This window comes from Notechis scutatus, chromosome 6 (genome assembly GCF_049901735.1).
Source record: "Notechis scutatus isolate UNSWTSFEM ecotype Mainland chromosome 6, rNotScu1.2, whole genome shotgun sequence".
NCBI classification, from domain to species: Eukaryota; Metazoa; Chordata; class Lepidosauria; order Squamata; family Elapidae; genus Notechis; species Notechis scutatus.
In genome coordinates, this window is record NC_142014.1 from 36390924 (window position 1) to 36457289 (window position 66366).

At 35.9% G+C, this 66366-nt stretch overlaps 1 protein-coding gene across 1 annotated transcript; it reads left to right on the plus strand.

The window, feature by feature from the left end:
- The first annotated feature begins 31076 nt into the window (after positions 1-31076).
- On the plus strand, positions 31077-60711 carry CAND1 (cullin associated and neddylation dissociated 1). The gene is made up of 15 exons (XM_026667770.2): positions 31077-31497; positions 36116-36259; positions 38617-38771; positions 40298-40421; positions 40561-40817; positions 40909-41014; positions 44527-44672; positions 44937-45229; positions 45633-45774; positions 52387-53880; positions 55330-55425; positions 56763-56932; positions 58061-58225; positions 59477-59584; positions 60158-60711. Exons 1-15 carry the CDS (start codon positions 31430-31432, stop codon positions 60380-60382), a joined length of 3693 nt encoding a protein of 1230 aa, XP_026523555.1. The 5' UTR covers positions 31077-31429; the 3' UTR covers positions 60383-60711.
- Positions 60712-66366: the final 5655 nt, after the last annotated feature.

Sequence of the window (66366 nt, forward strand, 5' to 3'; positions counted from 1 at the left end):
AACAGAAATTAGAGTAATTGTATATAAAATAGAAGAAGCCTGGGTATTTTATCAATAGATCATTGGAGCAAAACTTGGAAACTGTTAAAGTGAAGATGTCCTTGAGTCCAGAAGAACCTTTATTCTTATTATAGCTTTCTTATTATAGCTATTTGTAGAATATCTGATTTTTTTTAAAGTAAACAAAATAAACACAGATAAAGGCATAATTGATCTTCTGTAATTGTACATTACCATTAGAGAGATGTCTCCAAAGCTGAATCTCTTTGACTCTAAAATCAGTCAGTATTTTGTTCTCTTTCATAGATATACTTTTCATAAGTATCATGATTAATCAAGAATTTGAAGTAGCAATGGTTTTAGTAAAAATAAAACTTTTCACAGATCTCTTTTGTTGGCTTACGGTAGAGGTATGTGACATGGTGCATATTAGGATATGTGCAGAGTAACCCTTGTATAAAAAGGATATGCACACAGAAATGGTTTATGAGAACAGTTATGAATATACAGCCACACAGAGTTGAACAAGTTGTATTAATGTTTACTTGAAGAAATAGCACAGTCCAAAAAATAGTCCATGTCATACACGTTTTTAACAGTCCAGAAATACCCAGTTATAAAGTCTTCTTACCAGTTTCACGTCTTTTACAGCAGACAAATATCAAACCATAATACAACAGATAACCTTCAATATCAACAGAATATTAAAATAAACAGGGTTAGTCAGTATCGGTCCGTAGTCAGTTAGTATCAGTATAAAGAGAGATCATCAGTGAAAAAGAGAATTAAAGCATGATCTATAGCTCCCTCTTATGGCAACTTGAAGCATTTTTTTTTTTTTTTTTTTTTTTTTTTTTTTTTTTTTTTTTTTTTTTTTTTTTTTTTTTTTTTTTTTTTTTTTTTTTTTTTTTTTTTTTTTTTTTTTTTTTTTTTTTTTTTTTTTTTTTTTTTTTTTTTTTTTTTTTTTTTTTTTTTTTTTTTTTTTTTTTTTTTTTTTTTTTTTTTTTTTTTGTTTTTGTTTTGGGGGGGGGGGGGGTTTTTTGTTTTTTTTTTTTTTTTCCCTTTTTTTTTTTTTTTTTTGTTTTTTTTTTTTTTTTTTTTTTTGGGGGGGGGGGGGGGGGTGGGGGGGGTTGGTTTTTTTTTTTTTTTTTTTTTTTTTTTTTTTTTTTTTTTTTTTTTTTTTTTTTTTTTTTTTTTTTTTTTTTATTATATAATATAATTAACCAATCAGAACACAGCATAATACATTATAGTATTTTCCATTAAAGCTACAAACATATATATTTGTAGTTCATATATTGTCAACCCAACTACGTTATTTACATATACATAACAGTGCACTTTTGGATTATAATTCCAACAATTCCTGAACAGTGGTCATATTGGCCGGGGATAATGAGAAATGAAGTCCAAATCTGAATTCAACCAGACTACGTATGCCTAATTTAATTATACTAATATCTGGGGATTTTCACTATTTAAGTAATTAAGACATGCATAAGCAACCCATTATCACTTACATTATTAAGATATTTTACAAATACATAAATAAATACACGCACTCGCATATTTAAAGTATTTCTGCCAAGTTTCTTGAATGGTTGCTTTGCAAACTATTTGCTTATAACTTGAGGCTTGCTACATAACTTTAATAGTTGATTTCATTAACTTCTGTAGGTCTAACCTTGCTGAGATTTACCATAAAATAAAGAAAGTGAACAAAAATTACAACACTGGAGCTATGGGGTTTTGAAATTAATCAGTAGAATGAACAGCTGTCAGGGGAAACTTGTTTTCCCAGCAGAACAAGTTAAATAAATTGCTTAAGCTCAAGGTAATTACCAGTTTTTAATAGAAACTAAAGAAGCAAGAATAGATAGGTTTTCCTTTTGTTAAACTTGCTTGGTGTCCAGATAGAATAATTCTGATCACCTGTAGCTTTCAGCAAGCAGGGAATGTACTGACAGACCTGTTAGCTTCCTTCTATTCTGTCAGCTACCCTTGCTAATGTAGCATGACTAAACACCAATGTCTGCCTGCCTGAAATGGCTAGTCTCTTTTGTTCATGGCTGAGTCTAATTTACCAAACCCTGAAAAACATTTCCTGGGATATTCTCTTTGATCAGATATAGATTGCTGTACATCTGATCACATGTGGATGATTTCTCCAGAGTCACTTTCATGTGACATGGGTGACTATACATAGAATAATAGAGTTGGAAGGAACCTTGGAAGTCTTCTAGTCTAATCCCTGCTTGATCAGGAGACCCTATATCATTTATTTATTTATTTGGTTTGTCAATTGCTTACAAAATAATAGGTATAAGTAAAAACATAGTTATGAATACATGGATACATATAAGAAAAAAAATAAAAGAAACAATAGGATAGGGATGGTAGGCATGTTGGTGCGCTTATGCACGCTCCCTACAGACCTCTTAGGAAAGGGGTGAGGTCAATAGTAGACAGTCTAAGGTTAAAGGTTTGGGGGTTTGGGGAAGAAACCACAGAGTCAGGTAGAGTATTCCAGACATTGACCACTCTGTTGCTGAAGTCGTATTTCTTCAATCAAGTTTGGTGCGATTAACCTTGAGTTTGTATGTATTGTCTGCTTTTGTATTGTTGTGGTTGAAGCTGAAGTATTCATTGGCTGGTAGGACATTGCAATGTATGATTTTATATACTATACTTAGATCGGACCGAAGGCAGCATACTTCTAGGTTTTCTAGGTCTAGAATTTCGAGTCTGGTGGCATAAGGTATTCTGCAAAGAGTAGAGGAGTGGAGAATTCTTCTTGTGAAATATTTCTGGACTTTCTCAACTGTGTTAATATCAGATACATAATGTGGGTTCCAGACTGATGAGCTGTATTCCAGTATTGGTCTAGCAAATGTTTTGTATGCTCTAGTTAGTAGTGTGATATTACCAGAGAAAAAGCTACGCAGGATTAGGTTAACAACTCTTAATGCCTTTTTGGCTATGTAGTTACAGTGGGCTCTAGCACTTAGATCATTAGAGATGAGTATTTCAAGGTGCTTTACAGAGCTTGGAACATCAACAAGGTTTTGACTATTCAGCCTGTATTTTATTTTCTGATTTTATTTTTTTTTGCCAATATGTAGGACAGAGCATTTATTTGTTGAGATTTGAAGTTGCCATTTGTTTGACCATTCTGATACATAGTCAAGGTTTTTTTGAAGGGTAGCAGTATTGTCTGTGGTGTTGAACAGCTTTACATCATCAGCAAAGAGAATGCAGTTGCTCTTAATATGATCACAGAGGTCATTTATGTAGAGTATGAAGAGAGTTGGTCCTAGAACACTTCCTTGGGGGACACCACTGTTGACAGGTACAGAATTTGATAGGACGCTCCCAATTTTGACCATTTGTTGTCTGTTTGACAGGAATGCTTCTATCCAGTTATGCAGGTGTCCAGAGATACCATAAGATTTTAGTTTTAGGACTAGTTTGTTGTGTACCACTGAATCAAAGGCTTTACAGAAGTCTATGTAGATTGCGTCTATTTCAGATAAATGACTGTCAATCTCTTTTTGAAAGCCTCCAGTGATGGAGCACCCATAACTTCTGAAGGCAAACTATTCCATTGGTCAATTGGTCTCACCGTAAGGAAATTTCTCCTCAGTTCTAGGCTGCTTCTCTCTTTGGTTAGTTTCCATCTATTGGTTCTTGCCTTGGCTTTTGATGCTTTGAAAAATAGTTTGACTCCCTCGTCTTTGTAAGAGCCCTTCAAATATTGGAACACTGCTATTATGTCTCCACTAGTCCTTCTTTTCATGAGACTAGACATACCCAATTCCTGTCATCTTTCCTCATATGTTTTAGCCTCCAGTCCCCTAATCATTCTTGTTGTTGTTCTCTGCACTATTTCCAGAATCTCAACATCTTTTTTATATTGCGGTGATCAAAACTGAATGCAGCATTCCATGTGTGGTCTTACTAAGGCTTTGTAAAGTGGGATTAGAACTTCATGTGGTCTTGTATTAATGCAAGTAGGATTGCATTGGCTGTTTTGACTGTTGCTGCACACTAGGATTCCAAGATACCGTTCACTGTTACTGGCATTAAGCCAAGTTTCATCTAGCCTGTACATTCCTGTATATAGCTGATTTTTCCTGTCTAAATTTAAAATCTCATTTTTATCTACATTGATTTTTACCTACTGGTCCATTAAATACAAATATGGTAGACAGACATAGACAGACAAATGCTGTATGCCTTTTTTCTAATCATTTTTTAAATTGTGACTGTTTTTATGTATTTTAATTAATACATACATGTACACTGCCCAGAGCCACTTTCAAATGAGATGAGTGGCTATACAAATATGATATGTAAATAAAAAATAAAAAATAATTTTGTAGATTGATGATAAAGTCGAGTTCTGAAGTGCTACCTATTACACTTACTTTGCCAGTTGTTAATTAAAAAACCAGTGTATTCAACAGAATAGGAATTTGGTTTACTGACAATTTATGAACCTATTCTGGAAAGTGACTAGATTTAAAAATACATCCATGAACATATATAGGGCTTTTGTCATATACCTTGCATTTAAAACTTTTTATAGCATACACGAGAATTTATATGCTGCTTGTATAATATTTGAGATTAAGGAGTTATAGGAGAACCTTACATTTGCTAATATTTAATTTCTACTTTTAAAAAAAGGTGTAGATTCAACATTGAAAATGAAAGGAATACTTTTTTTTAAAAGGTTGCATTTCAAGGCAAAACATGGCTTTGTGGATTTTTGCCTCAAATCTTTTCCATTATTTCATTCCAAATTCTTCCCTCCCAGTTTTTGCTCATAATTCAAAACTGTATATAGAATAGTTCCCCCAGCTAAGAATACAAATAACCTCTTGTCATTTTCTTGGCTCCAGGCATCACCTGTTTATTTCATTCTACTTTAAAGTGGGGGAGGGGGGGAGAGAAGCTAAAATTCTAAAAAATGAAATGCCAGCTTCAAGTACAATTATTTTTTCCCAAGATTTCTTTAAGCAACTCACATATACTGGAGACGTTTTTAGAAAATAGAATGGAAAAATGTTTTATTACAGCATTTTACTGAAATAAAATAAAACTATTATTTTATTACTAATAATAATCCTGTGAAAGGAATCTACAACACAGTGCTTTCCACATATCTGCTATAGAAGTAGTAGTAGTAATAGTAGTAGTAGTGATAGTAGTAGTAGTAATAGTAGTAGTAGTAGTAGTAGTAGTAGGAGGAGGAGGAGGAGGAGGAGGAGGAAACAGAGACAGAGAAGGAGATGGAGAAGAAGGAGAAGAAACAACTGAAGGTGGGCTTACTGAGCATTTGGGAGGCTAGAGAAGAACATGAAACAATCTTGAGAAGTTTGATAAATTGAACTGAGGCTGAGGCCACCCCTATCAATTTGTAAGAATGCTTAAAGCATGTCCTCAAAATTATAGAGACCATTGAATTACATTTCCTTTTTTCCTTTTTTTTTAGAATAGAATAGAATAGAACAGAACAGAACAGAATAGAATTCTTTATTGGCCAGGTGTGATTGGACACACAAGGATTTTGTGTGCGTAAACTCTCAATATACATAAAAGCTGCAAGTGATAAAATATGGTCATAGTCATCATAAAAATGCATTCATCATAAATCATAAGATAGAATACTTACTGATAGTCATAGGATACCAAATAAACAATCAACATAAATCATACTAGGAAAGTAAATAAAACAATATAAATCTTAAAGACACAAACAAAAATTTATAGTCATAAGTAGAAAAGAAGATAGAAAATAGGAAAGATGAGAAGAATAATAGTAATACAGCCTTACTAAATTGTGGGAATTATTTGTTTTTTTATTGTGTTTTACAAGTAGTCCTCAACTTACATTTGTTTAGTGACCATTCAAAAACATAATGGCACTGAAAAAATGACTTACAACCAATCCTTTCAATTACAAGCATCCCCACAGTCACATGATCAAAATTTGGCAACATGGCAACTAACATGTATTCACTATGGTTGCAGTATCTTGGGGTCATGTGACTTTCCCAGCCAACCATTTGTGACTTTCCCAGCCAACTTCCAACCAGCAAAGACAATGGGGAAACTGGATTCACTTACCAGCCATGACAAAAGAGGTCATAAAATAGAGTGTGACTCAATTAACTACCTTGCTTAGCAACAAAAATTCTGGTCCCAATTATGGACATAAGTCAAGGTCTACCTATAAATTCTATTTTGAATTCTATTTCTTTATATCATTTTATTGTTTGTATCTGAAAACTACCCAGAGTCACTTATATAGTGAGATGGGCAGTGTCTACATTTGATAAATAGATAGATAGATAAAAACTTGGTCCCAAACACCTGGGGATGCCTCCTATATAATATGCATTAAATACATATTTATGGTTTTTGAGATTTCAATTTCCAAATTAATGTTTGGAAGTCTTTTATATACATTAATGTTGTTGTATGCATAGTTTTCAATAGTCAGATATTTATTAAAGATGCTGTGTAAAAATAAAATAAATAAAAATAAGTAAGTGTTATGTCTCGGAGGCCTCAGTTTTAACTATTGACAGTGATGTTATCTTTTTATTAAATTATTGTCTTAGTAAAGAGACAGATAATGTGCTAGAAGGCATAGCATTTTTTAATTATGCTTTTGTGCTTAGAAAACTTGCTAGAAGGCATGGCATTTTTAATATGCATTTGCTGTTTTCTAAATTCAGAGAAAAACAAGTCATATCTAAGGACATTGTCTTAACCTTGTATTTCTTCAAGAGTAACATCATTTCCTATTTAGATTTAGATTATTAACTAATGTGATGTAGAATTTCCCACATTTTCTTCACAATCAGTTCCTGGGGTTTGTTGGAAGTGATAATAAAGTTACAGGATTTGAGAAAACTTGCTTTTATTATTGGAATAATAAGTTTTGAGGTAAATGTACAAAATGGTTTTGCTATTGACAGTTTTATATAATGTTACATTGAAGACTATACATGAGACTTAAAATTCAGCTACTCCTCCAGGTCTTGTTGATTTTCCCTCCCTCTCTCTCTTGCATGCACACACACACACACACACACACACACACACACACACTTTCCTATTAATGTATTGTTTCAAAAATATTTTTGAATGGAAATATATAAGAAAAATTATCAACTGAAGTGATCCTCATCTCTATACACATCCAACTTTGTTGTTGTAAATGAACACAATGTCTACTATTCCGGCTGCTCCTTCCCATCAGATAATAAAATATGACTGCTGAGCAATTTCACTGTTAATGCACAGGTGACATTATAATAAAAATGGGAATATTACTTTAACTTGTTCTTGATGCTACTTAGAACTTATGATATCATTGCCTTTGTCTGTTGATCTGTTTTTAGCTAATCATATAAAGTGCTCTCACTCTCTCCTTGTTTCACCCCCCATTTGACATACTGTCCTCAGCTTACCATTACTTTAATAAAAAATGCATTGTTCCTGTTTAGATAATAATAGTTCCTATGATTTGTTGCAGCTTGCTTATATATATCTTAAAGTTAAATTTTATTTATTGTTTAACAGCATTAGTAAACTGTCCCGATCTGATGAATCCTGAGTATTCATGAGCAAACCAAAAAGTATCTAAAAAATCAAAACAATGAAATAATCAACATATTAATATTTTGTTATTACATTTCTACGCTGCTAATCTCACCTAAATGATTCTGGGTGGTTTAAAACAACATTACCCATATAAGTACATGAATAACAGTTGGAAACAGAGTTGAAAACAAGTTAAAATGTATAAATAAATAAACAGACCACTAACAGAACTCAGTTGATTATCTATCAAAGGGGCAACTAAAGCTGAGAAATTCTTAGTGGCACGGTATTGAATTTTCATATAAATAACGATCATTTGATTTTCATTGCAATATGGATTATTTTAAATATTTCAAGATGTAATTGGTAAATGGTTTTATATTCATCATGACTAAGTGCTGTAGTAGAATAGTTTCTGCTTTAAATAATCAGAATCTATTTTATAACAATTTTTCTAATGTAGAATATGTTCTGTTAACAACTTACAATTATCACCTCTAATGCTACATCCATCTTTAACCTGTTAACCATACTTTTAAGCCAATTGTATATTTAATTAGAGGCAGCAAGATTGCTAGTATGTACAGGAATGTACATATGATGTATATTAAGTTATATAGTTTCTATGTTAGGTTATTTGCAATGTTTATCTTATCAAAAGTACTGGTTGTTTGTTTAATATTGGTTGCTAGACCAATACTAGAATACAGCTATTGGTCTGGAACCCACATCACGTAGCTGATATTAATACAGTTGAGAAAGTCCAGAAATATTTCACAAGAAGAGTTCCTCCACTCCTCTACTTGTTGCAGAATATCTTATGCTACCAGTCTTGAAATTTTAGACCTAGACAACCTAGAACTACGCCGCCTCCAGTCTGATCTAAGTATAGAACATAAAATTATATATTACAATGTCCTACCTGTCAATGAAGTGTGATTACTGATTAGTTTAAAAGAGCAGGATTCATGTAATTTAATTGATTAGTAAAATTAGTGATTTAGTGAATTTAATTGAACAGTGTGATTAGTGATTAGTGTAATTAATTGATTAGGCTGATTGTTGCTTAGCAAAATTATTTGACTAGAGAGATTATTGTAATTGATTAATTGGTATGATATTGGCTATATTGATTACCCAAAATCGTTCCATTAAGCAATTTAATCAACATACTATCTCAATAAACCTACCATGCCAAGAAAAAAAATCCAATGCCACCCACAACCTAAGAAAAAGAAATCCCCACCAATGAACCATAAGACTCTTGCACATGCCTTATATGCTGTGAAACTCTAAAGGATAATGAAAATTCCACCAAATGTTCTCTATGTGACAACTACGCTCACCGTGGTTGCTGGGAATTACCCAAACAAATGATTCAATTCCTAGAATCATCCAACCATGCATTTCAATATTTCTGCCAATCATGCAGACCCAAACTGGACAAATATATAGCCCTGTTTGAAAGACTTGATACCATAGAAACATGAATAACATCCCTTGACACCATAGTAGCATCCCTAGACACTTTAAAAGAAAGATTAACTAACCTTGAAAAAAAAGACACAACACAAAAACCCGAACATCCAATAGCTACAAACCACATCTCTACCCAACAACTGCAACCCAATCCACAAAAAAACATAAATCCAAAAAATAATGATATCCCAATCCTCGTCAGAGAAGCTGTCAAGAGTGAACAAAAGCATCCAAACGCCATCTTATTTGGTCTAGAGGACATCAATGACAATGATGACATCACAATTGTTCGCAACATCATCAGTGAATATCAAGCATCAACCATCTCCCCTGATAAAATACTTGACATTTCCCACATCATCCCAGAGTTCAAAAACAGAGATGGCTTGGTGGCCCCACGCTTCTGCAGGGTCATTTGCAAAAATGAATCAAGCAAACGTAAATTCATTTATACTATACATTCAGTCACCAAAAGCAACACCAACCATAAGAACCTACGTTCTCGCCCTGACCTAACCGTACAGCAACGTGCCTGCTCCCGTGAACTCCACAGAGAACTCAAAAAACATCTAGACAATGGAGAGAAGGACCTGTACATTGACTACTGTGCTGACTGTATCAAAAGTAAGTCACACAACCCACAACTCAGCATCCAACCCTACTTCAACCAATCCACCATCACCCAAGACTAGGCACGCACGCCCCTAACTACCTCAATTCCAACTATAACTGGCCTTAAATGCAACCTACTCAATGCAAGAAGCCGTGTGAATAAAATACCTGAATTTCTCCTCTTACTAAATACAGCTAAATTTGACATCATATTTGTCTGTGAAACATGGCTCAATGCATCTCGCCCTGACTCCATTACTACAGTAAGAGACCATCATGTTTACCAATCAGATCGCGAAAGCCGTAGAGGAGGTGGTGTTGCTATCTTCTATAAAAAGTCCTTACATCTAAAAAACATCCAAGTTACTCAGGAGCTTGCTCTTCCTGAGACCATCGTCTGTGAACTGTCCTTAAATATCAAATTTCGATTCTTACTATGTTACAGAGCCCCTGATTATGACATCGAACATGTAAGCAAGCTAAATTCACTACTAACATAGGCAACATCCTGCCCACACACTTTTATCTTTCTTGGTGACTTCAATCTACCTCATATTAACTGGACCTTAAACAAATGTAAAACTGAACCCATACATGCAACCTTCTACAATGCAGTAACAAATCTAGGACTGGAACAACTAGTAACCAACAATACTAGACTTAACAACTGCCTCAATCTCATCTTCTGCAATAGTTTGAATTCAATTTATGGAATACAAATTACAGAACCCTTTTCCAACAGTGACCACAACATGATTGACTTTTGTCTCGACATACAATTATAACTCCAAAAAAGGCAACTATGATCTTATAGAAAATGATCTCTCATCCCTTGATTGGCAATTTCTATTCACTGGATGCAATACTGTTGAAGACCAATACAACGTATTTTTACTTGAAGTCAAAAGAGTCATCAAACTATATGTATCAATAACAACTCCCAAAACCAGAAAAAACAGATTACCCATAACAATAAGGAAACTTCAATCCAAAAAGAGATCACTTTGGTGGAAAAACAAATCTGGTCACATTGCCAACTTCAAAAGCCAATACAAAAATGTATGCCACCAGGTAAAGACTGAATGCACCAATTATCACATTAAACAAGAGGAAAACCTTCTATGCACCAATTCCACCTGCGCTTTCTGCAATTTTGTAAACAACAAATTAAAAGACTGAAGATCCATCTCACCTCTGAAAGGACCTAATGGTAAAGACTGCAAAAACGACACCATTAAAGCCAACCTCTTTAACACATTCTTTGGCTCAGTATTTGTAAACAGCAATGGATCATGCCCAGTATTTTCTAGTCGAACCATAGACAACTACAATGATCTAATACATATCGATTTTACAGAAGACAATGTTGAAAAAGCACTACGCAATCTAAAACCACCTCTATCTATTGGACCAGACAGAATATGTGCTTACTTCTTTAAAAAGCTATCCACTGCCATAGCTGAACCTCTAAGCATAATCTTTGAAAAATCTTTCAGGACCAACTCCTTGCCTAACCTATGATCACAAGCCACAGTCATCCCCATCTTCAAAAAGGGAGACCCCAGCCTAGTTGAAAATTACAGACCAATCTCCTTATGCTGCGTCACCTGTAAAGTCATGGAATCAATTATTAATCAATCCATTATCCTCCACTTAGAGACAAACAACCTACTCTCTAATAAACAATTTGGTTTCAGAAATAAAACTATCCTGTTATCTGTAATTCTTACACTGCAAAAACATATGGACTACACAACTTGATCAGGGCAAAGCAATAGACGCAATCTACATAGACTTCTGTAAAGCCTTTGATTCAGTGGTACACAACAAACTACTCCTAAAACTAAAATCTTATAGTATCTCTGGACAACTGCATAACTGGATAGAAGCATTCCTGTCAAACAGACAACAAATGGTCAAAATTGGGAGCGTCCTACCAAATTCTGTACCTGTCAACAGTGGTGTCCCCCAAGGAAGTGTTCTAGGACCAACTCTCTTCATACTCTACATAAATGACCTCTGTGATCATATTAAGAGCAACTGCATTCTCTTCACTGATGATGTAAAACTATTCAACACCACAGACAATACTGCTACCCTTCAAAAAGACTTCGATTATGTATAAGAATGGTCAAACAAATGGTAACTTCAAATCTCAACAAATAAATGCTTGGTCTTACATATTGGCAAAAAAAATCAGAAAATAAAATACAAGCTGAATAGTCAAGACCTTGTTGATGATCCAAACTCTGTCAAGGACCTTGGAATACTCATCTCTAATGATCTAAGTGCTAGAGCTTACTGTAACTACATAGCCAAAAAGGCATTAAGACTTGTTAACCTGATCCTATGTAGCTTTTTCTCTGGTAATATCACACTACTAAATAGAGCATATAAAACATTTGCTAGACCAATACTGGAATACAGCTCATCAGTCTGGAACCCACATTATGTATCTGATATTAACACAGTTGAGAAAGTTCAGAAATATTTCACAAGAAGAGTTCTCCACTCCTCTAATCGTTGCAGAATACCTTATGCCACCAGACTTGAAATTCTAGAGCTAGAAAATATAGAAGTATGCTGCCTTCGGTCCAATATAAGTATAGTATATAAAATCATACATTGCAATGTCCTACCAGCCAATGAATACTTCAGCTTCAACCATAACAATACAAGAGCACACAATAGATACAAACTCAAGGTAAACCGCACCAAATTTGAGTGCAGGAAATACGACTTCAGCAACAGAATGGTCAATGTCTGGAATACTCTACCTGACTCTGTGGTTTCTTCCCCAAACCCCAAAAACTTTAACCTTAGACTGTCTACTATTGACCTCACCCCTTTCCTAAGAGGTCTGTAGGGAGCGTGCATAAGCACACCAATGTGCCTACCTTCCCTGTCCTACTGTTTTTTTCCTTATAGGTATCCATTTCATGTATTCATAACTATGTTTATACTTATACCTGTTATCTTATAATCGCTTGACAAATAAATAAATAAAAATAAAATATGGTTTTTATTGAATAAATCACTACTGACTGAGATCATATCATGCTAAGTTTCAAAGTACTACCAAAAAATAAAAAAGCAAGGAACTTTCTTATTGTGTTTCTCACAAAATAACGCCGGGCCTTATTTTTTTTGAGCCCCGAAAAAACGGCTAGGCCATCTTTTCAGGGTTGACTTAATTTCCTCCCCCACCTAGAGCGGCCAATACACAAGTACCTCTCCATGAGGCCGTTTCTATCGGCCGATGAAAGCTCCCCAAAGGCAGAGTCCCCAGCCGCTTCGGGGCGAGGCATGGCTGCCCATGTCCCCTCGCCATTAGGCAGTGTCTTTCGGGTGATGGAAGCTCCCCAAGGGCAGTCATCAACCACTTCGATCAGCCGGTAGAAGCGACCTCGGGGCAAATGCACACGCACACTCCCCTCACCACGAGGCCATTTCTATCGGCTGAGAAAAGCTCCCCAAAGGCAGAGCCCCCAGCCACATTGGGGCGAGGTGTGGCTGCCCGTGTCCCCTCACCATTAGGCAGTGTCTTTCGGGTGATGGAAGCTCCCCAAGGGCAGTCATCAACCACTTCGATCAGCCGGTAGAAGCAGCCTTGGGGTGAGCACACACACACACTCCCCGCACTGCGAGGCTGCTTCTATCAGCTAACGAAAGCTCCCTTGAAGGCAGAGTCCCAGACTCTGCCTTCGGGAAGCTTCTATCGGCTGATGTTCTATCAGTAGATCGGGTTATTCTAGCCTAGGCTACCTGCAGGGCACTCCTAAAGGCAAGTTTTCTCCCCACCCACCCCGCCCTTCCCCCCATTTCTCTTCACCTCATGTAGTTCTAACGAACGATGTGAGAAATGGCAGGGAAACACATGGATTAAATAGGCCTAAATTTTGGGGGTGGGGCTTAATTTCACCTCATGCCTAGAAATCATGCTGGGCCTTCCTATTGGTGGAGGCCGTATTGTTGGAGAAACATGGTACTTGCACATTAAGAAAAATCAAGTACATATTACTTCATAGAATACTGAAGCTGACTTACTTTGCTCTGAATCAGGATAGTTCAAAGATGATATTTTAACCATTATTCTTTTAGAATATTTATAGCTGCCTTTTACTGCCTTTAACGGATGAGGTGGCACAGAGGCTTAGTGATGCTGGTTGTGCTGAGCAATTTTCAGCACTCTGGTGATTCGAATCCAACTCCACTCTCATCTCAAGCTTATGCCAAAATTTTACCTTCGGATACTGTACTGCTTTAATTGTAGACACAAAAGTTATGATATAATCCACAATATTCCTTTCAAATGAGTCACGCTGAGCTACAGAGTAGTCAACCTCTTCACTTTTGGAGCCAGACTATAGAAAAACTATATGAAAACTCACATTTTTGGCTTGCTTGCAGTGGGTGCAATGTCATCAAGAATCATGATTTTTTGGTACCATTACCATATGGGCTGAATCTAAGTTTGATTATATTAAATAGCTTAGAATAATATATTAAAATAGAGCACCCATAGTTAATCATTGCCCCCTACATGACATGCTTAAACATATATAGTGCTTACTATAGCATTGGTGTTGGAATTTAGCTTAAGTCAATGATGGTAAACCTATGACAGACGTCAAAGGTGACACACCATGACATTCTGGCTGATGTTCACCAACATCTGACAATAACTGTTCTCAAAAATCACAACTCTGAAAATGAGTTTGTTTTATTCTCATTTACCAGATAGGGAAAGACATGTTTATGGGTTATCTGTATATCAAGAATAAATACTTTTATCCTACTGAGAAGCTTTTTGGAGCAGGATAAAGAAAAGTGTTATATTCTGGGCATGGGTGCAAGTAATCGAGACAAGTCAGTGACTTAGTGAACTTCAACTCTTTATTAAGAATCAGAAACAGAGAGCAAAACCCTTGGGCAGCAGTAGCCCTTTTATAGAGCTAGCTACTGACCTGTTAACCAATGACCTGTGTCCACATGTTTAACTTTTGGCCAATGAAAGATGTTACACTAATAGCCAATCAGGTTGCTCCATGAGGACCAATCCCAGTTCGCTATTCAAGGGCCAATCCAAAGTGCAGGATTTCAAGCCTGCTTAACATAATGTTAATAAGTTTATTAAATGGTTTTTTTGTTAGCTCATAACACCCCTCCCCCCTAGGTTCCGTTTGAGGGGTGCGGTAACATATTCGCGTAGCTATGCAGGTCGTTTCACCTGCCTGTTTGATTTTCGCAGTTCCACCGGTTTTTGTCTGCAGTCCGATTCCGGTGGAACGCTATCAAGGGTTTCTGGTGCGGCTAGTTCCATTTCCGCGCGGGAGGACTCAGCGCGGCTCTCGTTGTTGTTATCCCAGTCTCCTAGGCTTGCTTCCGGGTCCCGTGGGCTTGCCTCCCTCGTGCTGTTTCTGGGCGGAGATATCACCCCGCTCCCTGATTCTTCTTTAGGTTGCGCGTTACTTCTGTTAGGTGGCTGGGTCCCTATGATTATGTCGCCATCTAGCCCGTTTTCGGCCTCCTCGATATCTCCTCCCCCCTTTGTTTGTGAATTATGGGAGTCACGGGAGGTGGGTGCCATTCTGGATCGAAGTTGATCTATATGGCGTTTCCAAAATCTCCCGTCATTAGTCTGTAGGCGGTAGGATCTGGGGCCGGTGGGTTGGGTAATAGTTGCAGGGACCCATAATGGGTCGCCTGAAAAGTTTTTAGCAAACACCAAGTCGCCTACCTTGAATTCGCAGCACTTCCCGCTAGATCCACAGGGTTTTTCTGGTGAATAAGAGGGATGGAGGCGGTCGAGGTGAGAGCGAAGTCTCCGCCCCATTAGCAGTTCAGCAGGCATCTTGTTCATGATGCTTTGTCGGGTGATGTGTTGGAGCAGGAGTATTCGGTTGAGCTTGTCGTCGATGTCCCCATAGTCCATTTTATGTAGGGTTTTCTTGACGAACTGTACCATTCGCTCCGCCCTTCCGTTGGCCGCAAGGTGCGCCGGCGAGGTGAGCGCGTGGCGGATGCCCCGGTCCGCTAGATACTGTTCAAAAGCTAGGGCCGTAAACTGGGGCCCGTTATCAGAAACTAAAACGTCTGGTAACCCATGCGTTGCGAATAATTTATTCAGTTTATTAATGACTGACTCTGTTGTGGTTGTCTTCATCTTTTGGATTTCTAGCCAGTTTGAATAGGCGTCAACTGTTAATAAAAACGTGTGTCCTTTGGTGGGTCCCGCAAAATCAATGTGGATACGGGACCACGGACCCCGCAGGGTTTCCCACTCGGTTGGCGTCGCCCTAGGTGGGGCGTTGCTAACATCTTGGCACTTCTGGCACGTGGTTACCCAGGCTGCAATTTGTTTATCAATACCCGGCCACCATGCGTAGCTTCGTGCGGCGCCTTCATGCGCATGATACCCGGATGTCCCTCGTGTAATACTTTTAAAACAGTCTGTTGTAGCCTCTCTGGGACGACTACTCTATCCCCCCAGAGAACGCAACCTCTCTGGGAGAAAAGCTCTGTCTGCCGATTCTTGAATGGTGCGAAATCGTCGTGGATTTGTTCGGCTGGCCATCCTCTTTCGACCCAGCTGAGGACTCGTGCCAGGATAGGGTCCCTTTTTGTCTCGATCGCGATGTCTCTCGCTGTTAGTGGTGGCGAGTGGAGCGTTTCGATTTGGAGCGTCGTGAGGGTTGGAGCTGGGTCGTTGATGGCTTCCGGAAGTGGAGAACGACTCAATGCATCAGCGTGGGGAATGGCTTTCCCTGGGCGATGTTGCAACATGTAATTGTAGGCAGCTAGGAACTCAGACCATCGAGTCATTCTTGGCGATAATATATAGGGGGTTGGCTTGTCTCCCGCTAAAATACCAAGCAATGGTTTGTGATCTGTAACTATCGTAAATGCTCGCCCATATACGTACTCGTGAAAGCGCTTCACAGCAGACACAACAGCAAGGGCCTCCTTATCGAGTTGGCTATAGTTCCTTTCAGCCTTTGATAATGTTCGTGAGAAAAACGCAATAGGTGCTTCGTTTCCGTTTGGTAGTACATGGCTTAAGATTGCTCCCACTCCAAACGGTGAAGCGTCGCAAGTAATAGTTAAGGGTAAAGTTTCGTTGTACTGCATCAAAACAGCGTCGGAGGTTAGCAAGTCTTTCACTTGTTGGAAGGCGCGTTCCTCTCGACGTCCCCAGACCCAGATAGCTCTTTTATCAAGAAGTCTGTGTAAGGGCTCCGCTACAGTCGCCTTCTGGGGCAAGAAAATGTTGTAGAAGTTAATGAGCCCCAGAAAGGCTTGGAGGTCTGTTCTATTCTTGGGCGTTGGGGCGTTTTTAATCGCTTTTAGCTTGTTATCAGTGGGGTGGATTCCTTGACTATCGAGAAGGTATCCCAGGAACTCCACCCTCTCGGTACACAGTTGACATTTATTTTTTTAACTTTCAGGCCGGCGTCTTTAAATTTCTTTAGAACCATTCTGAGACGCTTTTCTAATATGTCTCTATTTGGGGCGGCGATTAACACATCATCAAAATATGGTATGACCCTTTTATGCCTTGTAAGAGTCTCTCCATTAAACTTTGAAAAATTCCCGGAGCTACGCTCACTCCGAATTGGAGTCTATTGCATTTAAAAGCGCCTCTATGCGTAACAATAGTTTGTGCTTCCGTAGTTTCTGCATCAACGGGCAACTGTTGGTACGCTTGTGCCAAATCCAATTTAGCGAATATCTTCCCACCACCCAGGGAGTGGAGAAGGTGTTGAACCACCGGTACCGGGTAAGCACTTTGCTGAAGTGCGTGGTTCAAAGTGGCCCGATAATCCCCACAAATTCTTAACGATCCATCTGGTTTAATGGGTGTTACAATTGAGGTTTCCCAAAGGCGTGGTCGGTTGGTTCTAAACGCCCTGGGCTATTAATTTATCGAGTTGCTCGTCGATCTTTGGTTTTAGTGCAAAAGGCACCCGACGAGGCTTAAGGTGGATGGGAGCTACTTCAGGGTTGAGGTTAAACGATATTGGGGTCCCCTTGTACTTGCCTAGTCCGTCTGAAAAAACGTCCTGGAATTCTTGGACGAGAGACTCCTCCCAGTCGTTGCTCTCAGCTCGGTGGATGCCGGCTACCATGATTCCAAGCGGGGCGAACCATTGTAGGCCTAATAAGCTAGGCCGATCACGATCGACGACAGTCAGCGGTAGTGATGCGATACGGTTCTTGAAGGAGACTTGGACTTGGCTGGAACCGACGACCGGGATTCTGTTGCCCTGGTAATCCTTGAGTATGATCCTTTGGGGGCTGAGGTCCTGTCTACGGATGGCCGGGATTAGTTGCTTGAAGGTTTTCCAGGAAACCATTGAGAGGGACGACCCCGAGTCGACTTCCATCACGCAAGGTTGGTTCTCTATGGCGACCTTCACTCGGATCTTTCTTGCGTCTAAGGATGTAGCGTGGCCGATGGTAATGGTTTGGTGTGCCTCTTCCCGTCTCGTTAAAGAGGCAGGTGCTTTATTTCTGTAGAAGTGGTTGTTCCATTGGTGGTTCTGGTGGTTCCAATTCGCGGGTGTGAATCCCGAAGACTGGCTGCAGTTATTCTCCCTGCGCTTGGGACTGGACCCTCGCTTACTTCTGCAGACCTTTGCAATGTGGCCTCTTTTTCCACAGGAACGGCAGAGTGCATCGAGGAATTTGCAATCGGATCGTGGGTGGTTTGCCCCACAACCCGCGCATTGTCGCGGGAATCGTTGGGTTTGTTGGTCTCGTTCGGACCGGAGTCGGTTGACCTCTTTCTCATCACTTTCTGATGGGGATACCAGGTCTTCATGATGCGCCGTTGTTGAGTGCCTCTTGGGGCGAGGCGAGGTGTCATTCGCGAGTTGGCGGAGCGGTGCGTTGGTGCGGCGCATTCGAGCGGCCGACTTCCTGGTTGCTTCTGCTGCAGTAGCATCTGCGATGGCATCGGCAAGATCGATGTCCCCTTTTGCCATGATCTTGCTTTGCACCGTCTGGTCATTTAATCCCAGAACTATGCGGTCTCGCAAAGCTTCTTCGAGGTTGGAAAACCCACAGAGGCCTCCCAAATTCCGGAAGTCAGCGATGTAGTCTGCGAGACTTTCGCTTTTCCGTTGGTCCCTCTGGTAAAATTCATGTATTCGAACAAGTGTGGGCACTGCAGGTGCATAGTGGGCCTTTAGGAGGGGAGCGAGGGCGTCCCAGTCCATTGATTTCACTTCAGCCGGTTTTGCAAGTGATTTCGCCGGCCCGCAATGGGTCAGGAATATTGCTCGTTTCTTGCCGGTTGTCGCGTCCTTTAAGTTATTGGTCTCCAAAAACATTTGGAACCGATCCATATATGAGTCCCAGTCTTCGTTTGCCGGGTCGAATGGAGCGGGTGGTATAGCACTCTGGCCATGTTGCTGTCGTTGGTGCGTGTTCAGCCACGTGCTCTGTTTGGCGCTCTTTAGTGTTCAGTCAGCTCTATCGTCTCTTGCATCCCACCCTCGTCGCCAGTGTTATATTCTGGGCATGGGTGCAAGTAATCGAGACAAGTCAGTGACTTAGTGAACTTCAACTCTTTATTAAGAATCAGAAACAGAGAGCAAAACCCTTGGGCAGCAGTAGCCCTTTTATAGAGCTAGCTACTGACCTGTTAACCAATGACCTGTGTCCACATGTTTAACTTTTGGCCAATGAAAGATGTTACACTAATAGCCAATCAGGTTGCTCCATGAGGACCAATCCCAGTTCGCTATTCAAGGGCCAATCCAAAGTGCAGGATTTCAAGCCTGCTTAACATAATGTTAATAAGTTTATTAAATGGTTTTTTTGTTAGTTCATAACAAAAAGAATGACAAATAATCAACAGTATTATCTTCAGAGCAGTTTTTTAATGAACTCTATTTTGAGATGCTAATTAGATGAAACACAACTGATAGTTTTATACTAAGAGGATTTTTTAAATATTTGCCTTCCCATTTCAGAATCTGTACAGTCATATTCTATTCAGTAAACATGAAAAGAGACAAGCACAGAGAGAATAATAAATAACATAGATCTTACAAAATTTTAACATTTATTGATTGGTATGAATTTGTCTTCAGAGAAAGTAAGCCTTCACAATTATGGGTTTTAAAAGTGGCACAACCCATCATTTCAGAAATGAAAATGAAAGGGGGAAAAGAGCTGTTACATTTTTTTGGCTTGCTAATACCATTAAATTGGGTTAACCAACCAGTCTTAATTTTGTAAATATTCAATCAATAGTAATTTTATATTTAGATAAAATAGAAATACATTGCTATCGAGGGTCACAGCAGATCTCCTTTAAAATGCATTTCTGGATGGAAGAAATAAAGGAAGGGATAATATTCTGACTATGTTATTTGGCTCTTCTTTTCTTCTTCATATGCATTCCCAGATCAGTTAACAGTTGCTCATCCTTATGCTAGGGTTTACTTGCATAAATGGTGAACAGTCAGTTTATACTCATATCTTACTATAATTTTGGAATATTAATGTAAAATATCAGTATCACAACTTACATGGTAATACATCTTGGAAGCACTGGCAAAGGCAATTATTTCAGCATTCTAGTGATTGAAATATCACTGGCTATTGTTGGCCACACTCACTAAAACACATTTTTGGTTCTTAATAATTTTAAAGCAGTTATGTGATACAGTAGCCTGGCAAATTTAATGCCGTCTTCAAAAGGTTGAAATTAAATGGGATGAGAGAGACGGACCTTAATTATTTTGGTTAGAGCCATAATATTAACATGCTCCTTCTGGCTGAGATCTTTTTAGCCACAATATTGAAACTGTAATCATTTGTATAGACTTAAGTCCTACTAAACCAGTGGGATTTATTTCTAAGATATTTAAGGTGTGAGATAGAAGCCAATTATTTAAAGTGCTTAATAAATATTAAAAACTTGTTTATTTGTCAAGTAGCAGATAGCCTTGGCTATTAACACAGGAAACATGGCATGAAACTATTTTTTCACATATAAGATTTATCATCAACATGTCTGTCAAAGGCTCTGTTTTCTCTCCTGTGCTTAATTAGCCTGATCCTGTGTGATTTATGATCATGACAATAACATTATTGATTTCAGTTGTTGCCACTCTAAAGATAGCAAATCTAAAATAATTAATTATATTGTATTTGTATTGTATCCTCTCAACCCATGGAAGGTGAAGATGATCCAAACTAAATTGTACTAGTTTGTTTCATAACTTTGCTGTTGTTAAATGAAAAAGCTTGTGATTTGCCAAAGTAAACATCAGAAAAACAGTTCATCCTTATTATAATTAGTTACCATTTTATTAAATAGAATTTATTAAATTAAATTATTGTATAGAATATACAATTTTATATACAGTAAATAATATAAGTATAATTTTTGAAACTTCCTATTGCCAATATTTATTAATGGAACTGACTTATTGTTTATACTGATATTTTTTAGTTTCTTGCTTGTTTAGATTGTGGTTCTGCTAACATTTTTTGTTTGATTGCATCACTCAGTGGAATTCCAACATACAGTAGTTAGAAGACGGAAGCACTTAGACAACCTTGGTTCAGCTGGTGAAAAGCTAAGGCAGTGCTCTATTTATGAATGGGTTACATTCCAAAAGGCTGTTCATAAGTTCATTTTCTTCACAAGTCTAACAAGCATAAAAATATGCACAATACAGTTATTATTTACATAAGTGGTAGCATCACAGTAAAACCTGATAGCAGAGGAATAGGCTCACCCTCCAGAACTGAAATGTTAGATTTCTCTACCTTCCTGAAGAAGTAGTCCTGTAAACTTTGGGTGGTGACTTTCCTCTTTTCCTGGTAAATGTTGCTATGGTAGTGAATTGTACCGTGGACAGCTGCAGACATTTTAGTGAACTATTCAACATGAACGTCCTGCAATTTGAACATGATATCATTTTCTCAACCAGGTTGAACACCTCTGAAGTTTTCAGTTTGATGTGGAACTGCTTTGATAGTTCAAATTTTTATCTGACTTTCGAACTCCATGAGATCTTCATGGGAGAAGTCCTCTGTATGTGCAACTAGCAGCTCATCAAAGTCCTTCTCTAGGAAGTTAGAAGAAGGTCGGAAAGCAAGTTGGAAGAAGGTAGGAAAAGGTTAGTTTCCAGCACACTACATAGATGTGGTATATCAGAAATTAACCCATTCCCACCTTCTCACAACTTCTGGGATCTTCTAGTTGAAATTGCAGAAAGGCTTGTTCATGTTAATGAAAGTTTGCAACTCAAAAGTAGAGTAATATCTGTAGCTGGTTAGTATTTCTATGGAAAATCGCCAATTCCAGAACTTCAGACCACATTGAAACTGAAAAAAGCATTTGATTAGAAGAAAACAGTGGCAAACTACTTAAATACAGTTTTCAAGAAACACAAATATATTTTTCTCTAAGAGATAACTTTGACTTTGATTTGCAACAGTCTTTACTTCTCAATGTAGATATTATTTCTTGTCTGAAAACACATTCTAAAGCATCTTAGAAACTCTTACGGAAACTTAATCAAATTGCTTATTTGTGCATTGTTTGTAAATGTGATACTGAATTCTTGTATTTCTTTCTGCTGTTCTATTATCAAACAGTAAAGCAGAAGGTTAAAAGAGATTCCATTCCATACAAATGAGACAGCAGGCCACCATGTCTCAATCTTCTAAAGCCAAAAAGATTCAGCCCAAGCAGACTACAGTCCTGCAACACCTTTTCAGTTTAAGGAAACCATAGAAAGGAGCAATCTTGTATTTAATAAGAATTAAATAATTTTTACAAAGAACATACAAGCTAGCACAATCTAATAAAAAGAAAAAGCAGAATAGTGAGAAAAGATAAAAAGTGCAGAGAAAAAGAAGATAATGAAATGGATAGAAACTTCCAATTTCTTTTGCAGCAAATATACCGTATTTGCCGGCGTATAAGACGACTTTTTGCCCGAAAAACATGCCTCCAAGTGGGGGTCGTCTTATACGCCGGTATATCCACTGCCGGCTTTCGGATGCTTGTTGGACGCAGCGGCGCCTCTGGCTTCCCGGATCCCCTGCGTCGCTTCCGCTTCATCTCGCTCGCCTCGCTCCGCCCGAGGCTGCAGCCTTCCTGCTCTTCCCACGGCCCCTGGCACTCCGCCCTGCCGCTGCAGCCCGGGGATTTCTGGAGGCGTTCCGGTGGTGGTGGGGGGTCGTCTTATACGCCGGGTCGTCTTATACGCCGGCAAATACGGTAAGTACAATTACAAAATTATTCAATTCAGTCAGAATAGAGCTGGAAGGGATCTTGGAGGTCTTTTAGTCCAACCACTGCTCAATCAAGAGACCCTATACTAGTGATGGTGAACCTTTTCGGCAGAGTGCCCAAAGTGTGTGTACGCATACCCAAAATTCAACACACATGAGTGCACCCTGCGCATTTGTACGTGCCCCTGCGCATGTGCTCCACCCCCATGCATGCACCTCACCCTCCACGCATGCACAGCGGAGACCTGAAGACCAGCTGGCTGGAGGGAGATGCATGCACATGTGCGGCAGAGCTGAGCTGGGGTGACGGCGCATGTCCAATAGGTTCACCACCGCAGCCCTATACCATTTCAGATAGGTGGCTATCCAGTCTTTTCTTAAAAACCTCTAGTGATGAAGCACTTAACAGCTTCTGAAGGCAAACTATTCTACTGCTTAACTGTCCTCACTGTTAGGAAGTTTCTCCTTAATTCCAGATTGCTTCTTACCTTGATTAGTTTCCATCCATTGTTTCTTGTCTTGCCTTCTGGTACTTTGGAAAATAAGTTGACCCCCTATAACATTACCCCTAGCCCTCCTTTTTCCTAGATTGGCCATACCCAATTCCTGCAACCATTCTTCATATGTTTTTGTCTCCAGGCCCTTAGTCATCTTAGTTACTCTTCTTTGCACTTTTCCAAAGTCTCAACATCTTTTTGTAATTGTTTATCAATTAATAAACCATCACAATAACAAATAACATTTTGTAATTGTTCTATCTTACTCCAAGATTACAAAAGAAAGCTCACTCTTTTCTATTATCCTGATTTTTCTAATTATCAAAATCACATATCATGAGGGCATTTTTTCCATTTTATGCAAAAAAAATCTATAAGGGATTTCCAGTCAGTCATAAATGTAGATATTGTTTTGTATTTACAATTTCTTTAAAAGTATATGATTCAGTAACAGTACTTACAGATGCTTTGCCACATCAAGATAATAATTGAGCAATGCTTTTAAGCATGATGCTTTAGATGCCCAGAAGTAGAAGTCAGAATAACCTTTCAGCATTCATATTAACTTAAGAAATACTGCAGTACATATGAAAGCTGAGATTTGTACAAAAGAAGGAATTATAAAGATGTGTATCTAAGCTTCTCAACAATATCTTTGCATATGGTCATTGGTACCATTGCTACAGTACATCATTGCTGCCATTAAAGCAGAAAATTCTTGCCTTAATATTATGTTTATCATACTTTAATAAAACATTGAGTATTAAAATAAGGTGCACATGAACGGTTTAAAAAAATCTATTGTATTTTGATATTTGGTGGAATTCCTTAAGTATTGAACTTCCTTAAGAAAAGTATACTTAGTACCTTCTTAGTATTTCAAGCAAGTTATAAATGTTTTATTGCATTTGGTTTTGCTTGAAATGATAAATTGACAGAAACTTGCATTATTCTTGTTTTATGCTACATGTTAAACTATTTAACTGCCCTATGGATTATATATTTAATTTAATCTGTTATGTGAACTTTAATTTTCATTATTTGATGTATTTTAAGATACCATTTAATGATTAATAATGATTAATAATAATTAATAATCTTGGGAGAATGCTTTTTGCTGAAAGCAATAGAAGCATCTTTTAATCATTTTAATAATATCTGACAGTAAATGACAAATGAATTACTGAGCCAAAATACCCAAATGTAACTTAAATAATTTATCTTTATTTTAATTGATTAAAAGCACACCATAATAGCAAATAATATTTCAGTATAATTTATTCAGCTTTTCATCTGGCAATCAAAAAAAATAGTTTTTGCATACTTACTATGAAATTAGCACCACTGAATTCTAGTTGGATTTACAGACACATACTTGGGAATAGGAATTGCAACTTTATTTGGATCTATACCATCAGTTTCAGCATAAAATAATACTTATACCTAGATCAATTTTATCAATATTTTCCTACAACACCCTTCCCACTATCTATCCAATCCCACCTGCTGTATATTCCTTTTATAAAAGCTTATATTCATTATTCCCAAATTTTGAGCTATGGCACTCAGAGTAGCACAGTGAATTCACAGAGGTGCTGATAATGAAACCATCTTGGATGGTTCAGTTTTAGCTTTGAGGACCAAGAAAAAATTACTCTGATACTGTGTGTTGGACTTTTAAAATGGTGGAAAAAAAATTGGTCGATAATCCAAAGGTCATTGGTGAACATAATAGGAATCCCTATTCAGATGAAACCAGAATTGTACTTACTAAGACTTATGAAAGAAGAATTGAGTAAGAAAAACCATGTTGTATTATTATTATGTATGATTATGTTTGTAAGATTATACATACAAAAATAGAAAAATAAAAGAAGTTCCAAATGCTGAAGAGTTTGGATGTTTAAAATCCTAGGTTTGGCAGATGTGGCAAAATGTGACAGGCCTCAGGAACAAGAAATTATAGGAGCTCTTATTAAAAACTGGATTCCATCTATTACAGAAGCAGAAATAGCTTGGTCATAAAATATTTTATAAGGGACAATAACAGAAAATTTAAATACCGTAGTAATTACAATGATATAAAATAATAAGAAATGTTTATTGTAATTGATCCATGAAGAAAGGAAATGGGAGAAATGGATTTTATGTTTTTTTTAAAATTGGGTATTTAGTTTTGCAGTTGGAAGTTTATGTTTTTGTACAGTATGTTTATGTATTGTTTTCTCCTCTGTTTATGTATAGAATTTCAATAAGGTTATATTTAAAAAATACCAAGACATTAAGAAAACATGAACTAGGATAGATTGTGAACCTCTGGCTTATAAAAGAAAACTCTGAGAACAGACCACAGAAAATTACTACACAAACAACTCATTTTGCCTTCTATTTTTTATTCATTTATTTGTATTCCACTTTTATTATTTTTACAAATAACTCAAGGTGGTGAACATATCCAATACGCATACTCCTTCTATTTCTCCACAACAAGGCTGTGAGGAAGTTAGCTTGAAATAGAGTGGTCCAAAGTCATCCAGTAGGCTTTCATGGCTCAGGCAGGACTTGAACTCAGGATCTCCTACTTTATAGCCTGCTGCCTGAGCCTTTGGATTAGACCAACATAAGCAGCAATTAGACCAGAATTCTGGTTCTGCAAAAATAACATAATTTATCTGAATGAGCCCATCTTCTAAATTTTTGAATCAGATGAAGTTTTATTTTGAATTAGAATTGCAGGTAGACCCTTTCCTGAATACAATTCAGCCAAATGTCACTCTTTGAAAAACATTTTCTTAATGAAAAAGAGTAAAGCAAAATCTCTCTCTCTTTCTCTCTCTTCCCTACCAAAGAGAAAATCCTAATTAAACAATCTACTTTGTTCAGATCATGCTACATAAGGAAAAGCTGAATCCATGCTGAAAAACTGAGCTAATGTTATGGATAGGCTGCATAAATTAATTTCAGGGATTTAAATCTGTATTAATTTAACTAATTTAACAAATTATGAACAAAAATGTCCATAATTTTACTGAGTTTCAAATTTATACTACATATAAAACTAAAAATAACTGAGTGTATCATCATACAGTATGTGAACAAGACAATAAAGAAACATTTTTGCTTAACAGATTTTGTGAAATAGGCCAAATTCATAGTTTAGTACAGTATACATTATCATTGTTATTGTCTTAAAGACTCAATGATAATGCTAAATTTGTTTATATTTAATACCAGTTTATCACCAAACTCAATTGGATGGGAGAAGCATACTTTAAAAAATTAAAATCTGAATATTTTAACAACTGTTTCCTGAAATGAGAAAGGTGAAAAAAGTATCTATAGAGGATATTCCTTTTGGATCAGCCTCTTCCAGTGGTGGGATTCAAATAATCTAACCACCGATTCTCTGCCCTAATGACCAGCTGGGTAAGCATGGCTGGGTAGTCATGTGACTGGGTGGGCGTGGCCAACTCAACATCACTCATGTCAAGGAATGCTTCACCTTGCCTGGCTTCTCGTGACTGTGGAGATGCTGCAACGGTCGTAAGTGTTAAAAATGGTCATAAGCCACTTTTTTCTGTGCCATTGTAACTTTGAATGGTCACTAAATGAAGTGTTTTAAGTCAAGGATTATCTGTACAAAAATACAAAAAGTTTTTTTGCTTGCAAAAAGCTGACCTAAATACCAACCATTAGATTAGAAATACCTGCAAGCCAGAGTTACAAATCAGGCAGGGTGCCAGACCACCTTGAGGAATTAAAATAGTTAAAATGCAGTGATAACTATCAGCAGCCAACTCTTGCTCATAAAGTGAACCCCTTTAGCAGAGAGTTCATTTAAGCTCTCCAGAAGTGGGTGGGCATATTTTGGCTACAAAATGCCGAGCTAAAGAGACAAGTTAACAAATTATATAGGGGACCCAGGTTCAAGCCTCCCAAGCTTGTCAGGATCAGAAGAAAATCAGTACATGCCACAGATATCTAAATAAACTTCAAGCCTGGTGCCATGTTACTATGCCTTATTATCAGGAGAGAAAACTAAAATGAATTGGAGGATCCACACCTCTCCCTCCTTTAAAAAAAATCTTCCTATCAGTGAGTTAAAAGGGGATTACACAAAAGAAACGAATATTTAATTTTCCATATAATACTCTCAATCTTACACGGGAAAAGACCCGAACACGCCAAGACCTGCATACCTGTACCCGTGAAAATCTATGAAAATATATAGATATGTTTTCTTAGGTTTTTGCGGGTATTTATATATATGGTATTCAGCTTTGTTTGGGTATTTTCCCACGTCATTATAGTTGTGCTTTTAAAGTTGTAGCAACGTTTCGGCAGAATCTCATCTGCCATCATCAGGCTTCTGTATTGTGTTCGTCTGAGTCAGACTTTCACAGCCGTTTCAGTTTTAAATTTGGGGCTAGCCTACTGCTGTGCCAGAATGGTTTTTTTCTTCATCCTGATTGGTTGGGAGTCTTGGTCTGTGTTTATTGGTCTTGGAGTTTGCTGTGTTCTGCTTGATTGGTGTTTCTAATATCTTCTGTCTGTTTTGTGGCTTTTTTGTCTTGATTGGCTGGCAACATTGTGTTCCTGTATTGGAGGCTTTTAGTGCAGTTTGGCTCCGAGTAAATGGACGGCTATCCTTTATTAGGAAGCTAGGTTTCATCTGGGTGCCTGGTTGGGTTGTGTTTGAGCTGGAGGTATCAGGGGGGATCTGTTTGTGGCCAGGTGTTTGCCTGGCTTGTGGTGTGGAGATTTTTTTGTTTGTGAGTGCAGGCTTCCAGATAATTGACAGTCTGGTGGAATCATCTCTTCTATTCATGCTTTCAGGTCTTTTTTCAATCTCTATGGCTTCTCTGATAATTCTGTGGCTGGGGTTTTCTATAGTGGCTAGGGTTTTGGTGCCATTGAAGTTGATGCTATGACCTGTGGCTTTCATGTGTTGGACTAGTGAGGAAGTGTGTTCCAGCTTTTTTACAGCATTTTTGTGTTCATCCAGGCGGGTACTTATTCTTCTATTGGTCTGTCCAATGTATGTGGCAGGGCATGATGCACAGGGGCTTCATATATGCCTTGGTTTTCCAGGTCAATTTTATCTTTGGGGTTTCTTAGGATGGCTGCTATTTTTCTGGCAATGAGAACAGTAGTTTTCTGCCAGCAAAAGATTGGATAGCTCTCAATAACAGAACTATGGAGAAAGAGGCTCAGAATAAATATGTATCAAGTGGTAATATATTTTAATAAATTTTATAATCAAAGATTAAAATACACTTGACAGAGAACAGACAAAATCTTTATAGATATCCAAAAGTTATAAATAAAGATATACATATGTAGCAAAGACAACCTTGAAGAAGGAATGAAAAAACTTTAAATAAATGTCATCTTGGCCTGGGAAGGAAAAGGAGTGAGAAATAAACTCAAGATAAGTGCCATAATTCTGTCTAATCATTTGCTTACATTTTGGTTTGCTTCTTGTCTCCATTTTTGATTAAGGATACTGAAACTGGATTCTAGTATTTATACAGGGTGGTATAATACACTATGTTAGCATTAGTTAACCTCATTTAAATACATCATCATTTTCAATAGGCCTATACAATATATCCGAATTTGCCTCTGAGATGTCCTTTGCAGCATGGAGATGTTACATGTCATGTCATCAATAACATTATGTGCCCAAAAAGGTGTTAAACACTCTCTGGCAAATAAAACATAACACAGGGCTGAAGCTTTTTCTGGCTACTGAACAGGCTGAAGGAAGTTATGATAAAACTGAATGCATATATATTTTTGATATATTTTTATTTTGGTGATAGTTTTTTTTCTGTTGCTACCTCAAAATAATAAACTTTGAGTTCTTATATTGGTGTTATCTCTGTTCTTATCACTTCATTTCCTGTTACTACAGTGTCACAGAACTCTTTCTTTCTGTACAGCAAGTGTTAATTAATTTTTTGTTTAATAACATAGTACAAACAGAATTTGAAGTATTTTTCTTTAAAGGTATTTTTTCCTTTTCTGCTACCTACTAAATGAGCGTTTAAACTTTTACTTGCTTTAAGTTATCACCACTTGATTATTGGAGCCATAGAAACAAAGCAGTTTCACTTTTTTGAGTCAACAAGGGCTTCTTAAAACAATTTCAAAAAGATGTTTCATTATTCAAGCACATGTTCAAAACATATGTAGCCATAATATTTAGCTAAAATTAGGAAGCAAAAGCTGAATCCTTTGACTAATTTTTAATATGTGTGTGTTTGTGTTTATGTGTATGCATAGACAACCCCCCCCCTCCAAGCAATGAAAGCCAACTGAATGACCTTGGGCCAGTTGTTCACTCTCAGACCACCCAGCTCCCAGGATTGTTGTGGGGGGAAAAAGCAATGCATATAGGAAGTGCAGTTCACAAAGACTTATCCCTTTTAGATTATGTTCTTTAGCAGAGATGGAGAAAAGTTTTAGAATAGATCATTAATCAGTTAGATTTAGGGCAAAGCTATTGTAACAAGTTTATTCACTCTGCTAAAGCTTTTTTTTTCCTGATTCAGACTTAGTGGGATGCCCAGCCTTTTAGGTGAACTAAGCAGTCTCCAATATTATAACAAATCTGAAGGGAAACAATTCAAATTAAAATGTGTTTTAGAGCAAGTAGACCAATCTGTGACTTGGCTAGGACACCAGTTTCAGGCAGTCTTGGCTAGAGTCTTCTTATTTTCATATTACATAAGCCCATCCACTGTGGTTGTAGCTTAGTATACTTTGTGAATCCAGACAAATTAAAGTTAAATAAAACATAAAACACACTACAGCACAAAACAAATCTCTTAGCCCTATTGAGAGGAAAAACAGAACAAAAATTCAGCATATAATTTTTTTTAATAGTGTCACTTCACTATTCAAGCTCACTCTTTTTAAATATATTTTAATTGGTTTTATTTTAAACGTTATAGCCTGCATTTTAATACTGCAGCAATGTATAACATAACAAAGTGACTCTGTTTACTATTATCAAAGTGTTTATATATTGTATTTCCCTATTGTTCTAGTGGCTATAGTCCAGACTAGAAATCAGGAGACCTGGGTTCTAGTGCTGCCTTAGCCATGAAATGACTGGATGACCTTAGGCCAGTCACTCTCTCAGCCCAGCTCACCTCAGAGTTGTTGTCGTGAGGAAAATAGGAAGAAAAAAATAGGAAGTGTTGGATATTCAGTTATTTGTAATAATAAAGGTGAGATAAAAATAAAGAAATTAATATAATAAAGTGCCACTGTTTAAATACAACTATAAAACTACTGTGCACTGTATACGTATCTAAAATGATAGTTCATAATTTAAATCGTATTGCCTTATTTTCATGACACAAAAAAGCTCCTCCCCCCCTGCCAAGTTTCCAGAACTTAGTCCGCGTCCACCGAAGACATGGAAAGCCTGACGCCGAATACGCCTCCTCCCCTCTTGCTTTCTAACCAACCCGCTCGCGCCGTTCTGCGTCGCGTACGTCGCCAACGTCATGCGAAACGGACCGCCTACGCTATTCACGGCAAGCCAATCGGAGGCTCGGAAGAGCGACGTTAGCGAGGCCCTCTTTGAACCCTGACCTTAGGTCTTCGCGCGAGGCAACAGACGGTGGGACTTTACGTCCGCCTCCATTCGCCTGAACGAGATCGTTCGCGATTGTCCCCCGCCTTTTCCCGCGCGAGTAGCAGCCGCTGGCGATGATACTGATCTCCCCATAGCGCGCGCGCGCTAACCCTCCCGTCATCGTGTCCTACCCCCGCCTCGGGGAAAGCCTCGGGGAAAGCACGGCTCGTCGCCACCAAGCAGGCGCCGCCAGTCTCTCTTGCCAGACAGAGCCCTCGCTCCCCCCCGTTTCACCTTCTCCTTCCCCCGCACACAGCATTAGGCGACGTGGAGCCGGCCAAACGCTTCCCTCACCGGGACCATCATCATGGCGAGTGCCTCATACCACATCTCCAACCTGCTGGAGAAAATGACATCGAGTGATAAGGACTTCAGGTAAGAGGCCTGAGACTGGCCTACCTACTTCTGAGTGGATAGCTTTCCGCCTCTTTAAGGCTGAAGGAGATTCTCCCCATGTCTGCGCTGGGATGCTTTAGAGCGGGCAGGCCCGAGCTGCTTCGTGCCCCACCCAACCTGTCTTTTGCCTGATTTGAGGCTCGTCAAAGCAGGAGAACTTGAGTCCCTGATCCTGGCCTTGTTGTGCCTCGCTTATGGCTGCGATTTAGAGCCCGGCCTTGAGGCGGCTCTTTTCCCCTAGAAGTTGTCTGGAAGTTTGTTAACCGCATTCCCTCTTTTTGTTACGCTCTCTGTTACTCTTGTACGCCCCGTAATTTGTCCTAGGAGCCCGTTTTCTACCAGCAGGACGCTTACTTGTGTTAGGATTGTAACCATTCCTGTTCTTAGTTTTTTTTTCAAGTCCTACTTAAAATACCTTTTTAAACCAGAAGCAGTTGTGATGAATGTCGCATCTTTCTGAAATTTTATTCTTTTTGAAATTTGTTTCTAAAGTATAAATATAACTTTCCTTGAATGCACAATAGAAGCCTATATCTTAAGATATTATAATAAAAACTGAATTTTCGTTTAGAAATATTCATTGGCTTAGCCACCGATGTTACTGGTTTTAAATATTACAGTATCTTACTGCTTTTTCTTTTGATATAAAAGACAAAGTGATTGAAGCGTATATCTTGTCCATGCCTGCTGCAATAACAGATTGTACATTAATATTTTTAATACTGCAGTAAAACAAAAGTTTTGCAAACTGCTGAAAATCTTGCTGTTACAAATTTTGCTGTTATAAATTTAATAAATTAATTGAAACTTTCTCTGAATAAAAGTATGAGATTGGAGTGGTGTATCTGATGCATAGTTTAAAGCCGGTTCATTTTCCTGTTGTCATGCATTTTAATATTTTTCAGAATATAGTCCCAGTTTTTATTATAGATTACTGCTTGTACTGTCAATCCTCTTTTGCATGAATGAAATAAATGATTCTCTTCATTTGCATTTAAGTCATATAAGGACATAGAGAATTATAACTATGTGTAAAGGACGTTAAATTCATCAACAATATGTCACAATATAGCAGCATAGAGGGACAATGATTGATCGTTTGTTGGTCTATTGTTAAACATAAAAGAAAAGGCTTAAGTATTGGTATTTTCTTAAGTTTGCTATTGGCAGATTGATTCCATTAAATTATAAAATACACGTAGTCCTCTACTTACGACCACAATTGAGCCCCAAAATAATGTTAAGTGAGACAACTGTTAAGTGAATTTTGTCACATTTTACAACCTTTATTGCCACAGTTGTTAAGTGAATCACTGCCATTTTTAAGGAAGTATGAGATTTTAAGTGAATCTGGCTTCCCCATTGACTTTCCTTTTCAGAAGATTTCTAAAGGTGATCAGATGACCCTGGGACACTGCAACTGTCATAAATATGAGTCAGTTGTCAAGTGTCTCAATCCTGATCACATCCACAAGGATGCTACGATGATCATAAGTGTGAAAAATGGTCATGTCACTTTTTTCAGTGTTATAACTGAACAATTACTAAAGAAGCTGTTGTAAATCAAGGACTATCTGCATTTATTCTAACATTTTATGTTTTCACTTGTTATATATACAACTTACACGCATACACACTCACACATACCTTGTAAAGTACTTCATGTTTCCTGAAGTTCAGTATGGAATTAAATACATACTGTAATTCCTTTATCAGGCATGAACTCTCATTTTCCATTTCACTTTAGCTTCAGTATTAGTCATGATGCATTTGTGTTTTCACCACTGTCAATACCAAAGTCAAACTAGAGTCAGATTTATAATTTTTAATGAAACAGTCAGGTGTAGGTCCTAATATTAGTAAATTTAAAGCATAATTATACAAAGTGATGCCACTTTGTCATTAATTAAAAGAAAGTTGTATATTTGTAAAAGAAGCATGGAAGTAGTCATCTAATGTTTACAAGTCCTTTCCACTCATACAGTGCTCAAGACGGGTAATAGCAATAATAATACACATAAAATATTACACAATGAAACAGTAAATACAAAATTAAATAATGCATGAATGTGACATGTTTCTCACATATGCAGCAGACTTTTCCAGGCCACTTCAGTCCTCTCTTTTTTTCAAATGCACTATGCTTCTATATATTGTGCATATAAGAAGATTAAAACCCTGTGTATCATTTTCATTGTTGAATGAGGCAAACATTTAAGGTAATGACTAGCATTTTTTTTCAGATATTACTACATATTCATGGTCAGATGCTGTGGGCTCTTTAAACCTTTGTTTTTCCTATATAATATTGTTACAGTTTCCTCATTCTGGCTTCTTTCTACTAATAGTGGAGAAGATGTTTATCTTTAAAAAAAAAACACTTCAAAGACATCCCAATTTCACTTTTTAATAGAACATTGGACATCTTTTTGCAATGTGATATCTACTACTGCTATGTATGCCCTTATTTCTTTTTGTTATAATTTCAGTATGTATGGAAAACAGCAAATTGGAAAATGCTGTCCTAAATATTTCCTTGAAATATGTATATAAGACGACTTATTTTAAGCCTTTATTCAACAAAATAGATATTTATAATAGTTACAAGTCACATTGCAGGAAAAAAAAATTTAATAGCTTTTTCATTAAGTCGAATGTAACAGTAGCAAACATTTTAATGATAATATTAGAGGTAGTATTTAATATCTTACAAGTAATTTAACAAGGTGTTAAGATTAAATATGAAATGGAACACACACACACACACACCCTTGTTGAGGAATAGACTTCATTAATGTCTTCTAAAATTTAAGTTCACTTAGAATCCACAGTTTGTCATATGGCTAGATCAACCTTCATTTAGACAAAAAGACTGAATCAACTCCAGTTGCTCACTTAGACTTTTATAAAAGAGTCATGCAGAGAAAGGAAAGTAATATCACCTATTAAAATTTTGTTTTTTGAAGATACTTTATCAATTCAGCTTATGTGAAGTTCTTGGTATCGTAAACAGTTCTGTTTTTCTAGTCATTTTGTTTAATATTTTTATGCAATTTTCATATTTCTAACTAATTATAGCTGGAACATGCAACTTAATATTTAATTTACAAATTATATGTGATTTTATATTGCATGGGTATATATATCTGCATTATTTATGTTCTCAAGTTTACTTAATCTATTTCAGATTTTAAAATTTTATGATTCTTCTCTGGCTGAAATTAATTTGTTGATTGAGATGAAGATTTAGAGAAACTTGGCTTAAGTTCAATGAAGACAGTTTGAGAATATATGTTTAGCTTTAAACAAAAACAGACTGAGAATATGCTAGCATGCTTCAAGTATCTAGGGAAATTCCATGTAGAAAAAGGTTATTGTTTTCTATCGAAATCAATTCTATCATCTCAGTATACAAGACATGAAATATTGGTTAAATTACAGAAAGGCAAATTTCAGTTGAATTTTAGGGTGAAAAAGAGCTTTCTAATAGTAACCGTAATTTTCGGACCATCTTCTCCAAACAGAATTCAGCCCAATTGGGGACATTATAGATTCCTTCCCTCAGGAGACGGGGATTGAAAGGCTGAATTCCAATCTTTTTAATGGCAGCTTCATCCTTCTGAATCAAGTTCTCCTGAAATCTTGGTGACATCCTAAATTATGACATAAAGTCACTTCTAAAAAACTTTTTGAACAGTATGTACATTTATGAGCTCAGTGTTTTATTCAGCTTACAATTGTGAACACTGTGTTTAACTTGGTATTACTTATTTTAGTGACTGTTTTATATGGTTTAATACATTGATTATTCCTATGAATTATCTAAAATTTAGTGTGTAAGTAATATATAAGGATGGTGAAATAAATGGAATATGTATAGGAATGTAAGAACGAAACAGATTAATGAAGGAGGCGGTAGACTTCCTTTAAAATAGCTGGATGTGTTAAAATAGATGCCAGATACATATCTGACTTAGTGCTTTAGTTTAGACTAGTGTTTTTCAAACTTGGCAACTTTAAGGTATTTGGATCTTAACTCCCAGAATTCCCTAGCCAGCATCTTAAAGTTCCGTACGTAGTTTGAAAAACACTGATTTAAACTGATGCCTCAAAACAAATACATGGACTCTGTTTGATCTATTCCAATTTTCTGGTTTTGTGATTATTATTATTTTGCTAGTAACATGATGAACTAGTCCATTTTTCAGATATAATTAATCTTTCAGTTTACTATTTACCTGGATAGCTAAATAGCTAATGTCTTTTTTCTTTCTTTCTATTGCTGATATTTACTTAATGGATTTAGGCTGAAAGGTGGTTGAAAAGTTGAACAAAAATAGATTTTTGATGTTATCTTTGCCTTCTTTTTCTCTTCATTTTTATGACAATTGGTGGTCTTGTGTAGATGAGAGAAGATTAGTTTGATCTAACATGCTTTTCCCCCATTTTTTCATTCTATTATGAAGTCTTTTCTCCAGAATTGTATATTACTTTATTTCCCATAAAGTCTAACATATTTGAAGCTATTGAGATTATTAATTATTAGATTGATGTAAAAGTGATGGCTGATTAAAATGACTTTTTTTTAAAAAAAAAGGTTTATGGCAACAAATGACTTGATGACTGAACTACAAAAGGATTCTATCAAGTTAGATGATGATAGTGAAAGGAAGGTTGTGAAAATGATTTTGAAGTTGCTGGAAGATAAAAACGGTGAAGTGCAAAATTTAGCAGTTAAATGGTACGTATTTTCTGATCAGGCATTCCAATTGTCTTGATTTATACTGAGAAAATATGAGTTGGTTTGTCTGTTCTATCATTATTCTATGAGCAAGTCAGGAAAGCCCAGTGACCTTACAGTCTCCAACATTACATGGTAAGAGATAACAAGATATTCTTTTTTTTTCTCTGAAGCAGTTTTGATATAATATGTATGAATCTATGTTGATTATTTTGAACTGTCTTTTGAATCCAATTTCACTGGAAATGTATGTATATAATTACATCCACATACTGTCATTGATAGTTTTATAAACTTCAGTCAAATCTTACATACTACAAAGGGAAACAAAGATGTTCATTTCATTCCTTCTCATCTCTTTGAAGGTCAACATCCGATTATAGTTGTTACTAACGGAGAATTAAATGTAATTCCTTTTAATATATAATATAGAACCAAATAATACCTGCATATGGTCTCCAAAAATCATAAAATTCTATTTGTTGACATGAGAAGATGCAGTCATTTTGAAATTAGCTAACAGAGAGTATAGTAATTGACTATTGCATAAAAGAAAAATAATTATTTTATTATTTGAATCCAGAAGTAGTGATACAATAAAACCAAGTACAAAGATTTTTATAGCAAAAATTCCCATTGGCTTATTTACAACCGTGGATTGGCCTGTGTATTCTGAGAATAGATATATCACCTATAAATCAGATGTCTATGTATTTTTACATATGGAATGTTTATCATTGGTAAACATAGTATAGATTTTTTTAAAAAGTTTAACTTCTAAAAAAATGTTCAAACCTTACATTTATTTATACTGAAGAAAAAACAGATATCTTCCTTATTCTAAGAATTATGATTTCTTAGAAGTAATGATAGTTGATTATGTATAAATAAAAATGGGAACAAAACTTATCTTTGAGTAAAAATGGTTTTGTTAAATAGACATTCAAATTGAATTAATCATTAATCATGAATAACATAAACTTTCATTGAGTGATTTTACTACAAATTCATTGTTAAATAATTTTAATATTTCCCAAGATAATCAGTTTACCACGGTTCTGTTTTTCCACGATTGTATTTATACTTGAAATATGATAAGTATTTATGGAACAGCCTGTTTCTTCAGTAGTCTCTGTTAAATTTCTTTAGTGAATACCAAAGTATACATCATGTAATTTTGTGGGTTTCACAAAAAGTAGAAAGTGACAGTTGTTAATGTTATAATTTGAAAATAGCAAAATGAATGGCTTTGCTAATAAGTTCTCTTTTATGATTTATTTTTTGTTGGATTTTATTTTACAAAATAATTTAATTGCTTGCCTGTATTGGTTAATGTCAGTTTCTTGGCTTCATACAAAATCTTGGCAAAGTTACTAAAATAAGTATTTCTTTCAATAATGATACATTTCTTAGCTGCATTCAAAAAATTGTAAATGCTTGTTTGCTTGATTTATGCTAACTAATGTTAAAAATATATGCATGTTTGATTTTAAAAGCTATTAGAGAATGCTATTCTTCAGATTTGAGATAAAAATATGGTTTCTTTTCATATGATGGAGATTGACAATTGCATTCAGGAAGTGACTGTAGGATGTGCTTTCTTAACTAAAACTTGCATCCTGTCAACTATGAACTTATCCTAAAAAATGGCAGCAGGTACAATGTTAATGCCTGTGTACCTGCCAAAGCACATTTTCTGTTTTAGATTTAGGTAATTACACATAGGTACTTAATTTGTTTATCTGTCTCAGATACAGTCTACAGCCCCCAAATATTTGATATAAAAATTTCCAATAGATTGTAATTCTAAAGTAGAGCAGTCTCCTTCAAGTCACATTCAATTATTGGTAACATTATAGACATTTCCATAGGTTTGGGGGGTTGTTGTTTTTTTGTAAAAATATGAAACTGGTCATTGCTTTCTTCAGTATATTTTAGGACCATGTTACTTAGTGATGGAGTTTCTGGTCCAAATGCAATAATTAACCAATGACTACCAGTACTATTTTCTTAATAAAACTTATTTTGTGAAACCCACAAAATTACATGATGTATACTTTGGTATTAAGAAATTTAACAAATATATTTTTGGCAATGTTCTCTTTTTTTCTTGAAATGATTACCTTTGACCAATCAGTAACTAAATAATAACTTTAATATCTATATACAATAGAAGCAAATGGAAATATGCAAAGAGAAGCAAATCTAATACATTCTTTGATTTGAAACTGGTTGGTTTAAATGAAGGGAAACAAACCTTTGTGTTGATGTGTATCTTAAGTTTTATTTATAAATATAAATGAATAAATATTTCAACATTTTCAATTACAATTTAAATTGTTTTGGTTTCATTGCAGTCTTGGACCCCTGGTGAGTAAAGTGAAAGAATACCAAGTAGAGACAATTGTTGATACTCTCTGTACCAACATGCTTTCTGACAAAGAGCAGCTACGTGATATTTCAAGCATTGGTCTAAAAACGGTTATTGGAGAACTTCCTCCTGCATCTAGCGGTAAATCTTTCTTATTTCCTTCTCTTGGTCATTCATTATTATCTTGCTTGATTTTAGTCAGTCAATCTCAATACAAATGAAGTTCTAACAAATAATTATTTTATTTTTAAATATTTGATTTGTAATTGGTTCTCTTTGCTGTTTAAGTATTTTTATATTACTGTTTTAATTTCCAGCTTGAATTTTATGTGTTTCAAGAGAGGAAACCGGAAGAGTTAAAAAAATAAGCCGATAGATATTTTAGTCCCTGATTATGGCCCAGGATTTATGCTGCAAATTTATGCTCCATTATAACTCAGCTCATTTTTAATAACACACACTGCCTGAACTGTGTGACATTTGTGAGCATACAATGTGACATGAAATTTCACCCAGAGCAGTCTATAGTGGTGCATCTAAATTGCCTTTACCAAAAACTTTTCATTTCTCTCAGTATCCCCATATGAGCCATTATGAGATAGATACTTTGTAATTAAATATTTTGTAATCCTCATCTGCTCTTACCCTTCTGCTTACTTAGTCTCATTATCCTAGCTATCAGCTTGACCAGCAATTAAAACAATGTTTGTCCTTGATGTTAAATCACACAAATTTTCATCCAAATTTCGATATGACACTACACTTATCCTGTTGTATAAATGGTAAAATTCTAATTTGAATGTATCTGCTTTGCACCATATACTTGATATGTGAATTATCTCTCTTACGGGAAAATATTTTCTTGATCATTTAAATAAAAAAACACTTTCAAAGGAGTAAATTATCCTTCTTGTTCTAGTATTAATGTGTTTGTGATAGTACTTTTAGAAAATGAAATTAATAGAAATGGGCAAATTAACATCAATTTCAAATGGAAAGTATCCATAATTCATAGTGACTAATCTAATTTTATTTAACAATTTTCCAGTTCGGATCCTGAGAATATCTGACAATTAATAGTGAATATTAAATATTGCAAAAGTATTGCTGCTTCTGTGCCATTAGTCTTCAAATGAAATAACAAACATCAGTGAGAATAACTTGGCTCACTTATGCAGTCCCATATATTTGCAATTTATAATTGATTTGTAAAGCTTAGTTTGTATGATGTCATAATTCTCTTATTTTTGACATTAGGTATAGTGCTATTTTTATGTATTCAAAAGAACAAATAATCTGGTGAAGGAGGGGGGAACAGGAGGGAAGAAAAGGTTTTTTGTCTGGTCCAGCTTGTAAAATAATTTGTACATGGTGCAACTTAGTTTTACCAGCATGGTGTTCTAATATTCTTTTCTAGATCGTTCTTGAAAAGATCTGAGTTATAACTGGAAGTTTAAGAAGTTGTGTATAAATTCACATGCATGTGGTCTGTTGTTTTGTGTGCTATGCACTTATGCTTATACCTTTCTAGGAAATAAAAATAGATTTGTTATATAATTTATTCAATTACATGTATTACAAAATGAGTAGCATTTTATTTTGGAAATATTACAGATCTTTACCAATAATTACTAGTTTAATATTGATGACATTGTATTGATTTTCAGGCTCTGCATTAGCAGCTAATGTTTGTAAAAAAATTACTGGGCGACTTACTAGTGCTATTGCAAAACAAGAGGATGTGTCTGTTCAGTTAGAGGCTTTGGACATCATGGCTGACATGTTGAGCAGGTAAACATACACATTAAAGATGCTCTTAGGCGGTATTTCTGCAAACTGCCCTGTTCATGTTTCCCTATTTCAAAAATGTCTTGACAATATAATTTTGTTATATTGGCTCTTTTCCCTGTTTTTTTTTAAATGTTTTAAGGCAAGGAGGACTGCTTGTGAACTTCCATCCTTCTATTCTGACGTGTCTGCTTCCTCAGCTAACTAGTCCAAGGCTTGCTGTGAGAAAAAGAACCATCATTGCTCTTGGTCATCTTGTTATGAGCTGTGGTAACATAGTGTTTGTGGACCTCATTGAACATCTCTTGACCGAGCTATCAAAAAATGATTCCATGTCAACAACAAGAACCTATATACAATGTATTGCTGCCATCAGTAGGCAAGCAGGTCATAGGATAGGTAAATAAATTTATATAATACTGCAGTCTTTCTTATTTTCATGTGAAGTGTTAAACATTTCATAATTATATTTTTACTTTTCTGCCATCAGGTGAATATCTTGAGAAAATTATCCCTTTAGTAGTAAAATTTTGTAACATAGATGATGATGAACTTCGAGAATACTGCATTCAAGCATTTGAATCTTTTGTTAGGAGGTAAGGTGTTCATTGCTTTATTTAATTTCTCCTAGACCTGTACAGTATGAAAAAATTGTAGAGTCACAGAAAAAATGTATTTTCTTGTGAAATCATGAAGTCCTTCCAGCGTTTGTCATTGAACTAATTTTTATTCCTTGTTCTTTTACTAATTCTGAATTATTTTGGTAAGGTAAAGAATATAACTATTTCAAAGTGCTGTCTTCTTAATATGCAAAATTAATTAATAGAGTATGCTTATCTGGTGCTTGAGATGCGCTGTGACTTGAAATTTACTTCTTAATGGTACTTTTTAAAAGTACCAGTTGGAAAATCTAATATAAAACATTTATATTTAATATAAAATATTACGTTTATATATTAAGATGTTATCTGACATATATTTAGAATTCTGTAAAGTATTCAACTTACAACCACAATTGAGCCCAAAATTTATGTTGCTAAGGAGACTCTGGTTAAGTGAGTTTTGCCCCATTTTACAACATTTCTTGCCATAGTTATTAAGTGAATTGCAGTTGTTAAATTAGTAGGATAGTTGTTAAGTGAATTTGGCTTCCCCATTGAGTTTGCTTGTCAGAAGGTTGCAAAAAGTGATTACATGATCCCAGGACACTGCAATTGTCATAAATATAAACCAGTTGCCAAGTATCCAAATTTTCATCACATGACCATGGGGATGCTACAACAGTTGTAAGAATGAAAAATAGTCATAATCCACTTTTTTCTGTTCTATTGTAACTTCAGATGGTCACTAAATAAATTGTAAGTCGAGGATTACCTGTATAGAATATATACAATAGAATACCATATAGAATATATAAAATAGTAAATTTCTTTATATTAGATTTTCCAATTGGTTCTTTTGAGAAGTGTTAATCAAACCTGAGAAATGTTTCTACTATTTATACTCTTATCTATAAAAGAAGTGAGCATTTTTGTTGTTTTGGTCTTACGAGGTGGGAAGAAGTCTTGTCAATAACAGCTGAAAAATTCATCTTCATCTACAGTTAGGTCTTTGATTCTTTGGAGGCACTGTAGTGGGAAGTTGATGGAATATTTACTTCTCTCTGTGAGTTGTCCAAGCTTTTTTGTCAGTTCTTTAACAATGTTGTAAGTAGTAACGATACAATTGAATGGAGAGGTATGTCTGGCTTGTGTGTTTTGGGGTGTCCATAGAGCATGGGAGGACAGGTCCCCTGCTATTTCATCGACCACTATTCTTTAGTGATTTGACCTTTCTTGGTAAGGGCATTGAAAGTTCTCTTGATTTGGTTGTCTAGTTTGATCCAGTTGTATAGAAGATGAAATCATGGTCTCATTTGATGTCACATAGTCTACATATCCATAGACCCAGAACTAGAAAAGGAATCCACGACAGCACTACTACATAGCACACCAGGCCTAACCAAATACCCCTGGATTGAAATACAGAGAATCATGGACTTTATAACCTTTACTAACCTATAACCATATACTTCCAGTTTAACAGACAAATATACCAACAAATCAAAGGAACACTCATAGGATTATGGCTTTCAAGTCTTATAGCAGATACTGTAATGCAACACCTTGAATCTATAGCACTCCCATGCTAATAATCTAAAATATGGATCCAGTACATAGATGGCATCTTTATCATAATAAAAAGGACCAATTAGAGAAAACACATGAAACTATCAACAGCATCTTCCAAGGAATAAAATTCACAAGAGAAGAAGAAAACCACAACGATACCTACCATAAAACTACCCACACCAACCAAATGTTCCACTACCAAAGTAAAAATCCAACCTCCCCCAAGAGAAGCTGTGTAAGAATACTATTTAGATGAGCACAAACACACTACAGCAACTCAGAACATTGGGAAAAAGAATCAGATAGACTATACAACATCTTCCAACAAAATGGATACCTAGGTGACTTTATAAAAAACTGCCTGACTACTCAATCTACTATAGTACAACCAACACAAACTTAAAAAGGATAATGCTGCCATACCAACATCTCAGAAACCACCAACTGACTATTACAACTACAGTACATGGCATGACTGTAGCACACAAACCAACTAAAGGCCTCCAAAAGATCTTAGGTAAACCCAAAAACTCACACACACACACACGCAAAAAAAAAACCCAAACAGGAATAATCTACAATATACACTAAGGATTGTAAAAGCCACTATGTAGGACAAACAGGTATAACACTAGCAGAGCACATCCCTGAATACGAAGTAGCAGTCAGGAGACATGATGAAAACTCTGTAATTTCACAACATATGGACAGATTCAACCATAGTATCAACTGGGAAACTGACCATCCTAAACCAAGCCAAGTCCAAAAACACTAGAGAACTCCTGGAAACCTGGCACTCAGACAAATCAGCCATCAGCAGGCACATAGAAATAAACAATTTCTACATGATGCTCAAAAGAGACAATCAAAAAGCCAAAAAGGAAACATGACAAGCACCTCCCCACCAGCAATCAACACTCCATGAGCAGAGATTAATACCTTGATTAATACTAGACCAACAATCAAGAAGCAAGCAATATAATCAAGGATTGCCAATGCAGACAAACAAGCTAATAATAAACAATAGCCAATCAAGAAACCACCAAGGTCACCCTCGCCCACACTGACAAGGCAAACCACTTGTATATAAAAGTAAGAGCAAACCCACTCCCTTCTAGCATTGATGATGTTACCTAGTTTAGCAATGAAATGTCGGCAAGAACTAGAAGAGCACCAAGGATCCCACAATCTAATCCGGAGCTACATTGGAGTCTCTGATCTGAATCCAGAAAGCTCTTATGGTTTTCTTATGCGTAAATTCTGTCATCGTATAACTTTCTAAACATTGAAGAGAGTTAAGTGCCATATAGATTAATTTGATACTTTTTCACTTTCTGTTAGAAAGTCTCCCTCCCCCCCCCCTGTTTTTTGGTCCATACCAAGCTTAGAACTAAAAGCTGATTCCTCAGAAGAGAGAGAGGTTCTTTCTTCTTATATAAGTATATATTTCACACTTATAATAAATCAAATGAGAAACTGTACAAATTATTTGGACAGATAAGAGAATTGTATTGTTTACTAATTAACTAATAAAGAGAGCTGACATCATCAGCTCAGCACATTGCCATATTAAACCAGTAGTTTTGCTTGAGATTTTGATCAGCCATCCAGAAATATATTATACAATATGGTCAGCTGTGCAAATATTTTAAATAAACACACTTTCCTAGAAAACTTATATCCTCTCAGTTCATCCTAGATGTTAGGCACTTACTTTTAGAAAAAAGTGTACCATTCCAACAGCTTGACCTGAGAATTTCAGTTTCTCAAGGAGAATAAAAGGAGCAAATTTACAGATAACGTTAAAATGTGAATGCCATATATAAATGCTTCAGGGCATAAGCATAATAACAGCATTTACATTCTCTTTCTATGACTAAGTAATGTAATAATGCTTAATTATTAATAGTCATCTAATTATTACTTTTATTATACAGATGCCCTAAAGAAGTTTATCCTCATGTAACCACCATTATAAACATTTGTCTTAAGTACCTTACCTATGATCCCAATTACAATTACGATGATGAAGATGAAGATGAGAATGCTATGGATGCTGATGGTGGAGATGATGATGACCAAGGTAGTTTGCGTTAGAAATAAAGCCTAATAGCTAAATGTAAACATACATATTACTAAAGCAGTATTTTTATGGATGTAAATAGTAAATTATACTGACTGAAACAAATTTTGTAAAATGCAAACTAGTATTAGTCTATCTGTATTAGCAGTTGCTAAATGTAACACACAAACACACATACGCATATATGACATAAAGTAGTTTAGTGTTATCTCTGATTTTTAATCATGACTACATATAACCTGGTATCCTTTTATTATTTTCAAGGGAGTGATGATGAATATAGTGATGATGATGACATGAGCTGGAAGGTTAGACGTGCAGCTGCAAAATGCTTGGATGCTGTAGTCAGTACAAGACATGAAATGCTGCCAGAGTTCTATAAGACAGTATCCCCTGCTTTAATTGGAAGATTCAAAGAACGGGAGGAAAATGTAAAAGCAGATGTGTTCCATGCATACCTCTCTCTTCTAAAACAAACTCGACCTGTTCAGAGTTGGCTCTGTGATCCTGATGCAATGGAACAAGGAGAAACACCTTTAACAATGCTTCAGAGTCAGGTTAGTAAAGAAAAGCATCCATAGCACCAACATGCAAAGTGCTGTGCGTGTGTGTTCAAAGCAGTATACAATTATATTACTCTTAATTGTAATGAACTGTCTAGATCAAATACAAATATTTTCTGATACAGAATTTGAATCATTATGCTGTCCAGGTTTTAGATAGCTACTTTTGATTTGTGGACGTTAACTGCTGCATCATAATATTAGGTACAAAGATACTTAGTGTCTGAATGTGGAAATATTCTGAGAACAGACTGCTAGTCCAGGTGAGCACTTGGCCTAATCCAGCAGGGGTCATCTTGTATTCTTACTTCTATCATTATATTAAAAACCATTCATAATTTGCATATTTGTATAGGGAGAGTAATGGTTGGATTATTTTATGAACATATAATTACAGGTTCCCAATATTGTTAGAGCTTTGCATAAACAGATGAAGGAAAAAAGTGTGAAGACTCGTCAGTGCTGTTTTAATATGCTAACTGAATTGGTCAATGTATTGCCTGGTGCTCTCACACAGCACATTCCTGTACTTGTTCCAGGTATGATTTTGTGGATTTTGCTTTAAAACTATTGCGAACTTTTAACATATTTTTAAGCACTGCTTAGTTTTGAGTCACTACTATGTCTTCTTCAGCCATTGTACAGCTATGCTATAGAATTATGTGAGAATTTAATTCAGAAATGCTATTTGGCGGTTGAGTCTCCAAATAGTATCATCTAAATATCCAAATTGAATCATATGCTTGGACTTTCTTGGCATGATTGATTTGACCCCTGAATTTCAGAAAACAAAGCACATAGCTAAGATAAATAATAATGGAGCAGCAAAGAAATAATTTTTTCTCCAAATGAAATATCTTATTTTAATGCTAAAGATTTAGAAATATTTTTGTATTATTCTGATCTGTTGAAAGGAGCAAATACATGGATAAGATTTAGAGAAATGTTCTATAGAGAAATTGGAGAGAAGTAATGGAAGTAAATATTTATGCAAAGAAAAGACTGGAAAGGACAAAATTGAGAGAAGAGGTTTCTAAGTACAATTGCTATAAATCTTTTCAATTTCATGGAACAGCTGTTGGTTTTATGTTAAAATTGTATCAAAATCATGACAATTAAATTGTAGATAGGAACTCTGCTGCAAACTATTTTTCTAAGACCAAGCTCTATTCCTTAGAAAAATGAAGTAAAGGTTTAAATGGTTGCTACTAAGATATGGCATTAGAAAAGGAAAGAAAACATGTAGCTCAGTGTTGAGGAGCTAATGCGGAGTCCTTGGTGCTTCCTGACTTGTTTTCATACAAACATTTCATTACCCAACTAAGTAACAACTTCAAGTGCAAGAAGGAAATGGGTTTTCTCTCAGTTTATATAGAGTAACTAGGCTGTTGTTTTATCAGAAGCAACCTAAGATTAAATATGTTGGCATTCTAAATAAATAAATAATAAAGGGTTTTGGAGCATTACGTTTTGGTAGACGATTGGACCAAAGTAGTGTGTGTGTGTGTGTGTGTGTGTGTGTGTGTGTGTGTATGTGTATGTTTTCTTAAGTTTTCGCGGGTACTTACATGTATGGTATTCAGCTTTGTTAGGGTATTTTTCCACGTCATTATAGCTGTGCTTTTAAAGTTGTAGCAACGTTTCGGCAGAATCTCATCTGCCATCATCAGGCTTCTGTATTGTGTTCATCTGTGAGTCAGACTTTCACAGCCGTTTCAGTTTTAAATTTGGGGCTAGCCTACTGCTGTGCCAGAATGGTTTTTTTCTTCATCCTGATTGGTTGGGAGTCTTGGTCTGTGTTTATTGATCTTGGAGTTTGCTGTGTTCTGCTTGATTGGTGTTTCTAATATCTTCTGTCTGTTTTGTGGCTTTTTTGTCTTGATTGGCTGGCAACATTGTGTTCCTGTATTGGAGGCTTTTAGTGCAGCTTGGCTCCGAGTAAATGGACGGCTATCCTTTATTAGGAAGCTAGGTTTCATCTGGGGGCCTGATTGGGTTGTGTTTGAGCTGGAGGTATCAGGGGGGATCTGTTTGTGGCCAGGTGTTTGCCTGGCTTGTGGTGTGGAGATTTTTTTGTTTGTGAGTGCAGGCTTCCAAATAATTGACAGTCTGGTAGAATCATCTCTTCTATTCATGCTTTCAGGTCTTTTTTCAATCTCTATGGCTTCTCTGATAATTCTGTGGCTGGGGTTTTCTGTAGTGGCTAGGGTTTTGGTGCCATTGAAGTTGATGCTATGACCTGTGGCTTTCATGTGTTGGACTAGTGAGGAAGTGTGTTCCAGCTTTTTTACAGCATTTTTGTGTTCATCCAGGCGGGTACTTATTCTTCTATTGGTCTGTCCAATGTATGTGGCAGGGCATGATGCACAGGGACTTCATATATGCCTAGGTTTTCCAGGTCAATTTTATCTTTGGGGTTTCTTAGGATGGCTGCTATTTTTCTGTTTGAGTCTTTATCCTTGTCTGAAACAGCATTTAAATCTCCTACAATACATACATTTGTATATTCATTTTCTACTATCTTATGATGGAGTTTATTATAAAATTCTTTTTGATTTATATTCGGGACATATACTGTAACTAACAAGGTCTTTTTCTGATTTAATATTATTTCTATAAATAACATTCTTCCATCATCATCCTTATATACTTGTTTGTGTTGCAGCCAATCTTTTATATATACCACAATACCCCTTTTTCTTTGATTTGAAAGAGCCCAATACATTTTTCCCAAATTAGTATCCTTTAGGAGGTCTGCCTTTTTGTCTGTGATATGTACCTCTTGTATACAAGTTATATCTGCATTTTGCTTTTTAAGTTTTTCAAATGACTATTTTCTTTTTAATGTTGAATTTAAACCATTGATATTAACTGAGAATAAGGTAATTTCTCTGCTCATATTACTGTCTGTGTAGAGCGTTTTTTTGTTTCTTTCCTTGTTCTGGGTTCTCTTGTACTTGGTCTGTTGTCGTCATCTTCTCTAAGTTTCTGAGATTCTGACTGTGGTACGGGTTCTTTCTCTTCAGATAATTGTTCTTCCTGACTTCTTGTATTTAAATCTTCTCCACTTTCACGTTCTTCTTCAGGTCCCAGATATTCGTGAAATTGATGTGCTTTCTCTATTGTGTCGATTTTATATTTTTTATCCTGCCATGCTACCACCTTCTGGGGTGACCCATCTGAACAATATACCATTTTTAATTAACTGAGATGACAAAAACTGGTAGCCCCTTCTTTGCTCCCTAACTCTCCTGGGTATTTGCTTCAACGTTACCACTTCATGATCTTTATATATCAGTGGCTCATCTCTGGTCTTGTTGTATAGCATGTCTCGTATCATCTTTCTTGCGAATCGGATGTGGACTTCTCGGGGTAGTCTGTGTCTTCGGATGTAATGCGTGTCTACTCTGTAGACCCCATCAGCGTCATTCTCATTTTCGTGTTTGTCTTTCTGTAGGGCTGTTGCTATCAAATTCACCATTATTTCATGTAGATCTTCCTTTTTATCTTCAACAACATTCTGGAATCTCAAATAAAATGATGCTTTTTCTAATTCTAAATGCACCACAGAATCCCGAAGTTCACAATATAAAACTTTCCAATTTTGTTCCGATTCCTCTGATCTCTTTTCCACCACCTCAGTTCTTGCCTCTACTATGTTTAATTTTTGTTCATTTTTTGTCATTGTCTCCTGGATCTTTCCGATTTTACTATCTAAATTTTGTATCTCATTCTTCACTCCTCCTATTTCCGTTCTCATTTCTAATTTCATGTCTTCGTGATTCCTCGCAGTTCATGGGTTTTTACCATCATTTCCTGCATCATGGCAAGTTTGACTCTACTGCCTGCAAACTTTGGGCGGAACTTGTCTTTTCTGCCAATAACATTGTGTCAATCGATCTCTGTCCCAGAGGTAAAGATGTCGCTGTTGTAGGTTTCTTCCCTGATTTTACATTTGTAGTTATTGTTGCCATTTTAACTATTTGTGGAAGCTCTCTCCAATCTACCATCAACTATCCTAGTAGAATTATATTGTCTTCTCCTTTAAATACTGTACACGTATTTATACATATGTTGTTAAATAAAAATTTTCTATTATAGGTAATCCCAGACAGATCTTATTTCAATTTCTTAAGTGGTCAAATATTCTAAGGTTTAGAGATTTAAATATTAACCCAATATATATTTAATTAATCCATTATAAATACAAGTAAATACTAATATGTTTAACCAGAAGAACATCAAATCTATGTAATCACAAAAATATTGTAAATAGTTAAAGCACCCAGCTAATTAATATATTTGAATATCTGGATTTATCCTAAAGAATATATATTTAATCAAAGTAAGTAATTCTAATTTTTTTCCCTTAGATTTCTTGTATAATACTTTTAAACAGGGATTGGTTGGTATAATTTATCAGTAGAACAATAAAATGAGAGTAATAATAATACTATGATAATACTATACAATTATTCTTTGACCATCTAATTCATATGTTTATAGAATCACTTTTCAACAATTATACAATTAATCCAAAAAATTCAATCAGCATTAAGCAATATTCTATATACAAATTTCTCGTATATTTACTTCTATCAAATTAATTTTCTACCAACATCACTTAAATAGATTTGTATCTTACCAATATCTATTTAATCAGATCCAGCGATTTTTTTTGTTAATTGTCTTACATCAGGTCTTAATTCAAAATGTCCTCATTCCAAATTGCACTGTCACTTTCTCCATTTGTGTATTTTCTTGTTGCTCTTTTATTCTTTTATTCCCGCACAGTCACAGTTTCACTTATGAACCTTAGATAAGTCTTTCTTATTTTGTTGTCAGGATTGTCTATTAATATTTATCAAATTAAAGTTTCTTTTCCCCAGTCCTTTCTTCCGATCTTTCAATGGAGTAAAAGTTTGTTCCCAAGTTTTACACTCTTAATTGTCCTTTCGTTTTCCTATAACACTTAATCACTTTCACTTCTTTTTCTTTCTTCCCCCACTTCTCAAGTAAATGGATATTAAAGTTCTATAGTTCACTCCTCCACTCGCAAAGCAAATGTTATTACCTCACCCTTCGTCTCCTCAGGTTTCACGATCCATTAGTCAGCATAAATCTCTGCCATTGTTTCAGTCAGTGCTCCTGTCAAAAACTCCGCCGCTTCACCACACCGCTCAGTTCAGAGCTTTCTTTACAGTATACACCAATATTCTGAAGATCTTCTTTAAATACGCCTTTCCAGTGCTCAGCCTGCTGTTTCTCTTTTCACTCCTTTTAATCGGCTGGGCTGCTGCGTCTCTGGTTCTGATTGTCACAGTTGTCACGATCTCCCTCTTCTGCTGCTGGTTTTCAGGGGGTTCTTCTTCCAGTCTCCGGGATCGCGACACCTCCCCAAGAACTCCGTGTCTTCCCCTTTCTTTTGCCTACCCCTCCGGGGTCCGGCACGCTCCAAAAAGCCACCAACTAGCGAAAATTGGAATCTTTCAGAGCGGCGGTCTGCTCCTCAGCTCCGCACCGACACAGCGCCCAACCGGAAGTCTGGCTGGCTTTTTCTTAAGAACATGTGTGGCTGAGGTATTGGCTGTTTGTCTATCAGCCTCCTGTGTTGTAATGACCTGGGTAATGGGCTGTGGCAGCTCCGAGCACGCTTTGCTCGCACAAGCACAAAGCTGAAAGCACCAGCCTGAAGATGGCGAGTGGGACCTAGTCGAAATGTTGCCAAGATATTCTCAATTTTACACGGGAAAAGACCCAAACATGCCAAGACTTGTGTGTGTGTGTGTGTGTGTGTGTGTGTGTGTGTATATAAAATCATTGCCATTTTTTAATCTTAATTTTCTTTTGATAAAATCATTGACAGATGACTAGCAGAATATCATGAAAGAACTGAAAGTTTGGCAGAGAAATGTGAAATAACGAGTTAATAAAATTGCAATGTTGAAGAAGTGGTTGAAGTGCATCTCTGAGGAGTAGGAGTTTCACAGTGAGGATGATGTAATTGAGAATGCTGTAGTTTGGATAGTTGGCTATGGAACCATGCCATTGATGCCACCATTGTGCCAATTTCAAAGGTCATAAAGATTGGGCTGACATGTATAAGATAAATATTCTAGTAAATGAATGTTAAACCATTTAAGGCCTCAAAAAGTGAGAAGAAAACTTTGAACTAAGCTTCGAAAGGAATGGCTACTCATGCAGATAGTGGATTATATGTGCAATAAAATTCTGATCTTATGTGCTACTTAGTAAATAAGCAGAAAGATTAAGTATCTGCTGATGCCCATATATAGTAGTTTGGATACAAGGCCTTTCTGATACAAAGTCACTGTTATCTGACTATTCCAAAAAGGAAAATTTATTATGATATTAGAAAGAAAAAGAAATTATCATAGGCAATTAATATATCAGTAAGCACTTTATAATAGGGACGCGGTGGCTCAGTGGCTAAGATCTCTGAGCTTGTCTATCAGAAAGGTTCAGCAGTTCTAATGCCTTGCACTGCGTAACGGAGTGAGCTCCTGTTACTTGTCCCAGCTTCTGCCAAATGTTCGAAAGCATGTAAAAATGCAAGTAGAAATAAAGGGACCACTTTGGTGAGAAGGTAACAGCATTCTGTGTGGGCCTTCGACATTTAGTCATGCTGGCCACATGACCACGGAGACTTCTTTGGATAGTGCTGGTTCTTCAGCTTTGTAATGGAGATGAACACTGCCACCGAGAGCCGAAAACTACTAGCACGTATGTGTGAGGGAAACCTTTACTTTTACTTTTAAGCACTTTTTGCTTTTGTAGTCACTGGGCCTTTGGTGAAAAAATAGCTGCATCATAGAGTTTTACTAAGATAGCCACCAACCTCTTCAGGAAGAGGTGCGATTCTGTAAGAATTTACTATTTTCTCACTTCTCAGACTTCATAGTGTGAAAGTGGAAAAATGTTTATTGAAATACAGATTACAAAATATTTACTGAGATGCGGATAGCACATGGAGATAATTTGTTATATTTCCCTTATTAATTTTTGTGTTACTTAAATATAAATTCATAGAATTATTGATACAGGTTTAGTTTAAATCAGATGTTTGGAATTATAAGAAAAGTATATTGGAAGTATTAAATTATGCAAATTAATTATACGTTCTTTTACAGGCATAATTTTTTCACTGAATGACAAATCAAGTTCTTCTAATCTGAAGATAGATGCTTTATCTTGTTTGTATGTGATCCTCTGTAATCACGCTCCTCAAGTTTTTCATCCTCATGTTCAAGCATTGGTGCCTCCTGTTGTGGCATGTGTTGGAGATCCATTTTATAAAATAACATCTGAGGCACTTCTAGTTACCCAACAGCTGGTTAAAGTCATACGTCCTCTGGATCAGCCTTCTTCTTTTGATGCCAGTCCATATATCAAAGATTTGTTTACTTGTACAATCAAGAGACTGAAAGCTGCTGACATTGATCAAGAAGTGAAAGAGAGAGCAATTTCTTGTATGGGCCAAATCATTTGCAGTCTTGGAGACAATCTTGGTTCTGATCTACCTAATACTCTTCAGATATTTCTAGAGAGACTAAAAAACGAGATAACTCGACTAACTACTGTGAAGGCTTTGACTCTGATAGCTGGTTCACCTCTGAAGATTGATCTGAGGCCAGTTTTAGGAGAAGGTGTTCCTATTCTTGCTTCTTTCCTCAGAAAGAACCAACGTGCTTTGAAACTTGGAACTTTGTCTGCTTTAGATATATTAATTAAAAACTACAGTGATAGCTTGACAGCTGCTATGATTGATGCTGTCCTAGATGAACTTCCACCTCTTATTAGTGAGAGTGATATGCATGTGTCACAAATGGCCATCAGTTTTCTGACTACTCTGGCTAAAGTTTATCCTTCCTCGCTGTCAAAAATCAGTGGCTCTATATTGAATGAACTTATTGGGCTGGTACGGTCACCATTATTGCAAGGTGGAGCACTTAGTGCCATGCTAGAATTTTTCCAAGCTCTGGTTGTGACTGGAACAAGCAACTTAGGATATATGGATTTATTGCGCATGTTAACAGGTCCAGTGTACTCGCAAAGTACAGCACTTACTCACAAGCAGTCTTATTATTCAATTGCCAAATGTGTAGCTGCCCTTACACGAGCATGTCCTAAAGAAGGACCAGCAGTTGTAGGTCAATTTATCCAGGATGTCAAGAACTCGAGATCTACAGATTCCATTCGTCTCTTAGCTTTGCTTTCTCTAGGGGAAGTTGGACATCATATTGATTTAAGTGGACAAATAGAACTAAAATCTGTAATTTTAGAAGCATTTTCCTCTCCTAGTGAAGAAGTAAAGTCTGCAGCTTCATATGCATTGGGAAGTATTAGTGTCGGCAATCTTCCAGAATATCTCCCATTTGTCTTGCAAGAAATAACTAGTCAGCCTAAAAGACAATACCTTTTGCTTCATTCCTTAAAGGAAATAATTAGCTCTGCAACAGTGCAAGGTCTCAAATCATATGTGGAGAGCATCTGGTCTTTGCTACTCAAACATTGTGAGTGTGCAGAAGAGGGTACCAGAAATGTTGTTGCTGAATGCTTGGGGAAACTTACTTTAATAGATCCAGAAACTCTGCTTCCACGCCTCAAAGGATATTTGGTCTCAGGTTTGTAGATATTCAAATATACTTGTATTTCTTTTGGAAATAACATACAGAAGATTATTGAATTATTCAATACTAATAATGAATGCAGACTTGAATAAATGGATTTTGATATTGGTTTAAATGATAAAGGAAGAGGAGGAAGTCTTCAACTGTCCAGTTTTTAAATAGATCTCATTAATACATAAAAAGCTTTGTTGTGTCTGTTAAAATGTTTTGAGGTTTGTAAGGTTTAGTACAGACAAAATGCAATATCTGATAAATTGGATATTATTAAAAATGTTATCATTTGGAGAACAGGTTGGCAATCCAATGTCTAATATTTATGGAAGATAGATGAAATATGCAAGAGGTGATATTGTTGGAAAAGATGTGCTAGAAAAATGGGTGATAACAGTTGTTATAGTTCTATACAAGAGTTTACAGAATAATTAAAACTGTCCAATTTATGTTAGGATCAGTGGAGCAAGAAATTCTCTTAGTTTTCCTGTTTTTTTGAAGCTTAATTATTTCTCTAAAAGGATCACCCTATCAAGGAATAATACTGTTTAAAATATTATATGGTAGATTTAATTTATTTTGGCTGTAACCAGTAAACTATACTTGGATACATTTGTAAAGAATAAAAAATACTTGGCAGCAACAAGACACCTGATCATTTCTATTTCTTCCTGAACAGTCACCTTGGGCAGACATGTGTAGGAAAAATCTATACCCATGTTGATGGATATAAGAGATCTAATCAAATGTATTAATACAAGTTCTGCTGGCACAATGGAATTTCTTCTCTGTCCTTTCCCCTTCTCAAGAAAATAATTTCAGAGCATTTTGATGAATTTTATATATTGAACAGGGGAAGAATAATTGTCCCTATCTTGTTCTGTCATTAAAACTGCTTCCACTAATGGCAATACACAGTTGGCTTCTATTCAAATTTGGTTTATTCTCACTTCATAGCTGAAGTCATCATATGTAATTATTCCTTATTGAGATAAGTTCAGGTAAATAGTGATTGACAATATTGTCTACTAAAGATTTGGGGAAATTTGGAGTGAGGCATTGCCAATCTAATAGGTTTATTGGATTTATACCTTGCTCTTTAAATCGGTTCCCAGGATGCTTATTAGAAATTAAAGTAAAAAATATCAAATTGAAACAAAGATAAAACACCATGGTTTTAAAAACAGAAAAACAGAAATCAAACCAAGCACTGTGAAATAAAGAATAACTGTTTTTGAAAATGAGGAAAGTTTTAAACTATAATACTATACAGGGTGTCATAATAATACATATGCCAAGTATATGAAGTAATTTATATGGAAATACTATAGAATTTTGTAGATAAATCACCAATATTATTATTACTAACATGTTTGTAATTTCTATAACTCCACAGTACAGTACACAGAAAATAAAAATGTTCTATTATCTATGCCAATTATTTACTATTAGGATCATCATATGCTCGGAGTTCGGTAGTTACTGCCATGAAGTTCACTATCTCTGATCACCCACAGCCCATAGACCCACTTTTAAAGAATTGTATAGGTGAGTGAGATCACAGTAATTTTAACTGGAGTATTTAACATATATACGGTAATATAATTTCTAGAATAGTTTTAAGGATGGGGAAGACTTTGATTAAAGCCCTATTACATTAGCAGGTGTGCTTTGCTTAATTTGTCTTTTGGGAATACTGAACTTTTATGCAGGACAATGGTAGATACTAGGTGATGCAGATGCCTGTTTTCATGCCTTGAAGCAACAAATGCTTCCATCAGAAGCAGCTGTTAGCTCTTGAAATAACTTAACTCTATATATAATTTTCATTAATTGCTAGAGCTGTGCCATACTTCAGATTCAAAGGGCAAAGGTCTTTGGAATGCATGTGGTCTCAGAGTTGCCAACACATGTTTCCTAAGTTACTACATTCCAAAACACCTTTTTTCTCTTTGAGTCCAAAATTTATTTATTTATAAGATTTATATGGCCACCCACTCGGTCTCAGTGACTCTGGGCAGCTTACAAACAATAGAATATGATGCCAATCTATTTTATTTTATCTTTACTTAAATTTATTAGCTGTCCAACGACAAGTGGATCCTATGTGTTACTCCTATATGGATAGTAATAGCAAAGCAGAGTGAATAACTAGATATTAAAATATCCAAAAAGAAAAATGTCTGGCATAGTCACAAGAAGCCACTTTTACTTTTGTTTTCTAAGTATAACTACCTTAGTTCATGTATTCTTCTGAACTGTTAATACAGTTTTGGGGAAATCTCAATTTTTGGGAGAAAAAAAAGAGATTCTTACAAAAGTAATTGGCAAAATACAATGCTTACTGACATTTTCCCATTTGATTTTTTAAAATTATGTTCATCCTGCTTATTTGCACGATTAAGTTCTTAAATCATGAAGCCGAGCATGCAGATCTGTGATTTAAAAAGAATAAATGTGGCATTTGTTTAAAAGAAGGAGTATTTTAAGGCATGAGTAGCTGTGAGTTTATATATAAACTGGCTTCAAGCAAACAAAAACTACATATATAGATTTGCTTGAAATCAGTTTATATATTTATGACTGGATTGTACACAATTGTAAAGAAGATTTTGAGAATAAATTATAAATATAATTGAGAATGAAGATATTTGATTTAGGTTATCACTGTATTTCTTATCTGAACCAAGACTCACTATTTATCCCTAGATACAACAATGTAAATCACCTTCTTGACCATGAAGGGGATAAGAGGGGAAAGACATGTGCCTAAGGCTTGCTGCAGTTTTGCTCTAAATTTGGTTTAGCAGGGTACACATTTTGTGTTTCTATTTTTCATAAAACGTTGAACAAGACCAAACACTGATTGTTTCTAATTATTACAGGTGATTTTCTAAAAACATTGGAAGATCCAGATCTTAATGTGAGACGAGTAGCTCTGGTAACATTTAATTCAGCAGCACACAATAAACCATCACTAATAAGAGACCTTTTAGACACTGTGCTTCCACATCTTTATAATGAAACAAAAGTGAGAAAGGAACTAATAAGAGAGGTATGTAAATTCTACTGACTGAAGCAAGTAGTAGTGTCCAAAGAATAATTTTGTTTCTATTTAAAGTTTCAGATCCTTAAGTTTGGCCTCTTATTTGAAGACAGCTGTTTTGTTACAATAGCAATTGCAGACATATTATCCAGTAGTGTCACACTAAATGGCATATATGAAGTGCAACATATTTTAAATAAACATTGCAAAGTTTCAATTATTATTTCTTTATATCACATACACAAGCCCATCATGTAAAATCCCCACTGCTTGAGAAAAGTTGCTGAATCTTTGATAAATAAGGGGCTGATTGATTACTAAGAACTGTTAAATACTATAGTGATGCCACTTTAGGAATTAGTGAAATTCAAGGAATTTTATTCAGTGGTGTCATTTGATTTTTGCAAATTTCATTTGAATAGTTCAATACTGTGGACCCTGCCATAGCACAGGAATAACGCTAGGAAGAAGTTCAGTAGTAGACATAATTTTCCATTCATTGGTCTATTTTTTTACTTGGATAATTCCTAGATTCTCTGTTCTTATTTATTGTTCATTCTTATGTGTATGTGCATGTGTGTATATAGAATTGCAGCTGTGTTTATGTTGCTTGTTATTCTTTAGAGCATGGTGTTCAGCCTTTTGGCTTGCCTGAGCTGCATTGAATGAAGAGAAATTGTCTTGGGCTGCATATAAAATAATAGTTAATGTCTATAAATATCACTCAAAATTACATAATGGTAAAAGTTTACAATTTTGTGGGACTGCATTACTACCTGCCCAGGGCCATATGCAAGCTGAAAGTTGGACACACCTGCCTTAGAATATCATTAAATGTTTTAAATCATTTAAAACATGTCTGCACAATTTGAGAGCCAGCTAAGAACTTAATCTAATTCTTGATGAGTGGCTATTGTAAACATCCATTTAGTTTTAAACTAGAAACTGAGATACAGTGCCATGAAAATGGAATTAGTAATGGAATTTTGTAATGAAGTTAACTTCTAAAGCCTTACTTTTTTCTGGAATTTTCTAATGACTTTTCCTTGTGATCATTTTTCAGTACATTCATTCAAAGATTATTAAGAACTGATAATTAAATTTAATGAATGCTCTTATTTTCTGATTTGGTTACAGGTTGAAATGGGGCCATTTAAACATACAGTTGATGATGGTCTTGATATTAGAAAGGCAGCTTTTGAGTGTATGTATACTCTGCTAGATAGTTGTCTGGATAGACTAGACATCTTTGAATTCCTAAACCACGTTGAGGATGGTTTGAAAGATCACTATGATATTAAGGTTAGTTTGTTATATATCTATCTGTCTATGTAATATAGTAACATAATTTTTGGTGCAAATGCAACATGTATTGGGAATAAAAAGATTGGGCAGTTAAATAGCTATTTTAACACCAAATGCCAGTTTCTATTATTTGTAATTACATCTGGGGAGCTCCTCTGTGTCAGTTAACAGTTGAAGATGGGTTAAAACAACTGCCCTGTCTTGAGCAAGACTGCTTCAGTCTACATCTTCCTTAATTAGAGAAAATGTGCAGAGACACAGACCCATATTAATGGAAGATGGCTTGAGCTATTTTCAGACCTCCTGACAAGAGACCTGTCTTTCCACCTTCGCATAGGACAAAGTGCAAGCAAAGCAGCACCAATCCTATTGGTACTTCTTTGTGTAGAAATGCCATCAGCACTGGCATGTACCAGTTAGCAGTGGAGGCATGAAGGCATTGGGTCTTGCTCAAAAAGTGGCAGTTGGCAGTAGATAATAACTGCCTTGAAGAAAAAATACATCTAGGTGGAACCAGTGTTAAGTGTCTAGATAGGATGGCCAATGAAGTATAAAATTCATTATTTTATTTTCTGATAGTTGTTGACAAATTGTGTTAAAATAGAAATAAGACTCACAAATACATGTCCACAGAAAAATCCTCGACTTACAACAGTTCAGTTACTGACTGTTCAAAGTTACAAGGCACTGAAAAAAGTGACTTATGACCATTTTTCACACTTATGACCATTGCAGTATTCCCATGGTCATGTGATCAAAATTCAGATGCTTGACCACTGACTCACGTTTATAATAGTTGCAGTGTTCCAGGGCCATGTGATCACCTTTTACAACCTTCTGACTAGCAAAGTCAATGGGGGAACCAAATTCACTTAACCATGTTACTAATTTAACAACTTCAGTGATTCACTTAACAAAGATGGCAAGAAAAGTCGTAAAATTGGGCAAAACTCACTTAACAAATTTCCCACTTAACAGTGTAAATTTTGGGCTCAATTGTAGTCGTAAGTTGAAGACTACCTGTACACAATAGTACACACATATTATATTACATATGTTATGCTATGTATTACTTACATTTTATACATTGTATTACATATGTTAACAGCATACTCAATGGGTACAGAGCACTAACTTGGAGGAGTTGACAAAATAGAAAGGAATGGTGGATCTTCTGAAGAGTAGTACATAGAGTGCAACATTTCATTGCAGTGTCCAGTTTATTTAAGTTATGTTTCTCCTAACCAGATGTTAACATTTTTAATGCTGGTGAGACTATCTACTTTGTGTCCAAGTGCGGTACTGCAGAGGCTGGATAGACTGGTTGAACCTTTGCGTGCTACATGTACAACCAAGGTACTGTATGAATTTATTTACCTTAATATACAATTTGTGTAGCATTAATTCAGAATCACCAACCCCTCATATTAAGCTTAACACACCTCGCTTTTTCTAAAACTGTGACTTATGAGAGTAATTTGTATGATTTCTCCAAGAAGAAAGATACATTTTAAAAGCATCATTCCTATCAGGCTGTTTCCCACTTATCACCAGTTTCTATTTTTACATGAGAATAAAATAGCCTTATTTCTGGTTTTCTGTTCATTGTCTAGACATTGTACCCCTCCAACTGGTTCTGTTAATCAAAATTGTTTTTAATCTTAATGTGCATAGAATCAGGACACTACCATGAGTTTTTTCTAATTGTAAGATAACATTTTGTAACAGCTTCAGTAGTGAATAAAAGGTAGAGAAACAAAATCTTCAGTCATTGATAATAATTCTTCATATAATGAAAGTTGCAAGACATTCTGAGGAACTTTCATTCTGATAGTACTGTATAACAACTTATATACTGATTGCATGTCTTTCTAATTTAATTTTATTGTTGAATTATTACCTAAACATCATTTTGTTTAAATAAAACAGGTAAAAGCAAACTCTGTGAAGCAAGAGTTTGAAAAGCAAGATGAACTGAAGCGATCAGCTATGAGGGCAGTAGCAGCATTATTAACTATTCCAGAAGCAGAAAAGAGTCCACTAATGAGTGAATTTCAGTCACAGATAAGCTCTAATCCTGAGCTTGCAGCTATCTTCGAAAGCATCCAGAAAGATTCATCATCCACTAATTTGGAATCAATGGACACTAGTTAGATATTCAAACAGGGACCATTAATTTTAACCGTACAATGCACTGAATTTACAAGTTTTAAAAGAAAAACCAGAAAAATATCGAATCTTCACAATGTTCCATTTTACTTTTATGGAGACAGTTTGGCTTTTTTCCATTGTTGTTTTTTTAGCATTTATTCCAAAATATGTATTTCCATAACTCCAAAGTTGTAAGCCACACATGTTTTAGTGGATTTGGATACCCATTAAATAGAAATAAAAGTTAAAACGCATGATGTATGGAAATAGATTCCAACATCCATTTGCCCTGTAATGTTTAGGATTAAAAGTTTAAAAACTTGTGGCCATGATTTTTCTTTTCATTTTTTTCTTGAAACCAAACCAAATAACTTTTGTGTTTTATCTAACTTTGCCTAGTAGATAGGCTTTAAAAAACTGTGAAGAGTTACCATCGTACATCTTAGGTACAATTTTAAAATGGAAACGCAAGTAAATGTCCTTTTTAAATATGTGGGAATAAACAATTTTTGTCCACACTAATTTTGTATGAGGAAATTTACAAATGTGTGTAAAGCAGTATGTGCAATTTATTCCTAACTAAATTCAGATTAATATATTGATGCAGGCAGTGATCTCCTTCATAGCTAATGCAGTTGGTTTGTTTCATTGCAATTATTTACATATATATCCTGTCAAGACAATTTTTCATGAGCATAAAAAATCATAAGCAGCTATATACAAAACAATTAACAACGAAGAGTACTCTAAGCAAAGAAAGATACTGGTAGGGTTGTTCCCGCAGGACAGCTTATACAAATGGAATGAGAAACTGCTGACTTGAGCAAAGGATATTATTTTAAACTTGTTTTTAGTTTTCATATATTTGGATGTTTAATATATTTATTTGAAAAGTCAAAATCAAGGTATTTAAAAATGGTTTTCAAAAGACAACATTGAACATTCTTAACCAAGCTTGCACAGCATGTGGTTCATCAAGTCTCGTTGTATGAACCACCAACATTTTTAAAAAGTTATTACATTTACTGGCAATGAGTGCCTGCAGGCCTCATTGCTGCCATCAGCTCCTGCATTGCTGCTGCTTCATTAGCTTGCTGATTGGGGTCCTAGGTATTCTTTTGCAGCCTGTGATGATTTTTAATTTATTATGGCCTGCTCTTAATAGTTGGGGCACAATAGTTATCAGTGGAATGAAAAAGTTGGTGCTCATTCCATCCTTTATTTCTGGTAACAAATCTTGTGATATTCTAGCAATAGTGAGAACTGCTACTTGGGGCCAAAGTTAGATTTCTTCTGTAACTTAAAGGTTTGCCAAATATGTGATTGTCAAAGAAGATGCCAAGTTTTTCACTTATATCTACATTTGTATCAGAGCAGCTAAAAATGGAAGGATAGAATCAGTTAAAAAGAGGGTAAGATAAGATAAGTGACCTGACTGTACAAGTACAATAGCAGGGGAAAGATTCAGGCTATGAGAATTAAGGTTTCACCTTCTTTTCCTGTACCTTCTTTTCCTGTACCTTGCATTACATAAAGCTGTTTTAGAAGATGACTGGGAGGAGTGGGGGGCAGAGAAACTATCTCCCCCCCCCTTTTTTTTTTTCATTGCTCTGTAGCTATGCTGACATCCTTCTATATTCCCAGTGCTAGGAAAATCTGTGAGGGGAATATTTCTTTTATCTTTTGTCTCTGAATTACCTATCCTCCAAGAAGTATGAACAAGCCTAGGGTTCTGAACTAATTAGCAGACAGAATAACAGCTCTTATGCATATATATAAAAAATTGCTCTTATTTTTATCTTCACTTAGGACAACAGACAATGCTAGATTTTAACTCAAAGGTTTTCATCATTCCTCTGAATGAATTGTCCAGAATTAAACAATGAAAGCATGCTGATTATGGCTTCTGGGATTCACTCCAACTTTTTTTTACCAGTAATGGTTATAAGAGGCTCTATTTCTTTTTCTGTGTAATGCAGTAACATGTTGCATTTGCGTGTTTCTGTTCTCCCCTTCTGTTGGGGCATTATTTGTGTGTAAGCATACACAGTGAAGCAGACTTCCATTCTGGCTATATTAGATCTGTGATGGCGAGCCTATAGCATGTGTGCAACAGGTGGCACGCTGAGCCATTTGTGCTGGCATGCAAGCTGCAGGCAAACTTACCTCACAGCGCATGTATGCGTCTCACAGCTGATTTTTGGCAGGTTTGAGGCCTTTTTCGGCCTCCTAGAGGCTTGAAAAAAAGCCTCTGCACGCTTTGCAGGCTGAATAGTAGGTCTGTTTTGTCACTTCCTGTAATACTGGAAGTGACAAAACGGGCCTATTATTTGGTTTGCAAAACCTCAGAGGCTTTTTTCAATCCTCCCGGAGGGCAAAAAAGGCCTCAAACTGGCTGAATATCAGCTGTGATGCACAGTGCAGGTAAGGGGGCGGGGGGGGGGGGATTGCGCACACGTGCACAGGGGGCGTGGGAGGACGTGCACATCACCTTCTGGGTGCTGGCACGCAAGCATGTACATAATTTTTGGCACAGGAGCCCAAAAAGGTTAGCCACCACTGTATTAGATAGAAGGAACCAGGGTGAACCAGAATAGAACAATTGACAATATTAAAGTACCTCTCCATTAGGTATCTCCTGGAGTGTTCTTACCCATTTTCAATTCAGTTCTCATTTTTGCTAATTTTTCTCCAGCAGCAAACTTGTTCAGTTTTTGGAGATCCTGCTGACAGTCTTGACCTTCTTTATGTAATTTGCCCCCCAATATTGTATTAAATTTGAAAACAAAAAACAATATTGCTATAACAATGCATAGTCTACCAATAGACCAAATATATGTTTTAGACAGACTAAAAAGAAATCTTTCATAGTTCACTTTGGACTTGTAACTCTTAAAACTTTATATATATTTATATGCTGACATACTCCTACTAGTTGGGTAATTCTGAATGAACTAAGAATGCTGATTTGCTGCTTGCCCAGATTAAAATGGAATTCAGTTCAAAATGGAATTCCAGAGATAAATGCAGTATACCAACATGCACTTCAAAGAATTTTGGAAGCCTTATAAAATTATTAACATCTGTTTTTGTCTTTAAAAAAATGACCTGATCTAAAGTCACACGCAGATTTTACTTATTTCAGTATGCTCTGTATAATAGTTTGATTTTAGAAATGCTGCTTTAGAATGCAGTAGTAAACTACACATCAAATGTTCTGTAGCTTTATTAGCTTTAATTGAGAGTTTTGTTTACATTTCCATTATAATTATTGAGAAATGTTTAAGAGCTTTTTTTAGCTTTTTGCTAAAATTGGCTACATTTTGTATTGTGTGAACAAAAAGGTGGGCTGCGTTCATTTACAGTTTTGCAAAACAGTTCCTCTGAACCTCCAATGCTATATAGTTTAGAGTAAAAATACATAGTAGCATGATGTTAACTAGAGATTCCAGCGTAAAATGTTTTTATTGACATAATATGCACATAGTCTCAGAATGAACTTGTATCCTTCAATTTATCAACTTTCATATTCATAGTACTTAGTCTTTCATCTGTCTTTTATTGCATATCATTTGGATTTCCAGCAGCACAACATCTGCATAGAAAGATGCATGGATGTTCACATTGCTGGCTATCTTACTTCACCATATACTTTGTTACATATTTATTCATAAATACATTCAACAATGAAAACATATGTCCTTTATTTCCTACACAAATGAACCATTTGCCAGGCATTCCATGCTTCACTTGTATAATTCGTGCATTTGACAACCAATTGTAAACTCATTAAGCAAAATGTTCCAGAATTTAAGTCTATCATACACTATATCATATATTCTAAATCAACAAATGTCTAATAAACTTACTTTCTTACATTCATACATTGCATCCTGAGCATGTTGATGTACTGCATGTATATCTTTGGTAAGTAGGCAACAGTATTACAAATATAAATTAGTCTCCAGATTAGAGATCATTACTTGCTTATACAGTTGTGGGCACAGCTAAGTTAAAACTGCACTTCTTGCATTTTGGCCTAAATCTGACTAAAATCTGACTGGTATAGTCCTTATTGTCAACTGAAAAAATTGCTTAAAGTATAGGTATGACCAATGCCCATGCAGTATTCTAGAGTCTGTTCTAGACTCTTAAAAGGCATTTGTTTAGTTTTCAATATTTCTATTTTAATACTTAAATTACCCTTTGTTTTCTGTCTCACAATACCAAGAAATCATGCCACTGAATTTCAGCTATAATGGCATCATTATACTGTACATTATTCAGCAATAATGTATCACACAGGCTATTAGTGCCTTGTGTTCTCTTTATGTTTTACAGTTGTAGTGATTAAAACATTCCTGTTCCTTCAGTATTTTTCCTTCAAAATCAGAAAAACAGCAAAGGCAATGTACCCTGCTACTCGGGAAGCAAGAATGATAAGGCCCTTAACTAAGCCATGCTTGTAATTGGGGCTACTTAAGAACAGCCAGCAGGACCCTGCACACCTTGGGAAACTACTGTCCATCACACAACCTGCATTCCTGTATCCTTGCTCTGCTCATGAAGTCTCAGCTATATGATTTGGACTAGTTTGTGGAACTCTGACCTAAATTCTGGACTGAAACAGGCCACTTTTGTTTCTCTGTGGTTGTCATGACCCGATTTCCCAATCCTGCATGCTGTAGGTTGCCTGCCTTCTACTCCTGCCTTCTTGTCTCTCATGGTTATGGCTGGCCAGAAGTCTCTGGACCTCTGGCGCTGGATTTGAATTCTCAGCTTTGGAACTGCACTGATTCCAACAGGAGTAGTCCTTGATTACTAGACAAGGTCATCTCTGGGTACAACAGCCAGGAATTCTATCTACTATTTTAGTTTTTTGAAGTAGACTTTCATCATTAAAACAATTGCAACTTGCCTTGGTGTAATTGTTTTGTCTAGAATAGGACAATCAGCTCTGCCACCTGTTCATTGGATCCCTACTCTTCCTAGCTACTGAAAGCATCTAGGGAGATAAGGAATAAACTGAATTAGAAAAGTAGTATATGTATCTTTGACAGGAAATTGAGCTTCAAGCTCAACAATGTTCCTCAATAAATAATTGTTCAATTCAGTTCAATCTGGAGTATAATCATAAAGTTAGAAAGGATCTTAGATTTTTTCTAGTCCAATGCCCTGCCAGGGCAGGTATCCTCATACTGCACCAGAGAAATAGTTCTTGTACCATTTCTAAACTTGTCTTCATAGCAAAGGTTAGGAAGTTGCTGAGACTTCAATTGACAAAGTATGGTACCAAACTACATTGATCTCTTGTGGATGACAGCGGGACTGGGAAAGGTGATCTGATTTTTTTTTTAGTCTTTGTTACTATCAATTGTGGTACACATTAGATTAGAATGATTACATGGGTGTAGAGTGGAACACAATATTTTATAGCAGTATTCTTTGTTCCTCTTGTAACTATTTTAATCAATGGTAATTAAAGGAGAAAATTATATGATGCCTCAGGGCTTTATTGTCATTTCCCTCCTAATATTTACATGGACAAGTTGGTCAGTTTGCAATCACTTGGATTTGTCAAGTCACTAAACCAGCTGCTCTAAAAATGGAACCTCCCCTCTTTTTGCTTTTTTTAAAATAAAGTTGTTCAGTATAACATTAATTTTCTTACCTAAGGCAGCATCAGATTTCCATCTATCTTGGCCATTTATGTTTCCTTCTCTTTCAAAGTTGACTAGATGTCCTAGCTAAAACTGTTTTTATGATGTTTTGTTAGCAGTTCTCACATGAGGACCTACCCCTCCTCTAAAGCAATTGAAACTATATTCTGTTATTTGTGTGAAGCATTGACATCACAAATAATGCTAATAATGTGGATATAATTTACTTGGACTTCAATAAGGAATTTGATAAAGTAGACCACAATCTATTATTTGGTAAGTTAGAAAAACATGGGTTAGACAGCATCACCACCAGATGGATTTGTA

Bases quoted from the DNA above. Each gene is read 5' to 3' on its own strand.
- CAND1 (XM_026667770.2), top strand. From the start codon at position 31,430: ATGGCGAGTGCCTCATACCACATCTCCAACCTGCTGGAGAAAATGACA. The intron at 36,260-38,616 runs GTACGTATTTTC...GTTTCATTGCAG, and splicing joins CAAAATTTAGCAGTTAAATG to TCTTGGACCCCTGGTGAGTA. The intron at 44,673-44,936 runs GTAGTTTGCGTT...ATTATTTTCAAG, and splicing joins TGGAGATGATGATGACCAAG to GGAGTGATGATGAATATAGT.